Source organism: Hordeum vulgare, chromosome 5H (assembly GCF_904849725.1).
Source record: "Hordeum vulgare subsp. vulgare chromosome 5H, MorexV3_pseudomolecules_assembly, whole genome shotgun sequence".
Classification (NCBI taxonomy): domain Eukaryota; kingdom Viridiplantae; phylum Streptophyta; class Magnoliopsida; order Poales; family Poaceae; genus Hordeum; species Hordeum vulgare.
In genome coordinates, this window is record NC_058522.1 from 308,404,029 (window position 1) to 308,476,117 (window position 72,089).

The window sequence follows — 72,089 nt, forward strand, 5'->3', positions numbered from 1 at the left end:
GTGTTATAGAACGAGTAAAGAGACTTGCCGGTAATGATATTGAACAAGGTATAGGGATACCGACGATCGAAACTCTGGCAAGTATCATACTCGTAGACAAAGGGAATTGCATACGGGATTGATTGAATCCCCGACATTGTGGTGCATCCGATGATATCATCATGGAACTTGTGGGAGCCAACATGGATATCCAGACCCCGCTGTTGGTTATTGACCAGAGAGGTGTCTCGGTCATGTCTGCATGGTTCCCGAACCTGCAGGGTCTACACACTTAAGGTCCGATGATGCTAGAGTTGTTATGGGAATAGTATACGTGGTTACCAAAGGTTGTTCGGAGTCCCCTATGAGATCTCGGACATCACGAGGAGTTCCGGAATGGTCCGGAGATAAAGATTTATATATGGGAAGTCCTATTTTGGCCACCGGAAAATGTTATGGGTTTTTCGGTATTGTACCGAGAAGGTTCTAGAAGGTTCCAGAGTGGGCCCCACCTGCATGGTGGACCAACATGAACGTGGGTAGTGGGGGCAAGGCCCCACACCCTTGGTCAAGGCGCACCAAGATCCCCCCTTAGAAGGAATAAGATCATACCCCGAAGGGATAAGATCAAGATCCCTAAAAAGGGGGGATAACAATTGGTGGGGAAGGGAAATGATGAGATTTCTTTCCTCCCACCTTTGCCAACGCCCCCATGGACTTGAAGGGCAAGAAACCAGCCCCCTCCACCCCTATATATAGTGGGGAGGCGCATGGGAGCTGAACCCTAGCCCCTGACGCAGCCCTCCCCCTCCTACACCTCCTCCTCCCCCGTAGTGCTTTGCGAAGCCCTGTCGGAGTACCACGCAGCTCCGTCGTCACCATGCCGTCATGCTGCCGGAGCTCTCCCTCAACCACTCCTCTCTCCTTGCTGGATCAAGGCGCAGGACACGTCACCGGGCTGCACATGTGTTGAACGCGGAGGTGCAGTTGTTCGATGCTTATATCAGACTCTTCCGCGAGCTGAATCGCTGCGAGTACGACTCCATCAACCACGTTCTAGTAACGCTTCCACTTAGCGATCTTCAAAGGTATGAAGATGCTCTAACCCTTTGCTCGTTGCTGGTTTGTCCTAGATAGATCCTTGTGAAGCGTAGGACTTTTTTGAAATTACTACGTTCCCCAACAGTGGTATCAGAGCCAGATTCTATGCATAGATTCTATGCACGGGTAGAACACAAAAGTTGCGGGCGATGATTTTGTCAATTGCTTGTCGTTACTAGTCTTATCTTGATTCAGCGGCATCGTGGGATGAAGCGGCCCAGACCGACTTTACGCGTACTCTTACGTGAGACTGATTCCACGACACGACATGCACTTGTTGCATAAGGTGGGTAGCGGGTGCCTATCTCTGCCACTTTAGTCGGATCAGATTTGATGAAGAGGGTCCTTATAAAGTGTAAATAGCATTGGCATATCAACGTTGTGGCATCACGTAGATAAGAAGCGTTCTTGGTAGAAACCCAAATCAGCCACGTAAAACTTGCAACAACAATTAGAGGACATCTAACTTGTTTTTGCAGGATATGCTATGTGATTTGATATGGCCAAAAGGATGTGATGTTATATATGTGATGTATGAGATTGATCATGTTCTTGTAATAGGATTCACGACTTGCATGTTGATGAGTATGACAACCGGCAGGAGCCATAGGAGTTGTCTTAATTTATTGTATGAGATGCAACGCCATGTGATTACTTTACTTTATTGCTAACCGTTAGCCATAGTAGTATAAGTAATAGTTGGCAACATGACTTCATGGAGATACAATGATGGAGATCTTAGTGTCATGCCGGTGACAATGATGATCATGTAGTGCCCTGAAGATGGAGATCAACGGAGCAAGATGATATTGGGCATATCATGTCACTATATGATTTGCATGTGATGTTTATCATGTTTTCATATCTTATTTGCTTAGAACGACGGTAGTAAATAACATGATCCCTCACTAAATAACAAGTAAGTGTGCACCATTGTGAAGGATCATTGTTTAGAAGCACCACATGATGATCAGGTGTGATAGATTCTAATGTTCGCATACAACGGGTGTAAGCCAAATTTACACATGTGAAACACTTAGGTTGACTTGACGAGCCTAGCATGTACAGACATGGCCTAGGAACACGGGATACCGAAAGGTTGAACATGAGTCGTATGGGGATACGATCGACATGGATATGTTCACCATTGATGATCAGTCCGTCTCACATGATGATCGAACATGGGCTAGTCGACGTGGATCATGTATCACTTGGATGATGAGAGGGATGTCCATCTAAGTGGGAGTTCATTAAATAATTTGATTAGATGAACTTAATTATCATGAACATAGTCAAAAAGGTCTTTGCAAATTATGTTATAACTCGCGCTGTAGCTCTACTCTTTTAGATATGTTCCTAGAGGAAATTTAGTTGAAAGTTGACAGTAGCAATTATGCGGTCTGGGTCCGTTAACTGAGTGTCCTCATTGCTGCGTAGAAGGCTTGTGTCCTTAATGCACCGCTCGGTGTGTTGAACCCCAAGGGTCTTCTGTGGATGTTGTGAACATCTGACATACACGTTTTTGATAACTACATGATAGTTAAGTGCATAATTCTTAGAACGGCTTAGAATTGAGGCGCTAAAGACGTTCCGAATGTCACGGGACATATGAGATATTCCAAGAGATGAAATTGGGATTTCATGCTCGTGCCCTTGTTGAGAGGTTTGAGACCTCCGACAAGATTCTTTGCCTACAAAGTAAGGGAGAAAAGCTCAATCGTTGATCATGTGCTCAGATTGTCTGAGTGCTACAATCACTTGAATCGAGTGGGAGTTAATCTTCTAGATGAGATAGTGATGGTTCTCCAAAGTCACTGCCACCAAGCCACTAGAGCTTCGTCATGAACTATAACATATCAGGGATGGATATGATGATCCTTGAGCTATTCGCAATGTTTGACACCACGAAAGTAGAAATCGAAAAGGAGCATCAATTGTTGATGTTTAGTAAAACCACTAGTTTCAAGAAGGGCAAGGGAAAGAAGGAGTACTTCATGAAACGGCAAACCAGTTGCTTCTCTAGTGAGGATACCCAAGGTTGAACCCAAACCCGACACTGAGTGCTTCTGTAATAAGGGGAACATACACTGAAGTGGAACTACCCTAGATACTTGGTAGATGAAGAAGGCTGGCAAAGTCAACAAAAGTATATTGGATAAATGATATTGATGTGTACTTTACTAGTACTCCAAGTAGCACCAGGGTATTAGATACCGGTTCAGTTGCGGAAGTGTTAGTAACTTGAAAGAAAAGCTACGGAATAAACGGAGACTAGCTAAAGGCGTGGTGGCAATAAGTGTTGGAAGAGTTTCCAAAGTTGATATGATCAAACATCGCACGCTCCCTCTACCATCGGGATTAGTGTTAAACCTAAATAATTGTTATTTGGTGTTTACGTTGAGCATGAACTTTATTGGATTATGTTTATTGTAATGCGGTTATTCATTCAAAGAGAATAATGGTTATTCTGGTTATTTTAATAATACCTTCGGTGGTCTTGCACCTAAAATGATGGTTTATTGAATCTCGATCATAGTGATACACATGTTCATTATATTGTTGCCAAAAGATGCAAAGTAGTAATGATAGTACTACTTACTTGTGGCACTGCCACTTGAGTTATATTTGTGCAAAACACATGAAGAAGCTCCATACAGATGGATCTTTAGGCTCACTCGTTTTTGAATCGTTTGAGACATGCGGACCATGCCTATTGGTGTAAACGCATGAAGAACTCCATGCTGATGGATCTTTGGACTCACTCGTTTTTGAAAAGTTTGAGACATGCGAACCATGTCTATTGGTATAAGCGCATGAAGAAACTCCATGTAGATGGATCGTTTGGACTCACTTGATTTTAAATCACTTGAGACATGCAAATCATACCACATGGGCAAGATGACTGTAGACCTCGTTTTCCAGTGAGATGGAACAAGAAGGTAACTTGTTGGAAGTAATATATTTTGATGTGTGCAGTCCAATGAGTACTGAGGCACGCAGTGGATATCATTATGTTCTTACTTCACAGATTATTTATGTAGATACTAGTATATTTACTTGATGAAACACAAGTCTAGATTATTGAAAGGTTCAAGTAATTTCAGAGTGAAGTTGAAGATCATCGTGACAAGAGGATAATATGTCTATGATGTGATCGTGGAGGTGAACATATATATCTGAGTTGCGAGTTTGCTAAACATTTAATACAATGTGAAAATTGTTTCACGTGAAAATTGGTTCATAACTCATGCCACCTAGAACACCATAGTCTGATGGTGTGTCCGTATGTATATCCGTGCCCTATTAGATATGGTGCATACTATGATATCTTTTATCAAATTACCACTATCATCTATGGGTTAGGAATTAGAGACAACCACATTCATTGTAATTAGGGAACCACGAAATTCTGTTGATATGACAACGTATGAACTATGGTTTGGAGAAACCTAAGCCGTCGTTTCTTAAAAGTTTGGGGTTGTGATGCTTATGTGAAAGAGTTTTAGCGTGATAAGCTCGAACCCAAAGCGGATAAATGTGTCTTCATAGGACACTCAAAACAGTTGGGTATCCCTCCTATCTAAGATCCGGATGCAAAGTGTTTGTTTCTTGAAACGGGTCCTTTCTCGAGGAAAAGTTTCTCTCGAAACAATTGAGTGGGAGGATGGTGGAAACTTGATGAGGTTATTGAACCATCACTTCAACCAATGAGTGTAGCAGGGCGCAGTACATTGTTCCTGTGGCGCCTACACCAATTGAAGTGGAAGCTGATGACAGTGGTCATGAAGCTTCAGATCAAGACACTACCAAACCTCGTAGGTCGACAAGGACACGTACTACTCCAGAGTGGTACGATAGTCCTGTTTTGAAGGTCATGTTGTTGGACAACAATGAACCTACGAGCTATGGACAAGCGATGGTGGGCCCGGATTCTGACAAATGGCTCGAGGCCGTGAACTCCGAGAAAGGATCTTTCGGCATTCTGGGAACTGGGGTACCCAGACCTGCCTGCCTGCGGCCCAGGGATGGCCCAATTCAACAGTGCAAGATCAACAAGAAGCAGCACCACCCTGAACAAGGCGCTCGTGAGGGGCCAAGCCTCATGAGGAGGAGCAGCATCAAGACCCATCGGGGGGCCTCCTCAGGACCCCTCTAGAGTGGAGGATATTCCGAGGCAAGGCCGGGCCTCAGGAGTCAAGGGTGATGCCTGTTGGGGAACGTCGCATGGGAAACAAAATATTTCCTACGCACACGCAATACCTATTCATGGTGATGATCATCTACGAGAAGGGAGAGTGCATCTACATACCCTTGTAGATCGCTAAGCCGAAGCATATATAACGCGGTTGATGTAGTGGAACATCTTCGCTATCCAAATCGCAGCCCATCCCACGATCTCATCACGATCCATCCCGCGATCCCATCTCGATCTAGTGCCGAACGGACGACACCTCTACGTTCAGCACACGTACAACTCGATGACGATCTCCACCTTCTTGATATAGCAAGAGGGGCAGAGAGGTAGATGAGTTCTCCAGCACGGTGGCGTGGTGGTGGTGGTGAACTAATCCAGCAGGGCTTCACCGAACTAGACTAAAGGAGAAACATATCTAGAGAGAGGGCAGCACATGGCTGTTTTTTTGTGTCTCAAAAACCCTCAATACCTATAGTATATATAGGAGGGAGGGAGGGGAGGAGGCAGCCTCAAAACCTCAAGGTTTGGCCGATGGAGGTGGAGGAATCCTACTCCAATCCTAGTAGGAGTAGGATTACTCCTTTCCAATTGGAAACCCTTTCCACCTTTTCCACCTTTGGGTTTTCTTGCCTGTCAAACCTCATGGGCCTTAGTGGGAGCTTATGTCAGCCTACTAGGGGATGGTTTGTATCCTCCCACAGCCCATAAGGACCCTCGGGGCGTGACACCCCTCCGGATGGGCCCCGGTACCCTCCCGGCACTCCCGGTATAGTACCGATGAGCCCGAAACTTTTCCGGTGACCAAAACAGGACTTCCTATATATCAATCTTTACCTCCAGACCATTCCGGAGCTCCTCGTGACACGTGGGATCTCATCCGGGACTCTGAACAACTTCTAATTACCAACACCTATAACTAAACTATACCGAAATGACACCGAACCTTAAGTGTGCAGACCACGTGGTTTCGAGAACTATGCAAACATGACCTGAGATAGTCCCCGGTAAATAACAAATAGAGGGACCTGGATGTCCTTATTGGCTCCTACATATTCTACGAAGGTCTCTATCTGTTGAACCTCTATGTCAAGGATTCATTTAATCCCGTATGTTGTTCCTTTTGTCCTTCGGTATGTTACTTGCCCGAGATTCGATCATTGGTATTTCCATACCTAGTTCAATCTTGTTACGGGCAAGTCTGTTTACTCGTTCCATAATACAAGATCCCATAACTAACTACTTATTCACATTGCTTGCAAGGCTTGTTGTGATGTTGTATTACCGAGTGGGCCCCAAGATACCTCTCCGTCACACGGAGTGACAAATCCCAGTCTTGATCCATGCCAACCCAACATACATCTTTGGAGATACCTGTAGAGCACCTTTATAGTCACCCAGTAACATTGAGACGTTTGATAAACATAAGGTATTCCTCCGGTGTCAGGGAGTTGCATGATCTCATGGTCATAGGAACAAATACATTGTCATGCAGAAAACAGTAACAATAAACTGACACGATCATATGCTACGTTTATAGTTTGGCTCTTGTCCATGACATCATTCTCCCAATGATGTGATCCCGTTATCAAGTGACAACATTTGTCTATGGGTAGGAAACCTTGACCATCTTTGATCAACGAGCTAGTCAACTAGAGGCTCACTAGGGACAGTGTGTTGTCTATGTATCCACACATGTATTTGAGTTTCCAATCAATACAATTCTAGCATGGATAATTAACGATTATCATGAACAAGGAAATATAATAATAACCAATTTATAAATGCCTCTAGGGCATATTTCCAACAGTCTCCCACTTGCACTAGAGTCAATAATCTAGTTCACATCACTATGTGATTGCAATGAATCTAACACCCATCCAGTTTTCGGGTTCGATCATGACTTGCTTATTAGAGAGGTTTTTAGTCAACAAGTATGAACCTTTCTGATCCATGTGTGCTTTACAAATCTCTGTGTCATCCCATAGATGTTGCTATCACATGCCATTTGGAACTATTCCAAATGACTGCTCCACTATACAAATCCTTTTTACTACTCATAGTTATTCAGATTAGTGTCAAAGCTTACATCAACGTAACTCTTTACGATGAACTCTTTAATCACCTCCATAACCGAGAAAAATTCCTTAGTCCACTAGTTACTAAGGATAACTTTTGACCGTTGTACAGTAATCCATTTCTGGATCACTTCTGTACCCCTTGACAGATTCATGTCAAGGCACACATCAGGTGCGGTACACAACATCGCATACTATAGAGCCTACGGCTAATGCATAGGGAACGACCTTTGTCCTTTATCTTTCTTCTGCCATGGTCGAGCTTTGAGTCTTACTCAAATTCACACCTTACAACACAACCAATAACTCCTTCTTTGCCGATCTATTTTGAACTCCTTCAAAAACTTGTCAAGGCATGCATTTCATTGAAAGTTCTATTAAGTGTTTTGATCTATCTGCATAGATCTCGATGCTCAATGTTCAAGTAGCTTAATCCAGGTTTTCCTTTGAAAAACTCCTTTCAAACAACCCTTTATGCTTTCCGGAAATTCAACATTATTCCCAATCAACAATATGTCAACCACATATATTCATCAAAAATTCTATAGTGCTCCCACTCACTTTCTTCGAAATACAAGTTTCTCATAAACTTTGTATAAAACAAAAAGGTTTGATCACTCATCAAAGTACTTTATCCAACTCCGAGATGCTTGCTCTAGTCCATAGAAGGATCGTTGGATCTTGCAGACTTGTTAGCATCCTTAGGCTCGACACAACCTTCTGGTTGTATCACATACAGCCTTTCCTCAAGGAAATCGTCGAGGAAACAATGTTTTGACATTCTATTGCAATATTTCATAAATAATGCAGCAACTGCTAACATAATTCCAATAGACTTTTAGCATCGCTACGAGTGAGAAAGTCTCATCATAGTCAACTCTTTGAACTTGTTGGAAACATCTTTGAGACAAGTCAAGCTTTCTTAATGGTGACTTTTCACCATCATCGTCTGTCTTCCTTTTAAAGATCCATCTTTACTTAATAGTTTTACGACCTTCAAGTAGTTCTTCCAAAGTCTACACTTTGTTTTCATACATGGATCCTCTGTAGGATTTCATGGCCTCTAGCCATTTGCTGGAATCTGGGCCCACCATCGCTTCTCCATAGCTCGTAGGTTCATTGTTGTCCAACAACATGACCTCCAAGACAGGGTTACCTTACACTCTGTAGCAGTACGTGACCTTGTCGACCTACGAGGTTTGTAGTAACTTGATTCGAAGCTTCATGATCACTATCATCAGCTTCGACTTCAATTGGTGTAGGCGCTACAGGAACAACTTCCCGCGCCCTGCTAAATACTGGTTGAAGTGATGGTTTAATAACCTCATCAAGTTTCCACCATCCTCCCACTAAATTCTTTGAAGAGAAAATTTTCCTCTAGAAAGGACCCGTTTCTAGAAACAAACACTTTGCTTCCGGATCTGAGATAGGAGATATACCCAACTGTTTTGGGTGTCCTATGAAGATGCATTTATCCGCTTTGGGTTCGAGCTTATCGCACTGAAACTTTTTCATATAAGCGTCGCAGCCCCAAACTTTTAAGAAACGATATCTCAAGTTTCTCCAAACCATAGTTCATACGGTGTCATCTCAATGGAATTACGTGGTGTCCTATTTAAAGTGAATGCGGTTGTCTCTACTGCATAACCCATAAACGATAGTGATAATTCGATAAGAGACATCATAGTATGCACCATATCAAATAGGGCGCGACTATGATGTTCGGACACACCATCACACTATGGTGTTCTAGGTGGCATGAGATGTGAAACAATTTTCACATTGTCTTAATTGTGTACGAAACTCGCAACTCAGTTATTCATCTCTATGATCATACTGTAGACATTTTATCCTCTTGTCACAACGATCTTCACTCTCAAATAGCTTGAACTTTTCAATATTTCAGACTTGTGATTCATCACGCAAATACTCCTGTATCTACTCAAATCATCAGTGAAATAAGAACATAATGATATCCACTGCGTGCCTCAGCACTCATTGGACTGCACACATCAAAATGTATTACTTCCAACAAGTTACTTTCTTGTTCCATCTCACTGGAAAAACGAGGTTGTCAGTCATCTTGCCCATGTGGTATGATTGGCATGCCTCAAGTGATTCAAAATCAAGTGACTCCAAACAATCCATCTGCATGTTGTTTCTTCATGCGTTTATACCAATAGGCATGGATTGCATGTCTCAAAAGTTTCAAAAATGATTGAGTACAAAGATCCATCAACATGGAGCTCCTTCATGCATTTTATACCAATATAACTCAAGTGGCAGTGCCACAAGTAAGTGGTACTATCATTACTACTTTGTATCTTTTGGCATCAATATTATGAACATGTGTATCACTACGATCGAGATTCAATAAACCATTGAAGGTATTTATTCAAGCAAATAGAATAACCATTATTCTCTTTAAATGAATAATCGTATTGCAATAAACACGATCTAATCATGTTAATGCTCAACGCAAACTCCAAATAAAAATTATTTAGGTTTAACACTAATCCCGATGGTAGAGGGAGCGTGTGATGTTTGATCACATCAACCTTGGAAACACTTCCACACATATCGTCCCCTCACCTTTAGCTAGTCTCCGTTTATTCCGTAGCTTTTATTTTGAGTTACTAACACTTAGCAACCGAACCAGTATCTAGTACCCTCGTGCTACTAGGAGTACTAATAAAGTACACATCAATATCACGTATATCCAATATACTTCCGTCGACTTTGCCAACCTTCTCATCTACCAAGTATCTAGGGTAGTTCCTCTTCAGTGACTATTACCCTCATTACAGAAGCACTTAGTTTTGGGTTTGGGTTCAACCTTGGGTCTCTTCACTAGAGCAGCAACTGGTTTGTTGTTTCAAGAAGTATCCCTTGTTGCCTTTGCCCTTCTTGAAACTAGTGGTTATACTAACCATCAACAATTGATGCTCCTTTTTGATTTCTACTTTTGCGGTGTCAAACATCGGGAATAGCTCAAGGATCATCATATCTATCCCTGATATGTTATAGTTAATCACGAGGCTCTAGTAGCTTGGTGGCATTGACTTTGGAGAACCATCACTATATCATCTGGAAGATTAACTCCCACTCGATACAAGCGATTGTAGCACTCTGACAATCTGAGCACATGCTCAATGATTGAGCTTTTCTCCTTTACTTTGTAGACAAAGAATCTTGTTGGAGGTCTCATACTTCTCAACAAGGGCATGATCATTAAATCCTAATTTCATCTCTTGGAACATCACATATGTTCCGTGACGTTCGAATTGTCTTCGGCGCCTTAATTCTAAGCCGTTAAGCATTACACACTGAACTATCACGTAGTCATCAAAAACGTGTATGTCAGATGTTCGCAACATCAACAGACGACGCTCGAGGTTTAGCACACCGAGCGGTGCACTAAGGACATAAGCCTTCTGTGCAGCAATGAGGACAATCCTCAATTTACAGACCTAATACGCATAATTGCTACTATCAACTTTCAACTAAATTTTCTCTAGAAACATATCTAAAACAGTAGAGCTCCAACGCAAGCTACAACATAATTGCAAAGACCTTTTGACTATGTTCATGATAATGAGTTCAATTAATCCTATTACTTAAGAACTCCCACTCAAATAGACCTCCATCTGGTCATTCGATTGTCGCATGATCCAAATTCACTAACTCAAGTCCGATCATCACGTGAGTTGAGTATAATTTCAGTGGTGAACATCTCCATGTTGATCATATCTACTATACGATTCATGCTCGACCTTTCGGTCTCTTGTGTTCCGAGGCCATGTCTGTACATGCTTGGCTTGTCAAGTTTAACCCGAGTGTTCCACGTGCGCAACTGTTTTGCACCCGTTGTATGTGAACGCTGAGTCTATCACACCCGATCATCATGTGGTGTCTCGAAACGACCAACTGTCGTGACGGTGCATAGTCGGGGAGAACACAATTTTATCTTGAAATTTTAGTGAGGGATCACCTTATAATGCTAGTGTCGTCGTAAGCAAAATAAGGTGCATAAAAGGATTAACATCACATGCAAATCATAAGTGACATGATATGGCCATGAACTTGTGCTTCTTGATCTCCATCACCAAAGCACCGGCATGATCTCCATTGTCATCGGCGCCGCACCATGATCTCCATAATCATGCCTCCATCGAGGTTGTCACGCTATCTATGCTATTACTACTAATGCTACCACCTAGGGATATAGTAAAAGCATCTGCAAGCACAAACGTTAGTTTAAAGACAACCCTATGGCTCCTGCCGGTTGTCGTAGCATCGACGTGCAAGTCGATATTTAACTATTACAACATGATCGTCTCATACATCCAATATATCATATCATGTCTTTGGCCATATCATATCACATGCATACCCTGCAAAAACAAGTTAGACGTCCTCTAATTTGTTGTTGCATGTTTTACGTGGCTGCTATGGATATCTACTGTGATCGCATCTTACTTACGCAAAGCCACAACGATAATATGCAAATTGATATTTAATCTTCTCCAAGGACCGCCTTGGTCAAATATGATTCAACTAAAGTTGAAGAAACAGACACCCGCCGGTCATCTTTATGCAACAAGTTGCATGTCAGTCGATGAAACCGGTCTCTTGTAAGCGTACGAGTAACGTTGGCCCGGGCCGCTTCAATCCAACAATACCGCCGAATCAAGAAAAGACTAAGGAGGGAAGCAAATTGAACATCAACGCCCACAAAATATTTTCTGTTCTAGTCGAGATATCATCTACGCATGAACCTAGCTCATGATGCCATAGTTGGGAACGTCGCATGGGAAACAAAATTTTTCCTACGCACACGCAATACCTATGCATGGTGCTGATCATCTATGAGACGGGAGAGTGCATCTACATACCCTTATAGATCGCTAAGAAGAAGCGTATATAACGCGGTTTATGTAGTGGAACATCTTGGCGATCCAAATCCAGCCCGTCCCGCGATCTCATCACGATCCATCCCGCGATCCCATCACGATCCATCCCGATCTAGTGCCGAACGGACGGCACCTCCGTGTTCAGCACACGTACAGCTCGATGTGGATCTCCGCCTTTTTGATCCAGCAAAAGGGGCAGAGAGGTAGATGAGTTCTCCAGCACGGCGGCATGGTGGTGGTGGTGGTCAACTAAACCATTAGGGCTTCGCCTAAGCACCGCCGAACTAGACTAGAGGAGAAATAGATCTAGAGAGAGGGCAGCACGTGGTTGTTTTTGTGTGTCTCAAAAACCCTCAATACCTCTAGTATATATAGGAGGGGGGGAGGGGAGAAGGAAGCCTCAACCCTCAAGGTTTGGCTGAAAATGGAGGTGGAGGAGTCCTACTCCAGTCCTACTAGGAGTAGGATTCCTCCTTTCCACTTGGAAACCCTTTCCACCTTTGGGATTTTTGCCTCTCAAACATCATGGGCCTTAGTGGGATCTTATGTCATCCCACTAGGGGCTGGTTTGTATCCTCCCACGGACCATAAGGACCCTTGGGGTGTGACACCCCTCCCGATGGTCCCCGGTACCCTCCCGGCATTCCCGGTACACTACCGATGAGCCCGAAACTTTTTGGGTGACCAAAACAGGACTTCCTATATATCAATCTTCAACTCCGGACCATTCTAGAGCTCCTCGTGACATCCGGGATCTCATCCCGGACTCCGAAGAACTTCCGGTTACCAACACCTATAACTCAACTATACCGAAACGTCGTCGAACCTTAAGTGTGCAGACCCTGCGGGTTCGAGAACTATGTAGACATGACCTAAGAAACTCCTCGGTCAATAACCAATAGCGGGACCTGGATGTCCATATTGGCTCCTACATACTCTATGAAGATCTCTATCGGTTGAACCTCTATGTCAAGGATTCATTTAATCCCGTATGATGTTCCCTTTGTCCTTCGGTATGTTACTTGCCTGAGAAACGGTCGTCTGTATCTCCATACCTAGTTCAATCTTGTTACCGACAAGTTTATTTACTCGTTGCGTAATACAAGATCCTGTAACTAACACCTTAGTCACATTGCTTGCAAGGCTTGTTGTGATGTTGTATTACCGAGTTGGTCCCGAGATACCTCTCTGTCACACGGAGTGACAAATCCTAGTCTTGATCCATGCCAACCCAACAGACACCTTTGGAGATATCTGTAGAGCACCTTTATAGTCACCTAGTAATGTTGCGACATTTGATACACATAAGATATTTCTCTGGTGTCCGGGAGTTGCGTGATCTCATGGTCATAGGAACAGATACATTGACATGCAGAAAACAGTAGCAATAAACTGACACGATCATATGCTATGTTTATAGTTTGGGTCTTGTCCATCACATCATTCTCCCAATGATGTGATCCGTTATCAAGTGACAACACTTGTCTATGGCCAGGAAACCTTGACCTTCTTTGATCAACGAGCTAGTCAACTAGAGGCTCACTAGGGATAGTGTGTTGTCTATGTATCCACACATGTATTTGAGTTTCCAATCAATACAATTCTAGCATGGATAATAAACAATTATCATAAACAAGGAAATACAATAATAACCAATTTATTATTGCCTCATGAGTCAAGGTTGACGCCAGGAAAGGACAGACGAGCAACAGATGGCAGGGCGGGACAGTTCCCCCTTTGGTGCAAAGGAGGGGGAGCGTATAGGTTTTCCAAAGGCATCTTCCAAAGGTTTCCCTGCTGGTGCAACAAAGCTGTAGCCTCTCACCAGTAGGGAAAACGTCATCCACGGGCCTGTCTCTGCGAGGCAGACAGTTACTTTGCTGGCGTACACCACCTTTGGGCAAGGGAGCATGTTCCCCTGTTCCCCTTCAAAATTGGCCACTGTTGGATCCCTTCCCGTCGAAGCTGCGAGGGAAGACGACCCGGGCCTCCGCTATAAATAGAGAGGTTAGGATACTTGAGCAAGGGTTGGTTCGGACGGTAGAACAACATACCTAGTCGCTCAGCCTCCGCAGGCCCAAGAGCACTGTACTAATTCATCCACCACCTCCGTGAGAGGCAATCCACCAAAAGTTGGAGTAGGGTTTTACACTTCGCGGCGGCCCGAACCTGGGTAAACTGTTGTGTTCTATGTTCCCCTTGCCATCGAGTGAGTCCTTCATCATTTCCGTCGCATAGTGGGTTAGGCGAGGCGAAGCAGGGAGAGACCTTCGTACATGCCCAAGTGTTCGAATCCTTAGGGTTTTGCGGAGCCTGAAATCGGACAAGATCCCTGTATGAAAACAAAGTGTAGACTTTGGAAGAACCGTTTGATGGTCGTAAGGCTGTTAACTATAGATGTATCTTTAAAAGGGAAGACAGACGATGATGGTGAAAAGTCACCATTAAGAAAGCTCGACTTTGTCGCAAAGATGTTTTCGACAAGTTCAAAGAGTTGACTATGATGAGACTTTCTCAATCGTAGAGATGCTGAAAAGTCTGTTGGAGTTATGTTAGTAGTTACTGCATCATTAATGAAATATTACAGATAGGATGTAAAATATTCTTTCCTTGACGGTTTCATTGAGGAAAAGTTGTATGTGATACAACCAGAAGATTTTATCAATCCTAAAGGATGCTAACAAGTATGCAAAGCTCCAACGATCCTTCTAAGGACTCGAGTAAGCATCTCAGAGTTGGAATATACGCTTTGATGAGATGATCAATATTTTTTTTGGGATTTATACAAGGTTTATGAGAAACTTGTATTTCTAAAGAAGTGAGTGGGAGCACTATAGAATTTCTGATGAATATATGTGGTTGACATATTGTTGATCGGAAATGATGTAGAACTTCTGAAAAGCATATAGGGTTGTTTGAAAAGTGTTTTTCAAAGGAGAACCTGGATTAAGCTACTTGAACATTGAGCATCAAGATCTATGGAGATAGATCAAAGTGCTTAATAGAACTTTCAACGAAATGCATGCCTTGACAAGTTTTTGAAGGAGTTCAAAATAGATCGACAAAGAAGGGGTTCTTGGCTATGTTGTAAGGTGTGAATATTGAGTAAGACTCAATACCCGACCATGGTACAAAAAAGAGAAAGGAGGAAGGTCGTCCCCTATGCCTTAGCCGTAGGCTCTAAAGTATGCCATACTGTGTACCGCACCTGAAGTGTGCCTTGCCATGAGTCAGTCAAGGGGAACAAGTGTGATCCAGGAATGGATCACCTGACAGCGGTCAAAGTTATCCTTAGTAAATAGTGGAATGAGGAATTTTTCTCGATTATGGAGGTGGTAAAAAGAGTTCATCGTAAAGGATTACGACGATGCAAGCTTTGTCACTAATCTGGATGACTCTAAGTAGTAAACCAGATTCATATAGTGGAGCAGTCATTTGGAATGGTTCCAAATGGCGCGTAGTAGCAGCAGCATCTATATGATGATATAGAAATTTGTAAAGCACACACGGATCTGAAAGGCTCAAACCCATTGACTAAGACCTCTCTCACAAGCAAGTCATGATCGAACCCCAAAACTGTATGGGTGTTGGATTCATTGCAAGCACATAGTGATGTGAACTAGATTATTGACTCTAGTGCAAGTGGGAAACTATTGGAAATATACCCTAGAGGCAATAATAAATTGGTTATTATTATATTTCCTAGTTCATGATAATTTTCTATTATTCATGCTATAATTGTATTAACCGGAAACCGTAATACATGTGTGAATATATAGATCACAATGTGTCCCTAGTGAGCCTCTAGTTGGCTGGCTCATTGATCAATGGATGATCATGGTTTCCTGATCATGGACATTGGATGTCATTGATAATGGGATCACATCATTGGGGAATGATGTGATGGACAAGACCCAATCCTAAGCATAGAACTAGATCGTATTGTTAGTCTGATAAAGTTTTTCAAATGTCAAGTATCATTTATTTAGACCATGAGATTGTGCAACTCCTGGATACCGTAGGAGTGCTTTGGGTGTATCAAATGTCACGACGTAACTGGGTGGTTATAAAGGTACACTACATGTATCTCCAAAAGTGTGTGTTGGGTTGGTACGAATCGAGACTGGGATTTTTCACTCCGTGTGACGGAGAGCTATCTTTGGGTCCACTCGGTAATGCATCATCATACTGAGCTTAATGTGACTAAGGAGTTAGCCACGGGATGATGTTTTATGGAACGAGTAAAGAGACTTACCAGTAACGAGATTTAACAAGGTATAGGGATACCAACGATCGAATCTCGGGAAGTATCATACCTGTAGACAAAGGGAATTGCATACAGAATTGATTAAATCCCCGACATCTTAGTTCATCCGATGAGATCATTGTGGAACATGTGGAAGCCAACATGGATATCCACACCCCGTTGTTGGTTATTGACCGGAGAGGTGTCTCGGTCATGTCTGCATGGTTCCCGAACCCGTAGGGTCTACACACTTTAGGTTCGATGACTGTCGGTGTTTACTCACAACATAAGCCATGGGTAGGCTAAAGATGGCGGGAACCGAAGTGGCACCGGAGGACGCTGGGAACGAGGTTGGTACAAGAATGTAACACACGATGTACCCAGGTTCAGGGCTCTCCATAGAGATAACACCCCTAATCTTGCCTGAGTGTATAATGTATTAATGAGAATACAATGTGCTCCTGGAGCTGTTCTGTGAAGGAGGAAGAAGGAGCATCCGGCTCGCGTCTACCTCTCCTGTATGGTGTGAGTGTGTGTGGAGTTGATCGACCCTCTGCGTGGAGGGGGCCGGGGGGTTTTATAGATGAACCCACCGACCTACAATAAGGATAAAAGTACATGAGTGGGACACAGCTGGCAGCCTCGTCGGCTGGCCAGGGGGCCCACGGGGGTCTTGTCTTGTCGCTGGAGGGGCCCGCCGGCTGCAAGGCCCCGTCTGGCTATGGGACCCGCTGGCTAGCCAATGAGGCTCTCGCGTATGGTTGACAGAGGACACGGGTAGTACGTCTGGTGTCGTCTTGAGAGATTCGTCATGGGCCGCCAGTACGATCGTCTCCAATGTTCCCACACAGAGTGCAGTAATGGAGTGGGAGTTTGACGGGCCGACACTGTGCAGGATGATGAATCGGAGCTGGAGTAGGTCAGAGGCATGGCCGCCGACATTGTACCTGCCGTGCACCCCAATCCAGTACCTTGGCTGACACATAGCCTCCTTTAACCGCAGGGTCTCGTCATGACCTACGTCTGATGTGAGTTGAGATCCCTAGCCGGCTAGTCTAGTCGCTTAACTAGCCAACCTGGGCACAACCGCCTCGCATCTATCCGGCCGGCTTGTCCTAGACGGTCAGAGGGAGGTAGCCATCTCGCCTCTAGCCAGCAGGAGATTCCTAGCTGGCCAGAGAGAGTTGGCCGCTTCGCCCCCAGCCCGCAGGTGCTTCCTAGCCAGCCAGGGGGACTTGGGCTTTGTAGAATGATTCATCTTGTTCCTTCATGGTAGAAGGCAAAGGAGTAGGCTAGATGAACCTACCCCAGGGTTATCCCCCCGATAGTAGTCCTTGAAGCAAGGGAGGTCCGCCGCCTTGGAGCGAGTGGCCTCGCCGTCTTGAGTTGTTTGTTGTTGAACTCCTGCCACTGCCTGAGGCAGGAGACGCCGGCTGGCTTCCAAGAGACGCCTCAGCTTCATCGTAAGTTGTGCAGATTGCGCCACGTGCCAGGCCCTGGCCTGACATGATGATGTTTTTCTCAGATGACGGGACTGGGCCTGAGCCCTGGGTCCCGCCATGATGCCTCTTCAGCCCCTGCGTGGAGGATCCTCTGCGGATTTACTCCACGACGGTTGGGTTTGGGGAGTCATAATGTCCCCGCAATAATCGGTAAAGGTGGGCCCTGTGCTCACCGGATCCCCTCCCCACGATCCATCGTGGGGGTTTAAATGGGGTGCGGGGGTACCGAGGTGGCAATTCGCCCCCTTCTCGCCCCGCACTTGCACCCCCTCCTTCCCTTAGCCTAGAGAAAGAGAGAGACTTGCCTTTGTCTTCATCTTCGCCGTCGCACAGATCATCGCCACCAACCACCTCGAGCTCTTGTCGCCGACCGCCATGTCAAGCGGCGCCTCCAAGAAGAAGGGCCAGCACATCGGTGCTTTCCTCGGCAGCAACATCTACGACAGCCATATTGATGCGCTCCGCCATCGCCGTATGGTGCCTCCGGCATCCCTCGTGGCCTTGTGGATTCTCGGAGCCGAAACCGCCCCGACGCCGAAGGAGGGAGAAGTAGTTGTGTTCGATGAACACTTCTACAGAGGCTTCAGGCTCCCGGCAAGCAACTTCATCGCCAACTTCCTCATTTTCTTCGGCTTGCATCCGCATCATCTGGCGCTGAACGCCATTCTTCAACTCGCCTCCTTCTTCGTCCTATGCGAGGGCTTTCTGGGGATCGAGCCCCGCCTTGACCTCTTGCAAAAACTCTTCTTCTTCAAGCAACAGTCCATAAAAATGGACAAGGCCAAGGCAGAGAAGCTCACGGGCCCTCGCCCGATGACCCCGTGCGGCGCATCACTGGTCCATCATCGGACGACGTGCGGCTTCCCCCAGATGCTGCTCCAGGACTCCATCAAGCAGTGGCAGAGGGGATTCTTCTACGTGAAGAATGCCGACCCCTCCCACGACGCCATCAACATGCCCTCCTTCGCCATCGCTCCTCCAACGGCGAAGAAGAACTGGCAGGCTAAATATCCTAAGCCGATAGATGAGGTAGCACAGATATGCGCCTACCTCGAAAGCATGAAGGCTCACGGCCTCCTTGGCCACGACTTGCTCACCACCATGATGACCTGCCGGATCCTGCCTCTGTAGAGGCGGCCTCATCTGATTTGTCAGATGAGCGGCTGGCGTGTCCTCTGCCGGCTCTCCACCAAAAACTTCCATGCCGGCGCGGTGGCTTACAACGTGAACCAGATCTCCTCCGCCAACATGGATGAAGGTGGAGGTTGGGAATGGGGGCTAGTACCTTACGACAGAGCCCATCCGCCCCCAGTGGTAAGCATTTTCATGGATCTTGTTTTTCTTTTCTTTGAAATTGTTGTTTTCTCTATTGAGCCAGCTGGCCACTCTATTGCTTAGCTGTTTGAGAGCCTGCAAGCGCTCAACCCGCCAGGCGCCGGCGCGGAGACGTCAGACCCCTCGGAGATTGAGGACGAGGAGATGATTGAGCCGCGGGCCGCCGTCTCCGAAGGTTCGGAGGAAGCGTTGGAGTCGGACGGATCCGAGCCGCGTGGTGAGCACCTAAAGCCTCCCCTTGTTGACTGGACGGATGATGATGAGACGCCGCCTTCTTCATATGATGCAGCCTTCGGGGAGGTTTCAAAGGAGGTGGAGGAAGTCACCAGCCCTCCCTTGACACGAGGCCACTGCAACGCTGGCGAGACGGCCGTGCTTGGCAAGGCGGCTAGGAACAAGGGCAAGGGAGCCGCCACCTCCAAGCCGGCCCCCAAACACGTCGCGACAGGACCTCCAACCGAAGGGCGAGCAGTCGGCGCCAAGAAGCGTCGTGCCGGCGCTAGGTGGAAGCAAGTGCCCGTCATGGCGGGGTAAGAGTCCTTTGTTATCTCTTTTTGTTTTGTCCTGCGAGGATAGGTTCCTCAAATAGTATTTGGCAGGGATGCAGAAGACGTGGAGGAAGAAACCGCCTCCGCTGCCGAGCGAGCCGGCTCGTCAGGTGCTGACGCCGCCATGAAGACGCTGGAGGATGAATCTACCCTTCGCTAGGAAGCGTCAGCGAACAAGACGACCGCGGGCCAACCCAAACCCAGCCGGGCTGAGAAGCCCAAGGAGAAGCGTTCGAACGCCAAGCCTGACCCCTCCAAGCGGACGCACATGGAGGAGCCAGCTAGCGAGGCAGCTCCGAGGCGCGCCCAGGGAGCCGAGGCGGTCAAGTCTCCAGAGCCGGCCGCCTCCACACCTGCAGACCTCGAGGTGATCCCCGACACGCCGGAAGCTGACGTAGACGGTGTTCCAGAGATGACCATGGAGGCGCCGGAGGTGACCATGGATGCGCCGGAGACGGCCGAGCCACCCCTAGCCGCAGAGATGTCATCGGCCGGCACGTCCATGGATCCGGCCACCAACCAACCACCTGGAGATGGCACCATCGTCGTGGCCAACCGCGGCTCAGCTGCTCCAGGAGCCGGCTCCATCGTCAGGAGTCAGCCCATGAAGACTTGGCGCATGGCCAATGCTGAGCACATAATGCTGCCCCCGGCACCGAGCTTAGCGGTGTCCCGGAACTGGTGGCGCTGTTCACTAGTACCCGGGACAAGGTGAAGCAGGCGGCCCGGGTGGCCACCAGCGATCTGGAGCGTCTGGAAGAACGCGCCAGGGTGAGTCCTTCATCTTTTGTGTCCTCATTGCCTTGGTTTTGTCTTTTTCTTTTTCTGCTCTTGAATTAGTGGGGGCGCACCAGCGCACCCACTAGGTGTAGCCTTCGAGAATCGGTCCGGCCAAGCATTGGCCGGGCCGAATCTCCTTCTGCTATGCTTTGCCATTGCATATTTAGTGGGGGCGCGCCTGGGTGTAGCCCCCGAGAATCATGCCGGCTAAGAATTAGCCAGGCCGAATCTTACTTCTTGCTTTCTTTTCTTTGCTTGTAGAAGCTTCATGATGCCCAAGTGCAGGCATACAACACGTTGCGGGCCCAGACCCAGGCGGCTGATGGCCAAGTTGCTGATCTTCGGGGCCGGCTGGGCGCTGCTGTCTCGGAGCGAGACGCCTTGTGCAAGGCGGACCAGCATCTCCAGCAGCACCTGAGTCTTCTCCAGATGGAGAAGAAAGATCGTGAGGCGGCCCTTCATGCCAAAGTGGGGCAGCTGCGTGCCACCCTTCAGGAGGACACCTCCCATGCTGCTGACACGCAGCATCTCAAGACATCTCATTCGAGGAGATGAAGCTCAAGGACGCTGCCCTGAAGGAGAAGGAGGAGGCCCTGATCCAGAAGCAGGCGCAACTGGCCAAGGCGATGGAGGCGGCATCGACCCTCCAAGAAGATCTCTCCCGCGCAACTCAAGCGAGCACGATGTTGGAGCGCGAGGCCGTGGAGGAGGCCCGCGAGACCGACATCCATTTCAACCGTAAGCCTTTCTTTTATTTTGTCTTGATCTTTTCTTATTTGTTGATCTCCCCTCTTATTCTTCTTCGCACCCCTTCCCATACCCTAGGAATTTTCCCTGGGACACGGGAAGCGGCTGAAACGGCTGTGGAGACCAGCCGTGAGGAGCGTCGCGCTGCTGGTGAGGAGGTGGATGCCGACGCTGGCTGAACTGTGGAGGAGATTGCCGTGGGCATCAGAGCCCTCCTGCTTGTCCTGGCCAACTCCCTAGAGCAGCTCCAGAGTGTCGGTGCGTCGATGATAAGGGCTCTATGGCCTGAGGCCATGGAGCCGGCGTCAATGAGCCAGATGTCCCGCTGGCTTGCAGCCGGAGGCGATCGCGTCGACGCCTAGCGCGCCTCAGCCGCGCGTGCTGGTGCCTACATGGCACTGCACTTGGCCAAGTCCTTGTATCGGAACATAGACTTGGGCAAGCTCGTCGCACAGCACGACGGCTCGGAGGGGGGCTGCAGGCCGTGGAGGACCAGCTGCAGAAGAGGGCCAACGACATCGCCTCTTATGCCGCCTGGGATGAGCTCAACTTGGAGCGTGATGAAGATGGAAACGTGATCCCTGAGGATTTGTTCCATCTTCAGCCGTATGACACCGATGGCATCTCATATGAGGTGACCCTTGAGGAGGAGGCTGCCGACTGAAGCAGCGAGGCCTATGCGGACTCGGCCGCAAGGGACGAAGCCGGAAGCTCTCGTGGTGGAGACGGCGTATCCGCCTCGGGAGTAGACGGCGATGGTGAAGCCACCACTTCTGGAGCTGTAGCCGGGGCAACAAATGGAGCCGCCGCCCCTTAGCTGGTCCTTTTGTTTTTTCATTGTCTCTGCAATGTATCGTCAGTCCAATAGTTCCACCCACTGGGGTGTTTATTGTAATGAACTTCGGCCGTGGGCCTTTTGAATGCATTCGAATGTAATATATTCTGCATTGAATTCGCAAACACCATGCTTGCTGCCTTGTATGTTCATCATTTGATTCTTGTTTGACTCCTTTTTCTCCAACTCCTTTATTCCCTCTAACATCCACCTCGCGAGCCCGACAACCGGGAGCCGGTCTATGACTGGGACGAGGCTTCTGCCTTTGAGAATATTGGACTTAGATTTTTTGAATCCATCATGACTTATATATTCAAACACAAGCCAGCAGAGGCCGGCTAGAATAATAAGATCGAAAGATGATCAAAGCAACCCGAGCCGGCAACCCCTTTTGTAGTTGAACTTTTCATGCAACCAGCCTTCCCTGCCACCGCCTTGTTAGCTGGACAGACGGGAGCCGGTCTGTAGGTGTTACGAGACGGTAAGGGTTCGACCCAGCGTACAATATATGCCCATCTATAACTAAGGAAATCGTTCGGGCTGGCTAGCGAGCCCCTGAGCCCGTGGAGCCGGACCAAGGGACTCACAAAATGAGTGAAAACTCTTGTCATGAATCCAAAAGAAGCGTGTCCCAAGCATCGGCTTGAAACACCCATTGCATTCATTGAAAATCCCGAAGAGGGAGGAAGATACGTACATACATACATGCTCTCTTCTTTTTCTTACTTATATTCTAGCAATAGAACGGGCGAAGCAACGCCGTGTTCCATGGACGCTCCGTCTCCTGGCCGGAGTCGTCTCTCTTGCGCTTCCTTGCCTTCTCGGCATCGATCAGGTAGTATGCATTGTTATGCAATGCCCGACTGATGATGAAAGGCCCCTCCCATGCTGACGAGAGCTTGTGCTGGCCCGCTGTTTGCTCGATTCTTCTGAGCACCAAGTCCCCCTCTCTGAAGGAGAGAGGCCTGATTTTCTTGATGTGGTAGTACCTCAGCTTCTGTTGGTAAATGACCGTCCGGCTCAAGGTTAGATCCCGTGCCTCCTCGAGCAGATCGACGCCGTCCTCTCTTGTTTCCTTTGCTTCTGTCTCTGTGTATAAGGTGACCCGAGGCGAGTCGAGCTCGACATCCGTGGGGATGATTGCCTCGGACCCGTATACCAGAAAGAATGGGGTGAAGCCGGTTGACCGGTTTGGCTTGGTGCGGAGGCTCCACAACACAGCCGGCAACTCTTCAATCCAGCAGCCGGCTGACCTGACAAGTGGCGCCACCAACCATGGCTTGATGCCGGCCAGCATCAGGCCGTTAGCCCTCTCCACCTGGGCGTTGGATTGCGGGTGCGCCACCGATGCCAAGTCAAGCCGGATGCCTTCCTTGGAGAACTAGAGTGCCAAAGCACCCTTGGCGAAGTTGGTGCCATTGTCGGTGATGATGTTGTGGGGGATACCGTAGCGGATAGGAATGTCCTTGATGAACGTGACGGTCGTGGGGCCATCAGGCTTCTTGATAGGCCTAGCCTCAATCCACTTGGTAAACTTGTCGACGACTATCAAGAGATGCATCATGCCGCCTGGAGCGGTCTTGAATGGCCCCACCATATCCAACCCGCAGACGACAAACGGCCATGACAGGGGGATGGTTTTGAGGGCTGAAATTGGCATGTGGCTCTGCGCGCCAAAGCGTTGGCAGCCTTCGCATTTGTTGACCATGTCCATAGCCTCCTCGAGGGACGTGGGCCAGTAGAATCCGTGGTGGAACGCCTTGGCCACCAGGGTTCTAGAGGCGGCATGATTCCCACACTCAACCTAGTGTATGTTTCTGAGGATCTCCTGCCCCTTTTCTGATTCGACGCAGCGCTGGAACACGCCAGTCACGCTATGCCGAACCAGCTCGCGATTGATGATGGTGTAGGCTGCTGATCCGCGCTGAATCTGCCTTGCCTCCACCTCTTCTTGAGGATGCTCGCCGCGAAGAAGGAAGTCCAAGATGGGTTGAGCCCATGATTGAGCCGACACAAGGGCTGGCTCCGTCTCGACGTGAGTAACAGGGGCTTGTGCAGCCCCCGCGCTTGATGAAGCAGTCGCAGGCTCCAGACTTTATGTCTCTGATGTCGTCGTGGAAGCCGGCTAGCCATCTACCTCCATGACGTCCACCCACTTGGTGTCGAGATGACATGATTCGAGGCTTGGCGTAGCAGGATTTGTTGTTGTAGCCGGCGAAGCAGTTGTAGTCGACGAAGTAGTTGTAGCCGGCACATCAATTGGAGTCAGCATAGATAGTGTAGCCGACACAACCGGCGTAGCCGATGGCGCTGGTACTGAGGGATGTGCCGGCACAAAAATTGACGCCGACTCCGGAGATGTCTTGATGGATGGCTTGTGCAGTTGTTCGAGGGAGACGCCAGCTGGAATTGCTTGCCTTGTAGAGCCGATCTTGGCCAATGTATCAGCCGCCTCGTTGTCCGCCCTAGGAACGTGATGAAACTCACAACCCTCGAAAGGGCCGCTGAGCTGCTGGATGAGGAAGCGATAGCTCGCCATGTTGTCGTCCCTGGCGTCCCATTCACCAGAGACTTGCTGCAGCACGAGATCGGAGTCGCCGAAGCAAAGGAGCCACCGGATGCCAATCTCCTTGGAAAGTCAGAGGCCATGAGCGAGCTCTTCGTATTCGGCGATGTTGTTGGAGGCGGCGAAGTGTATCTGGAGAGCATACATGAGTTGGTCCCCTTTCGGAGATGTCAAGATAATGCTGGCTCCCAGATCAGTTCGCATCTTTGAGCCATCGAAGTGCATCCGCCAATGAGTGGAGTCTGGAGGCGGCGGGTCGAATTGGGTTTCGGCCCAATGAACAAGGAAGTTGGCAACCAACTGAGACTTGATGGGAGTGCGCGGCTTGTAGCGGATGTTGTGGTCGGCCATGGAGATGGACCACTTGGCAATCCGGCTAGTTGCATCACCGTTGCCCATGATTTCTGAAAGTGCAGCAGTGCTCACACAGTGATGGCATGCTCTTGGAAGTATTGCTTCAACTTCTTTGCGGCAAGGTAAACACCATAACACATTTTTTGGTAGTGGGGGTAGTTTTTCTTGGAGGCGGACAAGACCTCGCTGAGGTAATAGATAGGGCGTTGCACTAACGGTACCTTGCCCTCATCCTTGCGCTCTACTACCAACACTACACTGACCACGCGAGTGGTCGCTGCAATGTATATGAGAATGGGTTCCCTTTCAGCCAGCGCTGCCAAGATTGGCAGGCTTGAGAAAACGCGCTTGAGGTCGTGGAAGGCTTCATCCGCCTGGTCACTCCACTCAAACTTGGTTGTTTTCTTCATCAGCTGGTAGAGTGGAAGCGCCTTCTTGCTGAGCCGGTTCACGAACCGGCTAAGGGACACCAGGCAGCCGGCGAACTTCTGTACGTCAAAGATTCGAGCCGGCTTCACCATCCACTCGATGGTGCCGACCTTCTCAGGGTTCACTTCGATGCCACGAGCGGACACGAAGAACCTTAAGAGCTTGCCGCCTAGAACCCCTTAGACGCATTTCTCCGGGTTGAGCCGGATCTTGTACACGTGCAGGTTGGCGAACGTCTCCCGTGGGTCGTCAAGGAGACTGAAGTGATGCTTGATCTTGACGACGATGTCATCCACATAGACGTGGATGTTTCTGCCAATTTGTGGCGGGAGGCACTTCTGCATGCAGCGTTGGAATGTCGCACCAGCGTTCTTCAGGCCGAACGTCATGGTGGTGTAGTAGTAGGTCCCGAAGGGCATGATGAAGGAGGTCTTCAGGCGATCAACTGGATCCAGCTTGATTTGATGGTAGCCTGAACAAGCGTCTAGAAACGACAGTAGTCCGCAGCCGGCTGTGGAGTCGATCACTTGATCAATCCTAGGCAAGGAGAAAGGGTCTTTCAGGCACGCCTTATTCAGGCTCTTGTAGTCGATACACATTCGCCATGTATTGTTCTTCTTCAGCACCAGGACTGGATTAGCTAACCAGTCCTGGTGAAAAACCTCCATGATGAAGCCGGCTGCAAGCACCCGGGCAATCTCTTCTCCAATTGTGCGCCTCTTACCCACGGCAAAGCGACGCAAAGGTTGTTTCACCGGCTTTGCATCCGGCCACACGTGAAGTTTGTCCTCGGCATACTTCCTCGGAACCCCCGACATGTCTTTTGGAGACCATGCAAAGATATCCCGATTCTCATAGAGGAAGTCGACAAGCTCGTCTTCCTATTTGGGGCTGAGGTTAGCACTGATGGTGACGCACTGCTTGGGGTTCGCAGGGTCGAGTGGGACCTGCTTGGTTTCTTTGGCCGGCTTGAATGAGCCCTCGCCGGTCGATTGGGATGGTGGAGTAGGGATCTCCGGCTGCTCGGTATCCTGAGCCACGAGCCGGCCGATCTGCCTTTTCTCCTCAGCAATCATGAGGGCGTCGGCGAGACGGCTGCTGTCCAGTGTGCACTCGAGCGACTTCTTGTAGTCGCCAGCAATGGTGATGATGCCCTTTGGACCCGACATCTTCATTTTGAGGTAGGCATAGTGGCGAATGGCCATGAATTTAGCCAGAGCCGGCCTACCCAACAGCGCGTGATACGGGCTGTGGAGATCCACCAACTCGAACCATATGGACTCTCGGTGGAAGTGCACCTTGTCACGAAAAGGATATCTAGCTGGATTTTGCCGATCGGCGAGCAAGACTGTCCCGGCACAATGCCGTGGAAGACAGTGCTGGTCGGTAGAGGATGTTGATGCTGCTGCCGCCATTCACCAACACCCGGGAGAACCGGCAGGTGAGCCTCTGGGAGGCGAAAGTGGGGTCGAGGACGAGCGCGTATGAGCCAGGATTTCGCATCACCATAGGATGGTCAACCCGTCTCCATGTAATTGGATTTTCATGCACGTATTGGGGAACCGGGGGGGCCGTGGCGTTCACCTCACGTCGGCGTTGTCGCTGGCTGTGCTTGTCATCACCCTCGTTGTTGAAGACAACATATGCTCCGTCTTGATGAGGGTAGTCGTCGTGGAGACGGCCGTCGTTGTGAGGCGGTAGTGGCGGAGCCGGAGCCGGCCCAGGAGCCACAGCATGAGGCACCGTAGTTGCACCTGGGGGAGCCGGCATGCCCTCTCCTTACGACAGTCGCCGTGCAAAGATGCACTATCGAAGGGTATGGGTAGCGGGCTTTGCCCTAGTGTGCATCTTCTAGGGCGTGTCGAGCATTTTCTCGAAGCTGAGCTTGGGCTGCCAGTCGTTCTAGCCGGTCCGCCTCCGTTGAGAGCCGGCTTGAGTAGCCGGCACATCTCCCTCCATGTTGGCCACCAGCTTGTTGTTGGAGTGCGAATCAAGTTGATCCGCCTTGCGGAGTCGACCGCAGCGTATTTGTCTGCCTTGGCCATGAGCACCGCCAGAGAGGTGGGCTCGGAGCAATGAGCTTGTGCTTGAGGATAGTGCCGTCTCGGCAGCCGTCAATGAAGTACTGGATGGCCTGTACCTCATGCACTCCTTCGCAGGAGTTGCATAGTGTTGGATATGCCCTAGAGGCAATGATAAATAGTTATTATTATATTTCCTATTTAAAGATAATCGTTTATTATCCATGCTATAATTGTATTGAATGAAAACATAGATACATGTGTTGATACATAGACACAACAATGTCCCTAGAAAGCCTCTAGTTGGCTAGCTAGTTGATCAATGATAGTCAAGGTTTTCTGACTATGTACAAGTGTTGTCACTTGATAACTAGATCACATCATTAGGAGAATCATGTGATGGACTAGACCCAAACTATGAACGTAGCATATTGATCGCGTCGTTTTATTGCTATTATTTTCTGCATGTCAAGTATTTATTCCTATGACCACGAGATCATATAATTCACTGGCACCGGAGGAATACCTTGTGTGCATCAAATGTCAGAACGTAACTGGGTGACTATAAAGGTGCTCTACAGGTATCTCCGAAGGTGTCCGTTGAGTTAGTATGGATCAAGACTTGGATTTGTCACTCCGTGTTACAAAGAGGTATCTCGGGGCCCACTCGGTAATACAACATCACACACGAGCCTTGCAAGCAATGTGACTAAGTGTAAAGTCACGGGATCTTGTATTACGGAACGAGTAAAGAGACTTGCTGGTAACGAGATTGAAATAGGTATGCGGATACCGACGATCAAATCTCGGGCAAGTAACATACCGAAGGACAAAGGGAATGACATACAGGATTATATGAATCCTTGACACAGAGGTTCAACCGATAAGATCTTCAGAGAATATGTAGGATCCAATATGGGAATCCAGGTCCCGCTATTGGATATTGACCGAGGAGTGCCTTGGGGCATGTCTACATAGTTCTCGAACCCGCTGGGTCTGCACACTTAAGGTTCGATGATGTTTTAGTATAGTTGAGTTATATGTGTGGTTACCGAATGTTGTTCGGAGTCCCGGATGAGATCACAGATGTCACGAGGGTTTCCGGAATGGTCGGGAAACGAAGATTGATATATAGGATGATTTAATTTGGTTACCGGAAGGTTTCCGGGCATTACCGGGAATGTACCGGGAGTGACGAATGGGTTCCGAAAGTTCACCGGGAGGGGGGCAACCCACCCGGGGGAAGCCCAATGTACATAGGGCTTGCGCACCGGCCCTTAGTGGGCTGGTGGGACAGCCCAAGAGGGCCTATGCGCCAAGGAAAGAAAACCAAAGAAAAAAAGGGGAGGTGGGAAGCAAGAGAAGGACTCCACTTTCCAATCCTTGTTGGAGTAGGATTGGAGTAGGACTCCTTCTCTCCTTTGGCCGGTGCACCCTGGAGGGCTTGGCCCTCAATGAAAGCCTCCTCACCCTCCCTCCTATATATAGTAGTGACTTAGGGCTGATTTGAGACAACTTTTGCCACGTGCAACTCACATTTAGACACCATAGTTTTACCTCAAGATCATATTTCTGCGGAGCTCGGGCGGAGCCCTGCAGGAGTAGATCCTCACCACCACCGGAGTGCCATCACGCTGCCGGAGAACTCATCTACTTCTCCGTCTTGCTTGCTGGATCAAGAAGGCCGAGATCATCGTCGAGCTGTACGTGTACTGAACGCGGAGGTGCCGTCCGTTCGGCACAAGATCGGAACGGATCGTGGGACGGATCGCGGGACGGTTTGTGGGATGGTTTGTGGGGCTGATCGAGGTACGTGAAGATGTTCCACTACATCAACCGCATTTCTTAATGCTTCCTACTGTGCGATCTACAAGGGTACATAGATCCAAATCTCCTCTCGTAGATGGACGTCACCATGATAGGTCTTTGTGTGCGTACGATTTTTTTTGTTTCCCATGCAACATAACCAACAATGGAATCATGAGCCAGGTTCATGCGTAGATGTTATCTCGAGTAGAACACAAATGGTTTTGTGGACGGTGATGTTCGATTTGCTGCCCTCCTTAGTCTTTTCTCGATTCGGCGGTATTGTTGGATTGAAGCGGCCCGGGCCGACATTATTCATACGCTTACGAAGGACTGGTTTCATCGATTGACATGCAACCTCGTTGCATAAAGATAACTGGTTTTGACCGAGGCGGTCCTTGGAGAGGTTAAATAGCAATTTGCACATGTCCGTTGTGGTTTTTGTGTAAGTAAGATGCGATCTACTAGATACCCATAATAGCCACGTAAAACAAGCAATAACAAATTAGAGGACGTCTAACTTGTTTTTGCAGGGTATGCTTGTGATATGATATGGCCAATGACATGATGTGATATATTGGATGTATGAGATGATCATGTTGTAATAGCTAATATCGACTTGCACGTCGATGGTACGGCAACCGGCAGGAGCCATATGGTTGTCTTTAAACTAACATTTGTGTTTGCAGATGTGTTAACTATATTGCTAGGACAGAGCATTTATTAGTAATAGCATAAGTAGCACGACAATCCTGATGGCGACACGTTGATGGAGATCATGATGATGGAGACCATGGTGTGGCGCCGGGGACAAGAAGATCGTGCCGATGCTTTGGTGATGGAGATCAAGAAGCACATGATGATGGCCATATCTTGTCACTTATGAATTGCATGTGATGTTAATACTTTTATGCACCTTATTTTGGTTAGAACGAGGTAGCATTATAAGGTGATCTCTCACTAAAATTTCAAGATGAAATTGTGTTCTCCCCGACTGTACACTATTGCTACAGTTCGTCGTTTCGAGATACCACGTGATGATCGGGTGTGATAGACTCAATGTTCACATACAACGGGTGCAAAACGGTTGCACACGCGAAGCACTCGGGTTAAGCTTGACGAGCCTAGCATGTACAGACATGGCCTAGGAACACATGAGTCCAAAAGGTCGAGCATGAATCGTATAGTTGATATGATTGGCATAGAGATGCTTACCACTAAAACTATCCTCAACTCACGTGATGATCGGACTTGAGTTAGTGAATTTCGATCATGTACCACTCAAATGACTAGAGAGATGTACTTTTTGAGTGGGAGTTTAGCAAGTAATTTGATTAGTTAAACTCTAATTATCTTGAACATAGTCTAATACCACTTTGAAAATATTTGTGTTGTAGATCAATGGCTCACACGAGAGTCACCCTGAATTTTAATACGTTCCTAGAGAAAGCTAAGTTGAAAGATGATGGAAGCAACTTTGTAGACTGGGCTCGTAATCTTAAGTTGCTCCTACAAGCTGGGAAGAAGGATTATGTCCTTAATGCTACGCTAGGAGATGAACCACCCACCGCGGCTGACCAATATGTTAAAAATGCTTGATTATCACGCAAGGAGAACTACTCAGTAGTTCAATGTGCAGTCTTGTATGGGTTAGAGCCGGGACTTCAACGTCGCTTTGAGCGTCATGGAGCATTTGAGATGTTCCAGGAGTTGAAGATTATCTTTCAGAAGAACGCTCGGATCGAGAGGTATGAGACCTCCGTTAAATTCTATGCTTGCAATATGGAGGAGAATTCGTCTGTCACTGAACATGTGCTCAGAATGTCTGGGCAATCAAACCGCCTAGATGAGCTAGGGATTGAACTCCCGCAAGAGGCTATTACTCACAGAATTCTTCAATCACTGCCACCAAGCTACAAGAGCTTTGTGTTGAACTATAACATGCAACTAATGAACAAGTCACCCGGCGAGTTATTCGTGATGCTGAAAGTCGTAGAGTCAGAACTCCGTAAAGAGCATCAAGTGTTGATGGTGAATAAGACCACTAGTTTCAAGAGAAACGACAAAGGAAGGAAGGGTAATTCAAATAAGAGGAGCAAGCCTGTTGCCAATCCGACGAAGAAACCCAAAGCTGGACCTAAGCCTGAAATGGAGTGTTATTATTGCAAGGGTCTGGGTCACTCGAAGGGCAACTGCCCCAAGTATCTGGCTGATAAGAAGGCGGCCAAGGAAAAATCAGGTATATTCGATATACATGTTATTGATGTGTACTTAACCAGCTCTCGTAGTAGTGCCTGGGTATTCGATACCGGTTCTGTTGCTCATATTTGCAACTCGAAACAGGAACTGCGGAATAAGCGAAGGCTCGCGAAGGATGAAGTGACGATGCGGGTGGGAAATGGTTCCAAGGTTGATGCAATCACCGTCGGGACAGTTTCACTTCAGTTACCATCAGGATTAGTTATGAACTTAAATAATTGTTATTTAGTGCCTGCGTTAAGCATGAACATTATATCTGGATCTTGTTTCTTGCGAGACGATTACTCGTTTAAGTCAGAGAATAATGGTTGTTCTATTTCTAGGAGTAATATCTTTTATGGTCAGGCACCCAATATGAAGGGATTGTTCATATTGAATCTTGATAGCGATGATACACATATACATAACATTGAGACCAAAAGAGTTAGAGTTAACAATGATAGCACCATGTTTTTATGGCACTGCCGCTTAGGTCATATTGGTGTAAAGCGCATGAAGAAACTCCATTCCGATGGACTTTTGGAGAAACTTGACTTTGATTCACTTGACACATGCGAACCATGCCTCATGGGCAAGATGGCTAAGACTCCGTTCTCCGGAACAATGGAGCATGCAAGTGACTTGTTGGAAATCATACATATCGATGTGTGCGGTTCGATGAGTGTTGAGGTGCGTGGCGGATATCGTTATTTTCTCACCTTCACTGATGATTTGAGTAGATATGGTTATGTCTACTTGATGAAGCACAAGTCTGAAACGTTTGAGAATTCAAGCAATTTCAGAGTGAAGTTGAAAATCATCGTAACAAGAAGATCAAGTTCCTACGGTCTGATCGTGGTGGTGAATATCTGAGTTTCGAGTTTGGTGCTCACTTAAGACAATGTGAATTGTTTCATAGTTGACACCACGTGGAACACCATAGCGTAATGGTGTTTGAACGTCGTAATCGTACTTTATTAGAGATGGTGCGATCTATGTTGTCTCTTACCGATTTTCCGTTATCGTTTTGGGGTTATGCATTAGAGACAGCTGCATTCACTTTAAACATGGCACAATCAAAATCTGTTGAGACGACACCATGCGAACTGTGGTATGGCAAAAGACCAAAGTTGTCGTTTCTTAAAGTTGGGGATGTGATGCTTATGTCAAAAAGATTCAGCCTGAAAAGCTGGAACCTAAAGTGAAAAAGTGTGTCCTCATAGGTTACCCAAAAGAGACAGTTGGGTATACCTTCTATCTCAAATCCGAGGATGAAGTGTTTGTGGCTAAAAACGGAGCTTTTCTTGAGAAGGAGTTTCTCTCGAAAGAATTGAGTGGGAGGAAGATAGAACTTGATGAGGTTGTCGAACCTCTAATCCCTCTAGGTGGTGGCGCAGGGCAAGGGGAAACCCCTGTTGCTGCGGCGCCGGTTGAGGAGCAAGTTAATGATCATGATCATGAAACTTCGGATCAAGTTGCTATCGTACCTCGCATGTCGACAAGATCACGTACTACTCCTGAGTGGTATGGTAATCCTGTCTTAACAATTATGTTGTTAGACAACAATGAACCTACAAATTATGAAGAAGCAATGGTGGTCCCGGATTCCAACAAATGGCTGGAGGCCATGAAGTCCGGGATAGGATCCATGTACGAGAACAAAGTGTTGACTTTGGAAGTACTACCTGAAGGCCGCAAGGCTATTCAGAACAAATGGATCTATAAGAAGAAGACGGACGCAGACGCTAATGTGACCATTTATAAAGCTCGACTTGTGGCAAAGGGTTTTTTCACAAGTTCAAGGAGTTGACTACGATGATACTTTCTCACCGGTAGCGATATTTAAGTCCGTCCGAATCAAGTTAGCAATAGCTGCCTTTTACGATTATGAAATCCGGCAGATGGATGTCAAAACGGCGTTCCTTAACGGTTTTCTTAAGGAAGAGTTGTATATGATGCAACCCGAAGGTTTTATCGATCCAAAGAATGCCAACAAAATATGCAAGCTCAAGCGATCCATTTATGGACTGGTGCAAGCATCTCGGAGTTGGAATAAGTGCTTTGATGAGGTGATCAAAGCATTTGGGTTTATACAAGTGGTCGGAGAATCTTGGATTTACAAGAAAGTGAGTGGGAGCTGTGTGGCGTTTCTAATATTATATGTGGACGAAATATTGCTGATTGGAAACAACGTGGAGCTTTTGGAGAGCATAAAGGTTTACTTGAATAAAAGTTTCTCTATGAAGGATGATGTCAACTTTTCTTCCCCTTTGCAACGGCACCAGAAGAATGATGCTAGCACTCTTTGGCAATCGAAACTAGAAGAATGTTGTTGACGGCCCACCAGCGCGTAGGATCGTAGCAGTTTTCGAGGGTAGAGTATTCGACCCAAATTTTTTGGTTAGCCAGGCAGGAGGTGAGAGGATACTCTCAAGTATTAGCAGCTGAATGCGTCAGATTCAATCACACCTGAAAGATTAGTATCTGCAAGCAAAGTAGTAACAGCAAAGTAGTAGGACAAACTCGTAAGCAATGGGTCGGTGATTTGTTTGGATGATATTCATCATGCAACAGTTATAACACGGAGAGATAAGTGGCTAGCTCCCGTTCGTCAATGTGATGTAGGCATGCATTCCGTGTGTCGTCATACATGCTTAGGGAAAGGAACTTGCATGACATCTATTGTGCATCCCTCCCGTGGTAGCGGGGTCCAAAAGGAAACTACGGGATATTAAGGTTCTCCTTTTGATAAAGAACCGGACCAACGCATTAGCACTTGGTGAACAAATGAACTCCTCAAACTATGGTTGATGGGGTCATAGTCCTAGGGTAGGGTCATAGGCCTGTCCTACAGGTCCTACCCAAGGACTACCCCACACAAGGGATAGGACCTTAAGTATGCCCGACTGAATTAAGGTGCCCCCATCATCCAGTCGGTAACAGGCCCAAAATCATGCAGTCGGAGACTAACATTCGGAGGACACCGGGCCTACCGACTGGATACACTCGGTGCGCCGTAACCTCTCTGGAGGGAAACTGTTGTACGTTTCCGGGTGCATTTACTAGCATTTAGAGCAGACGTTACCTGTAACGTACGCATTCAATCGCCACTAGTCCACCCTTGAATCAGAACCGTTGTAGAGGGCAGCGCACTCTATATAGGCCGCCCTCCCCCACTGGTAAAAGGGTTAGAAAAACATTGTACTCCATATTACACTCGGTAACAAGCTCCGAGAGCACTGAGACGTAGGGCTATTACCTCCACCGTAGAGGGGCCTGAACTCATACAACCTCACCATAGCTAGGACTCTGCCCATCTCATTCGTACCCTACACATCTACTGTCAGGCTTATACCCACGACAGTTGGCGCCCACCATGGGGCAGGCGTCTAAGCGACTTCCGGCGAGTTTGCGACTACTTCCTTTCGTCATGTCGTCCGGTGGAGATTCGAACATGGGTCACCAGATCCTCTTCGGTGCTCTCTCCTTCGTCGTCGATGATTAGGCGTGGCTTCAGGAGGCACCTCTCGACGTCGAGGCGCTTCCCAGTCGCGGGGCCACGCACTTCCGTGTCGGCGCTTGCGGCGTTCTTCTTCTTCAACAATCGGCTCCATTGCCGGCTTGCACCTTCTTCACTCGCCGCAGTAAGCGGTCCCGCAGTCCACGTCTCCAACGTTGGGTGCAGCATGCCCGAGCACGCTAGATCGCGTCCTCTCAGGTGGCAATTCTGGAGTCTGTTGTGGTCGCCCCACGCTCCCAATGCTCGGGCTCGGTTCCGACTGAGATTCCTTCCGAGTACGCGGGTCGTGGGCCTGCAGCAGAAGTACACATGGCCAACTCCCACGAAGATCCTCGTCAAGCCGACCGAGGTGAAATCGGCGAAGCATCCGGTGCGCGCCGTCCGCCTCGTCGTTCTGCCAGTCGACACACTCGGCGGAGCAACGTGGAGTTGTTCCGCACACCTCTCCTCAACTTGGCCGCGGCTGCTCAAATTGCCGATTCCCTCCAGCCGACTGATTCAGAGGCAGGAAGGGGAATCGAGCAAATCCGAGCTCTGTTGCGCACGTCGCAGCAGCAGAATTCGGCAGTCTCCCAGTCACACAATGAGATCCACAATAGTTCCGTCCATGCAAACACGCATCGATCGGTTCACAGCCCTGGTTCTCATCAGTATCGCCGCCACTCACGCACCCCTCTGCGGGGTGGGCCCTATGGGTCTCGACATCATGATGATCGGAATTCGGTTGGCGACACTTACGACCCAAGACACGACGCAAGGAGGCGAATCGCCCAACGAGGAGTCGACAGGGGTCGAGCCCACCGCTATGGTCGCGATATGGACCGTCCGAGTGGAAGCAGGACCATCGTGTCCGGCCCCGAGTGTTTTAGTCGAGCCATCCGCTCGGCTGATATCCCACCCAACTTCTGATTGGCAGCGGGAATCGGTAAATTCTCAGGAGAGTCCAAGCCCGAAACATGGCTAGACGATTACCGAGTGGCAGTCCAGATCGGAGGAGGAGACGACCATGCCGCTATGAAGCACCTCCCTCTGATGCTCGACGGCTCGGCCCGAGCTTGGCTGAACCAGTTGGCCCCCTCAAGCATTTACAGTTGGGAAGATCTAGCCCGAGTGTTCATCAGAACCTTCGAAGGGATGTGCAAGCGCACTGCAGGTCTTGTGGAGCTTCAACACTGTGTCCACAAGCCGAATGAGCCCTTGCGCGACTTCATCCAGCGATGGACGACTCTTTACCACACGGTGGAGAACGTCACCGAGCATCAAACAGTCTGCGCCTTCAAGGTAGGCGTGCGGTACAGAGAACTGTACTTGAAGTTCGGTCGAACGGGCGACATCTCCATGAGCAAGATGATGGAGATAGCAACTCGCTACGCAAATGGCGAAGAAGAGGACCGCATCCGGAGCGGCAAACACAAGACAGTCGGCGATGCCGACGGAGGTAACACTCGGAAGCAGAAACAAAAGGTTCCGCCCACACCACAAGCAGAAGCTGCAGCTGTAACCAGCGCCAAGTTCAAGGGCAAAGGGAAAGCGCAGTTCACCCCCAAGAAGAAGCCTCTCAACAATCCCATCCTGGACCTGCCTTGTCCGATTCACACGAAGATGGACGAGGAAGGCAACCCCATATACGCGAAGCACACCACTCGGCAGTGCCGTCTCCTGATCCAGGGGTTCAGCGAAGGGCAGCCGAGTGAGAAGAATCCCAAACAAGATGAGGAGGACAAGGAGGATCCGTTCCCCCAAGTCAATGCAACCCTCATGATTTTTGCTGACGTCGAAAGGAAGAGTCGACTGAAGTTGGTGAACAGAGAAGTCAACATGGCCGTTCCGACTGCCCCCAAGTTTCTCAAATGGTCTCAGACTGCGATCACCTTCGACCAGTCGGATCATCCAACACATGTCCCCACCCCAGGAAGGTAGGCTCTGGTCGTCGACCCGGTGGTGGAAGGAGTCCGACTGCGCAAAGTCCTCATGGACGGCGGCAGCGGACTGAATATTATGTACGCCGACACTCTCAAGGGGATGGGTATTGCGATGTTCAGACTCAGCGAGAGCAATATGCAGTTCCACGGAGTCGTCCCAGGACGGAAGGCCAAATCACTCGGCCAGATCGCATTGGAAGTCATCTTCGGCTCTAACAAGAACTTTCGCAAGGAGAAGCTCACGTTTGAGGTGGTGATTTCCAGAGCGCTTACCATGCAATTCTGGGCCGCTCGACATACGTGAGTTTCATGGCACGCCCGTGCTATGTGTACTTGAAGTTGAAAATGCCCGGTCCAAAAGGCGTTATCACCATCACCGGCAACCGCCAGCGAGCCTAGGAGTGTCTGCAAGAGGGATCAAGGATCGCCGACCAGCAGATGGTTGTACTCGAGCTCGAAGAGTACAGGAAGACAGTCGACCCTGCCGACTTAATGCGCTCAAAGAAGCCAGCTTCTGAGTCCGCCTTCCAGTCGGCGGGAGAGACCAAGAAGGTCAGCATCCACCCGACGGACGAGTATGCCGCCCCGACGAACATCTCCACCACCCTAGATCCTAAATAGGAAGCCGAGCTCACCCAATTCCTTCGTGAGAACTGGGACATCTTTGCATGGAAGCCATTTGACATGCCGGGTGTACCTAGGGAGTTGGCTGAGCACCGACTGCATGTGGATCCCGCTGCTCGGCCCGTCCGAGAGCGCCTGCGCCGGTCCGCCGCGAACAAGAGGAAGGCAATCAGAGAAGAGGTGGCTAAGCTGCTAGCTGCCAAATTCATTCGCGAGGTTCACCACTCCGAGTGGCTCGGCAATGTAGTCATGGTGCCCAAGAAGGAAAAGTCACTCCGAATGTGCATTGACTTCAAGCACCTCAATAAGGTCTGCCCTAAACACCATTTTCCGCTCCCCCGCATAGATCAAATTGTCGATTCGACTACGGGGTGCGAGCGTTTGTCATTTCTTGATGCCTACTCGGGTTATCATCAGATCCGTCTGTATGGTCCCGATGAGTTGAAAACAGCTTTCATCACCCCGTTTGGGTGCTTCTGCTACATCACTATGCCTTTCGGTCTGAAGAATGCAGGAGCTACCTTTATGCGCATGATCCAAAAATGTCTCCTCGACCAGATCGTTCGCAATGTGGAGGCATACATGGATGATATCGTAGTCAAGTCACGCAAAGGTTCGGACCTGCTGACTGACTTGGCAGAAACATTTGCCAACCTTCGTAGGTACGATATCAAGGTAAACCCAGCCAAATGTTCATTCGGTGTTCCCAGTGGAAAGTTACTCGGTTTCTTCATTTCCGAACTAGGGATCGATGTTAACCCCAAAAAGATCGGGACCATCGTCCGAATGGAGAGGCCGGTCAGAATACACGATGTTCAACGACTCATAGGTTGCCTAGCAGCTTTGAGCAGGTTCATTCGTCGACTCGGCGAAAAAACACTTCCTCTGTACCGACTCATGAAGAAATCAGATACCTTCGAGTGGACAGACGAAGCCCAAGTCGCATTTGACGACCTCAAAGTCCTACTTTCCACCCAGCCGGTTCTTACTGCTCCGCTCAGTAAAGAGCCCCTTCTTCTATGTATCGCGGCTACAAATCAAGTCGTCAGTACTGTTCTTAAAGTCGAGCGAGAAGAAGAAGGCAAAGCATACAAAGTTCAGCGGCCAGTGTACTACGTCTCCGAAGTCCTGACACCTTCCAAGCAGAGGTATCCCCATTATCAAAAGCTTATCTATGGGAACTATATGACTGCAAAGAAGGTGGCTCATTATTTCCAAGACCACTCGGTATCTGTCATTTCTGATGCTCCGTTGTCGGAAATTCTCCACAATCGGGACGCATCAGGCCGAGTGGCGAAGTGGGCGATGGAGATGCTGTACTGCGACATCAAGTTCGAGGCCAAGAAAGCTATTAAGTCTCAAGCCCTGGCTGACTTTATAGCAGAATGGGTAGAACAACAACAACCGACTCACATCTACTCGGCTCATTGGACAATGTTCTTCGATGGGTCTAAGATGTTGAATGGATCCGGCGCTGGTGTTGTGATCATATCGCCAAAGGGTGACAAGCTCAAGTATGTGCTTCAGATACACTTTGATTCCTCTAAATATGAGGCAGAGTACGAAGCTCTTCTCTACGGATTGCGCATGGCCATCTCACTCGGCGTCCGTCGCCTGATGGTCTACGGCGATTCAGACTTGGTGGTCAACCAAGTGATGAAAGAGTGGGACGTAAGGAACCCCACTATGACCCCGCTGGAGAAGAAGTTTGAAGGTCTAGAACTTCATCATGTTCCAAGACTGAAGAACCAAGCAGCGGACGAGTTGGCGAAACTCGGATCCACTCGGAGACCCGTCCCGAGTGATGTCTGCCTCGAGCACCTCCATCTTCTTTCAGTCAAAGAAGATCCCTTCATGGAAGAACCAGTACAACCCAAGAGCACAACAGATCCGACTGAAGTCGATGTGCCTGCTGTGGTTGATCTGGTCATAGTGATTCTGGTAATCATTCCCGATTGGACTGTGCCGATTATGGCATATATCCTGAGACAAGAACTTCCAGAAGATGAAGTCCAAGCCCGGCAAATAGTTCGCAGGTCGAAGGCATTCACTGTCATTGACGGTCAATTGTACAAGGAGAGTGTTTCAGGCGTCCTCCAACGTTGCATTTCCCAAGAGGACGGATAGTTGATCCTAGAGGATATCCACTCAGGAACCTGTGGCCATCACGCTTCTTCGAGAGCAATCGTCGCCAAGGCGTTCAGAGCTGGATTCTTCTGGTTGCAGGCTAACGAGATGGCCAAAGCTATGGTCGATCGATGCGAAGGCTGTCAGTTCTACTCCAACAAGTCCCACAAGCCAACATCTGCACTAAAGACAATCCCACTTGTGTGGCCATTTGCAGTTTGGGGATTAGACACAGTCGGACCATTCAAGACAGGCCAAGGAGGCTACACACATCTGTTGGTGGCAGTCGACATGTTTACAAAATGGATAGAAGCCAAGCCCATCAAGAAACTCGACCCCTCCACAGCCGTGAAGTTTGTCAGAGACATCATCTCCAGATTCGGAGTGCCTCACAGCATAATCACGGACTATGGGACAAACTTCGATTCGGACAGATTCAAAGGTTTCTGTGCGAGTCAAGGTATCCGAGTGGATTTTGCTTCCGTAGCACATCCGCAATCCAATGGACAAGCTGAGCGTGCGAATGGACTTATCCTTCAAGGTTTGAAGCCTCGACTCTTGCGAGAGGTAGGACATGCTGCTGGTGCATGGGTAACCGAGTTACCTACAGTACTTTAGGGTCTCCGCACCACTCCGAACAGATCAACAGGGCGATCACCGTTCTTCCTCGTCTATGGAGCAGAAGCGGTCCTTTCGAGTGACTTGCTTCATAATGCCCCGCGAGTCGAACTCTTCTCCGAAGCCGAAGCAGATCAAGCAAGGCAAGATGGAGTCGATCTTCTAGAGGAGGAGCGCGAGATGGCACTTACTCGCTCAACAATTTACCAGCAAGATCTGCGACGTTTTCATGCACGACATGTCAGGAGCCGCACGTTCCAAGCTGGCGATTTGGTGCTCCGAGTGGATCAGCAAAGACCACACAAGTTGGCTCCGGCCTGGGAAGGGCCTTTCATCATTTCCAAGGTGCTGAACAACGGGGCATACAGACTCTACAACATTCAGAAGGAGACCGACGATCCACGCGCGTGGAACAGAGACCTCCTCAAGCGTTTTTATACGTGATCGCCGACTGAAGCAGTGTAACGAACAAGTTTTGACGAAATAATATACAGCAGATTCAGTTTCTTTTGCAGATTCAGAGTTCTTCCACGGCTGCAGACTACGATCACACACAAAAAAAAACTTAGCTGTGATCAAGAATCACCTAAGTAATGCCTTCCTCCGAGTGTGCACTTCACGTCGCACTCGGGGACTTAGCTGCGATCCTGCATTGCCTAAGTACTAATCTCTCCTTCGAGTGTACACTATACGTCGCACTCGGGGACTTAGCTGCGATCCTGCATCTCCTAAGTATTAATCTCCTTCGAGTGTGCACTATACGTTGCACTCGGGGACTTAGCTGCGATCCTGCATCGCCTAAGTACTAATCTCCTTCGAGTATGCACTATACGTTGCACTCGGGGACTTAGCTGTGATCAAGAATCACCTAAGTACTAACTTCCTCTGAGTGTGCACTATACGTCGCACTCGGGGACTTAGTTGTGATCAAGAATCCCCTAAGTACTAACCTCCTCCGAGTGTGTACTATACGTCGCACTCGGGGACTTAGCTGCGATCCTGAATCGCCTAAGTAATAACTTCCTCCGAGTGTGCACTATACGTCGCACTCGGGGACTTAGTTGTGATCAAGAATCACCTAAGTACTAACCTCCTCCGAGTGTGTACTATACGTCGCACTCGGGGACTTAGCTGCGATCCTGAATCGCCTAAGTAATAACTTCCTCTAAGTGTGCACTATACGTCGCACTCGAGGACTTAGTTGTGATCAAGAATCACCTAAGTACTAACCTCCTCCGAGTGTGTACTATACGTCGGACTTAGCTGCGATCCTGAATCGCCTAAGTAATAACTTCCTCCGAGTGTGCACTATACATCGCACTCGGGGACTTAGTTGTGATCACGAATCACCTAAGTACTACCCTCCTCCAAGTGTGTACTATACGTCGCACTCGGAGACTTAGCTGCGATCCCGAATCGCCTAAGTAATTACTTCCTCCGAGTGTGCACTATACGTCGCACTCGGAGACTTATTTGTTATCAAGAATCATCTAAGTACTAACCTCCTCCGAGTGTGCACTATACGTCACACTCGGGAACTTAGCTGTGATCACGAATCACCTAAGTCTTAATATTCTCCGAGTACACACTAAGTGTTGAACTCGAAACAGCATTCAAGTAAAAGACTAAATGTTTTCATTGCGACTCCAACAGTCTAGAAACAATAATTGACTCGGTGCGGATCAAGCTTACCCGCACCGATTTAAAAAGTATGATGGCCAACACAAGTGGCCAGAGTATCTTACAGGCAAACACGCGGCATTCCGAGGATAAAGTTTGATCATGCGTCAGCTAGGCCCGCGTCAGGACTGGAGGGCTCCACAAAAGTATCCAGGTCGATTCCATCAGCAATGCGGGTAGCAGTCTCCAGGAACGTCTCCATGAAGTCTTAGAATTGAAGCTTCTTCGTGTTGGCGACCTTCAATGCTTTCAGCTTCTCTTCCCGCACCTCCTTGCAATGGACTCGGACCAAGGACAGCGCAACTTCAGCACCGCAACGCGCTGCCGATTTCTTCCACGATTGCACTCGGGCCAGAATCTCCCCCAGTCGCCCCAATAGAGTCTCCATCTTCTGCCGCGACTCGTCTTCCAGCCAAAGCTCCTTCTCAATACGGCCGAAGACTTCTCTCAGTCGGCTCATGAAAGGACCCACTTTGCCTACACGGATATGAGCCCGGAGTAGATTCCGGTTGGCGTCCTCGCTGAGTGGCACATTGACCTTCATGGACCGCTCCACAGCCGCCGCTTCAGCTTCGGCGTCACCACAAAAATCTACAACAAACGAGCAAATAGACAGTAAAAACCGAGTGTTCGTCACACGATACAACCACTCGACAAATCATCAGACTTACCAGCCAGACGAGTCACCATCTGGACAGCCCAGTCGTTCACATACTTCTCCTAAGGTGTCCATCGTTTGTTCCGAACAGCCATTTGATTGTTTAGTTCGGTCCTCTGTTTCTTCAGCCTCTCCACCTCCGCCACCAACACCCTGTTTGCCTCCAGCGCCTCCTCCAAGGACTTCTCTCGAACTTCCAGCGCGTCCTTCATGCCAGCCATGGCGAGCGTTGCAGCTTCTAGTTCACCAGAATACTGGTTCCTCTCCGCCCTCAAGGCTTCATAAGCGGTTCCCATTTCACAAGTTTTCTACACCACGAAACAAAGGGTAATCAGCAAGTTTCTCAATACAGAGTATAAGGTCTTCAGACCCCTGCCGACGCAAGCAGTCGACAGCAGTCTCGGGGACTACACCCAGTGGGTTCACTAAGAGTGACCCCACTGGCATTCTCCTCAAGGAGGCCCGCCCTATTGAGATGCACATTTTCACCTACGCCTCCGAGGCCAATACTACTCGACCTGCGTGCAGTTTACTCTTGGAGACTCTTACCGCAAGAGTGCTCCGACTGCAGTAGGTACTCGCACTCGGAAATCTTGTCTACGGACACAACCAAACTAAATACCAAATGTATAAAGACAACTGTCGGTGCAAGCACTCGACAGAAGTCTCGGGGACTACACCCACCGGGTTCACTCGGAGTGAACCCATTGCAAACAACAGACAACGACAATGCCTAGTGGGTTACAGAAGAAAAGTAAGTACTTACTAGACTACTTACTCGGATGTCATCGCGCAGCTCCAAGCTCCGCTGGTACAAAGCCGCAACAGAGTCATAAGCCCTCTTGGCCTCTCCGGCCATCAGCTCCACTTGGAGCATGGCCCCCTTGGCCGCTCCCACCTGCTCCTCTGGGACACACCGAATGCTGAATTCAACATTCAACGAACCGGGAATCGGGGGAAGATCTTGGGGCATTCCAAGATTCGCCCCAGTCGGTTCCTCACCCACCAGCACCGGTTCAATCGATGGAGGCACTTCGGTCGGTGGAGCGTCGGCGGCAGGGGCGGCACCGGGAGGAGCAGCCTCAAGGACAGGCTCCAGGACAGGCTCCACGGCCGGGTCGGCTCTCCCTTGCCCGTCCTCGTCCAGGTGAATCGCCCCTAACAAGCCGAATGGCATGACGATGCAGAAAAAGAAAAGGATGGTACAGTCTACAGGAATAAAATACCCGATTCTCCTGCAACATACCTGGCTGGGACGAGACGACGTTGTCCGTGTCCATGGGGTCATCCCCTTGGCGGGCCGGAGAGGTTGCAGAAGTGGCGACCCTGTCGAGTGAAGCCCATTCGACTTGTAAAGCAGGAGTTCACTCGAATAATATAAAAAGCCGAAAGTTAGATTCACTTACGTGGATGTGATGGGGATGGCAACCCTCATGCGCGGCAGAGCCTTCCGAGGTTTGGGCCCACTCGGTTTTGGCGCCCTGGAAGACTGGCCTGCGGGCTCAGCGGGGGCGTCCCTGGACCTCTTCGTGCCTCGAGCACTCGGGGCCACCGGAGCGGCAGGTGGAGCACTTGACGACGCAGGAGGAGCTGAAGGGACGACAGGTTCGTGTCGACGCTTACTCCGATGCTCTGGCTGTGGAGGCAGCGAGTCGTGCTCTTCGTCTTCTTCCTCCTCCTCGCTGTTTTCCTCCTCCGACTCCCCGCTGTCGGAGACATATTCGGCGCTCTCCACGCTCCCCTCGTGGCTGCTTTCTTCTTCCTCCTCCTCCGGATCCCCGTTCGAGATGGGGAAGGACCAGTTGGTTCACTCCTGCATTAGATTCAGTCGGATACATTAAGCATCACACGAGGATATAAATGAACGACTGAAATCAAGACAGTTCAATGCACTCGGCTAAAGCTATTCACCTGATTTGGTGGCGGGTTGTCCGCGCTGTAAGGCGCCACTCGACGAGCTCCCTTAGGGTTCTCACAAGGTCCCGTGATTTGGAGCACTATCGAGGTCACCTTCTCCTCAAGTATGCCCACCGCGATGGCCCGAGTGGAATCCTCGGGCCCTGTGTAGTGCCACATAGCGTGGTGGCGGGCTTGCAGAGGCTGGATCCGCCGACCGATGAAGACTTCCAGCAAGTCAATACCAGTGACCCCCCTCCTGACAACATCCACGAGTGCCTCGACCAAAGGCTAGATGTCGTTCTTCTCAGCTTTCGAGAGGGCGAGTTGCTTGGGCGGAGCAGCATGGTCTAGACTAAACGGAGGCAGCCCAGTCGACGCGTTCGGACAGGCTATATCCTGGCAGTAGAACCACGTCGACTGCCAGTTCCTAACCGACTCACTCAACTACAGAGCAGGGTAGCTGCTCCGACTCTTCTTTTGGAACCCTAAACCCCCGCAGAGCTGGAGGAGATGCGTCTTGTCATCCGACTGACTAAGATGTTTTATGGTTTGGGAGCGGGCGAAGAAGATGTGTTTGAATAAACCCCAATGGGGAGGGCAACCAATAAAGCACTCGCACAAAACAATGAAGGCAGAAAGGTGGACGATGGCGTTCGGAGGGAAGTGATGGAGTTGAGAACCAAAATGATTCATGATACCTTTGAAGAAAGGATGCGGGGGCAAAGAGAAACCTCGGTGAACATGGCTGAGGAGCAAGACGCGCTCCCCCTCCTGTGGCGCCGGCTCGACCTCGTCGTCCGCCGGCAGCCTCCAGGACTTATGCACGAGCTGGCCGTGCTCTACCAGCTCCAGCAGGTCCACCTCCGTCACTGTGGAGGGGAGAAACTCTCCCTGGATCCATCCAGCCGGCAATGGCCGCTGCCGCCGCTGAGCAGCCGCCGCCTTGTTCTTCTTCTTCCTTGCCTCCATTTTGCTGGTCTGACCTTTGGTCATGGCGGCGAGGGCGAGCTCTCGAGAAGGAGGGGAAGAGAAGGGTGTATGAGCGTAGGAGGTGGCGAGGAAGACGGAGCAAGCAAGAGCAGAGGATTCGGCGAGCGTAACCGAAGGGTCTCATCGACCAGAGTTAAATAGAGCACTGACTCGGTCGCTGGCGAGCGGGCCCGAAATCTTATCTGCCCAACCAGCCGCAGCGATATCGGTGGAGGAGTTGAAGGCGCGAGGATCGAGGAGTCAGGCGCTACTCGAGCGCGCTGACGTCGCCCCCGCTAAGCGCGCGGAACCCGAAATTGGGCTTCCCCCGAAAAATCCGCCGCTGTCAGTTGACCGGTCGCGTCAAAAGATGTCGCGAAAGCACTCGGTTGCCGACAGTCTGTTTCGCAAAGCACATCCACTCGGATCATTGGTCAGGAGAGATAAAATGGATAGAGGCAAGCAACGCCCAAGACGAACCTAGTCCAGTCGGATCTGAACCTCGAGCACTGCTTTGACGTTTCAACCCCAATCCATTCGGGGACTAATGATGGGGTCATAGTCCTAGGGAAGGGTCATAGGCCTGTCCTACAGGTCCTACCCAAGGACTACCCCACACAAGGGACAGGACCTTAAGTATGCCCGACTGAATTAAGGTGCCCCCATCATCCAGTCGGTAACAGGCCCAAAATCATCCAGTCGGAGACTAACATTCGGAGGACACCAGGCCTACCGACTGGATACACTCGGTGCGCCGTAACCTCTCTGGAGGGAAACTGCTGTACGTTTCCGGGTGCATTTACTAGCATTTAGAGCAGACATTACCTGTAACGTATGCATTCAATCGCCACTACTCCACCCTTGAATCAGAACCGTTGTAGAGGGCAGCGCACTCTATATAAGCCGCCTCCCCCACTGGTAAAAGGGTTAGAAAAACATTGTACTCCATATTACACTCGGTAACAAGCTCCGAGATCACTGAGACGTATGGCTATTACCTCCACCGTAGAGGGGCCTGAACTCATGCAACCTTGCCGTAGCTAGGACTCTGCCCATCTCATTCGTACCCTACACATCTACTGTCAGGCTTATACCCACGACAATGGTCATCACCGGGAGTGGTTCCGGTTATTGTCACTCTGGGGTTGCCGGATCATAAAAAATAGTAGGTAACTACAACTTGCAAGATCGGATCTAAAACACACATATATTGGTGAGAACATAATAATTTCAGATCTGAAATCATGGCACTCGGGCCCTAGTGACAAGCATTAAGCATGGCAAAGTAGTAGCAACATCAATCTCAGAACATAGTGGATACTAGGGATCAATCCCCATCAAAACTAACTCGATTACATGATAGATCTCAGCCTACTCATCACCGCCCAACAAGCCTACGAATAGATTACTCACGAACAACGAAGAGCTTCATGGAATTGGAGAGGGAAGAAGGTTGATGATGACGATGGCAATGATTTCCCCTCTCCGGAGCCCAAGACGGACTCCAGATTTCCCCTCCAGATGAAGAACAGGTGGTGGCGGCGCCTCCGTATCGCAAACGCGACGAAAACTTCTCTTTTTATTTTTTCTGGGATGAAAGGGAACTTATAGACCTGAGGTTGGGGGCAGCAGAGCTGTGTGGGCACCACAAGCCTGCCCATTGCCACCAGGGGGTGGTAGCGGGGCCAAGGCTTGTGGCCCTCTGGCCCACCCCCTTAGGTGAAACTTGGCGCAGATATTTTTTATATTTTCCAAAAATGCTCCCTGTAAATTTTCAGGACGTTTGGAGAACTTTGATTTCTGCAAAAAAATAACACCAAGGCAATTCTGTTGAAAACATCATCAGTCCAGGTTAGTTCCATTCAAATCATGCAAATTAGAGTCCAAAACAAGGGCAAAAGAGTTTGGAAAAGTAGATACGATGGAGACGTATCAAAGGACCTAGGAGAAGTTGCTTACATTCTAGGATTAAGATCTATAGGGATAGATCAAGACGCCTGATAGGACTTTCACAAATCACATACCTTGATAAAGTTTTGAAGAAGTTCAAAATGGATCAGTCCAAGAAAAGGTTCTTGCCAGTATTACAAGGTATAAAATTGAGTAAGACTCAGTGTCCAGCAACTGCGGAAGATAGAAAACAAATGAATTTCGTCCCCTACGCTTCAGCCGTAGGTTCTATCATGTATGCAATGCTATGCACTAAACCAGACGTTAGCTTGGACATAAGTATGGCAGGCAGGTTTCAGAGTAATCCAGGAGTGGATCACTGGATGACGGTCAAGAATATTCTGAAGTACCTCAAAAGGACTAAGGAAATGTTTCTCGTTTATGGAGGTGACAAAGAGCTCGTCATAAAAGGTTACGTCAACGAAGTTTTGACACCGATCCGAATGACTCTAAGTCACAAACCGGATACATATTTATTCTTAATGTGGGTGTAGTAAGCTGGTGCGGTTCCAAGCAGAGCGTCGTAGTAGATTCTACATGTGAAGCGGAGTACATGGCTGTCTTGGAGGCAGCAAAGGAGGGTGTCTGGATGAAGCAGTTCATGACAGATCTTGGAGTTGTTCCAAGCGCACTAGATCCATTAACTATGTTATGTGACAACACTGGTTCCATTGCCTTAGCAAAGGAACCAATGTTTCACAAAAAGACCAGACACATCAAATGACGATTCAACCTCATCCGCGACTATGTTGAACGAGAGGACGTGAATATTTGCAAAGCGCACACGGATTTGAATGTAGCAGACACGCTGACTAAACCTCTTCCGTGGGCAATACATGATCAACACCAGAACTGTATGGGTGTTCGATTTATTACAATGTAAATCGCATGGCGATGTAAGGACTAGATTATTGACTCTAGTGCAAGTGGGAGACTATTGGAAATATGCCCTAGAGGCAATGATAAATAGTTATTATTATATTTCCTGTTTAAAGATAATCATTTATTATCCATGCTATAATTGTATTGAATGAAAACATAGATACATGTGTGGATACAGAGACACAACAATGTCCCTAGCAAGCCTCTAGTTGGCTAGCCAGTTGATCCATGATAGTCAAGGTTTTCTGACTATGTACAAGTGTTGTCACTTGATAACTTGATCACATCATTAGGAGAATCATGTGATGGACTAGACCCAAACTATGAACATAGCATATTGATCGTGTTGTTTCATTGCTATTGTTTTCTGCGTGTCAAGTATTTATTCCTATGACCATGAGATCATCTAACTCACTGGCACCGGAGGAATACCTTGTGTGCATCAAACGTCACAATGTAACTGGGTGACTATAAAGGTGCTCTACACGTATCTCCGAAGGTGTCCGTTGAGTTAGTATGGATCAAGACTGGGATTTGTCACTCCGTGTGACGGAGAGGTATCTCGGGGCCCACTCGGTAATACAACATCACACCACAAGCCTTGCAAGCAATGTGACTAAGTGTAAAGTCACGGGATCTTGTATTACGGAACAAGTAAAGAGACTTCCGGTAACGATATTGAAATAGGTATGCGGATACCGATGATCAAATTTCGGGCAAGTAACATACCGAAGGACAAAGGGAATGACATACGTGATTATATGAATTCTTGACACTGAGGTTCAACCGATAAGATCTTCGGAGAATATGTAGGATCCAATATGGGCATCCAAGTCCCGCTATTGGATATAGAACAAGGAGTGCCTCGGGGCATGTCTACATAGTTCTCGAACCCGGAGGGTGTGCACACTTAAGGTTCGATGACGTTTTAGTATAGTTGAGTTATATTTGTGGTTACCGAATGTCGTTCGGAGTCCCGGATGAGATGACAGACGTCACGAGAGTTTTCAGAATGATTGGGAAATGAAGATTGATATATAGGATGACTTCATTTGGTTACCGGAAGGTTTTCGGGCATTACGGGAATGTACTGGGAGTGACGAATGGGTTCCAGAAGTTTACTGGGAGGGGGGCAACCAACCCGGGGGAAGCCCAATGGACCTAGGGGTGGTGCACCTTCCCTTAGTGGGCTGGTGGGACATCCCATGAGGGCCTATGCACCAAGGAAAGAAAACCAAAGGAAAAAATGGGAGGTGGGAAGGAAGAGAAGGACTCCACTTTCCAGTCCTAGTTGGAGTAGGATTGGAGTAGGACTCCTCCTCTCCCTTGGCCGGCGCACCCTTGAGGGCTTGGCCATCAAGGAAAGCCTCCTCCACCTCACTCCTATATATAGTGGTGATTTAGGGCAGATTTGAGACAACTTTTGCCACGTGCATGTCAGATCTAGACACCATAGTTTTACCTCTAGTTCCTATTTCTGCGGAGCTCGGGCGAAGCCCTACAGGAGTAGATCTTCACCACCACCGGAGCGGCATCACGCTGCCGGAGAACTCATCTACTTCTCCGTCTTTCTTGCTAGATCAAGAAGGTTGATATCCTCGTCGAGTTGTACGTGTGCTGAACGCGGAGGTGCCGTCCGTTCGGCACTAGATCGGAACTGATCGTGGGACGGATCGAGGGACGGTTCGTGGGACTGTTCGTGGGGCTGATCGAGGGACTGAAGACATTCCACTACATCAACCGCGTTTCTTAATGCTTCCTACTATGCGATCTACAAGGGTACGTAGATCCAAATCTCCTCTCGTAGATGGACATCAACATGATAGGTCTTCGTGTGCGTTGGAATTTTTTTGTTTCCCATGCAACATAACCAATAGTGGCATCATGAGCTAGGTTCATGCGTAGCTGTTATCTCAAGTAGAATACAAAGGGTTTTGTGGACGGTGATATTCAATTTGCTGCCCTCCTTAGTCTTTTCTCGATTCGGCGGTACTGTTGGATTGAAGCGGCCCGGACCGACATTATTCGTATGCTTATGAAACACTAGTTTCATAGATTGACATGCAACCTCGTTGCATAAAGATGACTGGCGGGTGTCGGTTTCTTCAACTTTAGTTGAATTGGTTTTGACCGAGGCGGTCCTTGGAGAGGTTAAATAGCAATTTGCCCATCTCCGTTGTGGTTTTTGTGTAAGTAAGATGCGGTCTACTAGATACCCATAGCAGCCACGTAAAACATGCAACAACAAATTAGAGGACGTCTAACTTGTTTTTGCAGGGTATGCTTGTGATATGATATGGCCAATGACGTGATGTGATATATTGGATGTATGAGATGATCATGTTGTAATAGTTAATATCGACTTGCACGTCGATGGTACGGCAACCGGCAAGAGTCATATGGTTGTCTTTAAACTAACGTTTGTGTTTGCAGATGCGTTTACTATATTGCTAGGACATAGCTTTAGTAGTAATAGCATAAGAAGCACGACAACCCCGATGGCGACACGTTGATGGAGATCATGGTGTGGCGCTGGTGACAAGAAGATCATGTCGGTGCTTTGGTGATGGAGATCAAGAAGCACATGATGATGGCCATATCTTGTCACTTATGAATTGCATGTGATGTTAATCTGTTTATGCACCTTATTTTGCTTAGAACGACGATAGCATTATGAGGTGATATCTGATACGTCTCAAACGTATCTATAATTTTTTATGGTTTCATGTTGTTATCTTGTCAACTTTGGATGTTTTATGTACCTTTTATATCTTTTTTGGGAGTAACTTATTAATTCAGTGCCAAGTGGCAGTTCCTGTTTTTTCTCTGTTTTCGACTCTTTTCAGATCTCATTTTGGAACGGAGTCCAAATGTAATAAAATCCCCAAAATATTTTTTTCTAGAACAGAAGAAGATCGCGGGACTTGAGGGCCAAGGCAGGAGAGCCAAGGGGGCCCACAAGCCCTGTAGCCGAAACCAGGGGGGCCGGCACCTACCAAGCTTGTGGCCCCCCTGGAGCTCCCCTGCCCTAGCTCTTTCGCCTATATATTCCCTAAAATCCCAGAAAAAATCAGGACATCCATGAAAACACTTTTCCGCCGCCGCAAGCTTCCGTTTCCACAAGATCTCATCTGGAGACCCTTCCCGGTGCCCTGCCGGAGGGGACTTTGGAGTTGGAGGGCTTCTACATCAACATCATCGCCTCTCCAATGACTCTTGAGTAGTCCACTTCAGACCTACGGGTCCGGAGTTAGTAGCTAGATGGCTTCTTCTCTCTCTTGGATCTTCAATACAAAGTTCTCCATGATCTTCATGGAGATCTATCCGATGTAATCCTCTTTGGCAGTGTGTTTGTCGAGATTCGATGAATTGTGGATTTGTGATCCGATTATCTATGAATTATATTTGAGTCTTTGCTGATTTCTTATATGCATGATTTGATATCCTTGTAAGTCTCTCCGAATCTTGGGTTTTGTTTGGCCAACTAGATCTATGATTCTTGCAATGGGAGAAGTGCTTGGTTTTGGGTTCATACCATGCGGTGACCTTTCCCACTGACATAAGCGGCAGAAAGGCACGCATCATGTTGTTGCCATCAAGGGAAACAAGATGGGCTTTTATCATAGATATGAGATTGTCCATCTACATCATGTCATCTTGCTTAAGGCGTTACTCTGTTCTTATGAACTTAATACACTAGATGCCTGCTGGATAGCGGTCGACGTGTAGAGTAATAGTAGTAGATGCAGAAAGTATCGGTCTACTTGTTTTGGATGTGATGCCTATAGATATAATCATTGCCATAGATAACGTCACGACTTTGCGCGATTCTATCAATTGCTCGACAGTAATTCGTTCACCCACTGTCTACTTGCATTCATGAGAGAAGCCACTAGTGAACACTACGGCCCCGGGTCTATTCACAACTATCATCTCCACTTTCACTTTTACCTTGCTTCGTTTACTTTTTGCTCTCAGTTCTCACTTTGCAAACAATCTATAAGGGATTGACAACCCCTTCATAGCGTTGGGTGCAAGCTCTTTGTGTTTGTGCAGGTACTTGTGACTCGATGCGAACCTCCCACTGGATCGATACCTTGGTTCTCAAACTAAGGGAAATACTTACCGCCGTTGTGCTACATCACCCTTTCCTCTTCAAGGGAACACCAATGCAAGGCTCCAAGGCCGCGGGGAAATCCTTTGCATATTTGCCAAGGAAGTCCCTATAGGCGTAGCCCGTAGCAGCAGGATTCCTGACGCCGTTGTCAGGGAAGGTCTGTTGTCGCACTAGCAATATCTCACTAAAATTTCAAGACGAAATTGTGTTCACCCCGACTGTGCTCTGTAGCTACAGTTCGTCGTTTGAAGACACCACGTGATGATCGGGTGTGATAGACTCAACGTTCACATACAACAGGTGCAAAACAGTTGCACACGCGGAGCACTCAGGTTAAGCTTGACGAGCCTAGCATGTACAGACATGGCCTTGGAACACATGAGACCGAAAGATCGAGCATGAATCGTATAGTTGATATGATTGGCATAGAGATGCTTACCACTGAAATTATCCTCAACTCACGTGATGATCGGACTTGAGTTAGTGAATTTGGATCATGTACGACTCAAATGACTAGAGAGATGTAGTTTTTGAGAGGGAGTTTAGCAAGTAATTTGATTATTTAAACTCTAATTATCTTGAACATAGTCTAAGTCCACTTTGAAAATATTTGTGTTGTAGATCAATGAATCATGCGAGAGTCACCCTGAATTTTAATACGTTCCTCGAGAAAGCTAAGTTGAAAGATGATGGAAGCAACTTTGTAGACTGGGCTCGTAATCTTAAGTTGCTCCTGCAAGCTGGGAAGAAGGATTATGTCTTTAATGCTGCGCTAGGAGATGAACCACCCGCCGCGGCTGACCAAGATGTTAAGAACGCTTGGTTAGCAGGCAAGGAGGACCACTCAGTAGTTCAATGTGTAGTCTTGTATGTCTTAGAGCCGGGACTTCAATGTTGCTTTGAGCATCATGGAGCATTTGAGATGTTCCAGGAGTTGAAGTTTATCTTTCAGAAGAACGTCCAGATCGAGAGGTATGAGACCTCCGATAAATTCTATGCTTGCAAGATGGAGGAGAATTCGTCTGTCAGTGAACAAGTGCTCAAAATGTCTGGGTACTCAAACTGTCTAGCTGAGCTGGGGATTGAACTCCCGCAAGAGGCTATCACTGACAAAATTCTTCAATCACTACCACCAAGCTACAAGAGCTTTGTGTTGAACTATAACATGCAAGCTGGGGATTGAATACCTTGTGTGCATCAAGTGTCAGAACGTAACTGGGTGACTATAAAGGTGCTCTACAGGTATCTCCGAAGGTGTCCGTTGAGTTAGTATGGATCAAGACTTGGATTTGTCACTCCGTGTTACAAAGAGGTATCTCGGGGCCCACTCGGTAATACAACATCACACACGAGCCTTGCAAGCAATGTGACTAAGTGTAAAGTCACGGGATCTTGTATTACGGAACGAGTAAAGAGACTTGCTGGTAACGAGATTGAAATAGGTATGCGGATACCGACGATCAAATCTCGGGCAAGTAACATACCGAAGGACAAAGGGAATGACATACAGGATTATATGAATCCTTGACACAGAGGTTCAACCGATAAGATCTTCAGAGAATATGTAGGATCCAATATGGGAATCCAGGTCCCGCTATTGGATATTGACCGAGGAGTGCCTTGGGGCATGTCTACATAGTTCTCGAACCCGCTGGGTCTGCACACTTAAGGTTCGATGATGTTTTAGTATAGTTGAGTTATATGTGTGGTTACTGAATGTTGTTCGGAGTCCCGGATGAGATCTCGGACGTCATGAGGCTTTCCGGAATGGTCGGGAAACGAAGATTGATGTTTAGGATGACTTCATTTGGTTAAGGAAGGTTTTCGGGCATTACCGGGAATGTACCGGGAGTGACGAATGGGTTCCGGAAGTTCAGCGAGAGGGGGGCAACCCACTCGGGGGAAGCCCAATGGCCCTAGGGGTGGTGCACCAGCCCTTAGTGGGTTGGTGGGATAGCCCAAGAGGGCCTATGCGGCAAGGAATGAAAACCAAATAAAAAAGGGGAGGTGGGAAGGAAGAGAACGACTCCACTTTCCAATCCTAGCTGGAGTAGGATATGAGTAGGACTCCTCCTCTCCCTTGGCCGGCGCACCCTTGAGGGCTTGGCCCTCAAGGCAAGCCTCCTCCCCCTCCCTCCTATATATAGTGGTGATTTAGGGCTGATTTGAGACAACTTTTGCCACGTGCAAGTCAGATGTACACACCATAGTTTTACCTCTAGATCGTATTTCTACGAACCTCGGGTGGAGCCCTACAGGAGTAGATCCTCACCACCACTGGAGTGCCGTCACGCTGCCGGAGAACTCATCTACTTCTCCATCTTGCTTGCTGGATCAAGAAGGCCGAGATCATCATCGAGTTGTACATGTGTTGAACGCGGAGGTGCCGTCCGTCCGGCACTAGATCAGAACGGATCATGGGACCGATCGCGGGACGGTTCGTGGGACGGTTCATGGGGCTGATCGAGGGACGTGTAGACGTTCCACTAAGTCAACCACGTTTCTTAACGCTTCCTGCTGTGCGATCTACAAGGGTACGTAGATCCAAATCTCCTCTCGTAGATGGACATCACCATGATAGGTCTTCGTGTGCGTAGGATTTTTTTGTTTCCCATGCAACGTAACCAACATGTAGCTCAGTCCAACGCGTGACGTAGTCGCGAAGGGGTTCGTCGGGCCTCTGGACGCACATGGCCAGCTCGCGAAGCCGGCCAGGGCGCTTGTAGGTGTGAGTGAAGTTGCGGACGAACGCCTCCTCGAAGTCAACCCAGGAGTTGACGCTGCCAGCTGGAAGGCTGTTAAGCCATGTTCTAGCCGAGCCAGCCAGCATGAGTGGCACGTAGCGGATGGCTATGCTCTAGTTTCCCAGGGCGATGCCGACTGCAGTGGTGTAGTCGATCAGCCAGTCTTCTGGCTTGGCTGTGCCGTTGTACTTGGAGGTGTCCCGAGGGAGAGTGAAGGCTTGGGGAAATGGCTCCCCTCGGATCCGGGGGCCGAAGCACGCCGGACTGATGGGACCATCCTCTTCCAGGAGAGCCGACTACGCTAGGGCATCGAGGAGCTTGCGAGCATCGTTGTCGCTGTGTGGGACGCGAGGGCCGATCCGAGCCGTGATAGGAAGGGTGTCTTGTGAGCTGGTAGAATGGGCCCTCCCCGGACGAGGAACCTCATACACCAAATCACTCTCATCATTTAACGCCCAAGATGCGATCCTATCCTTATTTTGGCACGAAGGCCTCGACAGGGATAGAAGCGCATCTCGTTGTTTCGCAAGAATGGATATCGTTACAAGTACATGTAGTGAAGAGAAGAGTATATGGAATTGGCTTACACTCGCCACAAGCTACATCAGATTCACATCAGTACAATACATAAATATCACGAAGAAGATAAGGGTCCGTCTACGAACGAAAACAAATGAGAAAATACGACGGCCATCCTTGCTATCACAGGTTGCTGGCCTGGAACCTATCCAAGATCGATGAAGAAGAAGAATAAACTCCAAATAAACAATCAACGCGCTCGTGTCAAGTAATCTTTACATGTACCTGCAACTGGTGTTGTAGTAATCTGTGAGCCACATGGGACTCAGCAATCTCATTTCCAAAGGTATCAAGACTAACAAAGCTTAATAGGTGTGGTATGGATAAGTAGTGAGGCTGCAACAAGCGACTAAGCAATATATGAGGTGGCTAACTTACTAGTACAAGAATAAAGAGGGGGATGATCTACGCATAGCGGACGTGAACTACTGATAATCAAATGAATGATCATGAACACCTACTTACGCCAAACATAACCCCACCGTGTCCTCGATCGGAGAAGGAACTCGCGAAAGAGACAGTCATGGTTAGGCTCACAGTTGGCATGTTTTTTAATTAAGTTAACTTCAAGTTATCTAGAACCAGTGTTAAACAAAGTTTCCACGTTGCCACATAACCACGGGCACGACTTTCCGAAAGATTTAACCCTGCAGGGGTGCTCCAACTAGTCCATCACAAATTACCACAAACCGCATAGAAATCCTTGATCACGAAGCCTGTGATCTCGTCGGACTCCTTAGTGGAAAACCTCAACTCTGAGATTTACCCAAAGTTTCACCGGAATCCCGATGCACACGATATTTCGTCAAAGGGAAAACTAATCCAGCAAGGCCGCCCGACGTGTCAACGATCCCGATAGGAGCTGCGTATCTCGTTCTCAGGACACGACGAATAAGCTACGCGTATACTGGCCTGATAGAAATCACCCAAGTTGCCCTCGGTTGGCCCCGCACAGTGCTCTATTTTTGACCAGCACCATCAGCATTGGCCCTCCCTGTATTATGTTGAATTACTCCTCGGGTAGTGCTAACTCCCTATGCTTTTCAATATTAACATAATTATTATGCTGGGAAAATATAGTACCAATGTTGGGCCTTGCCAGACCATTTTTAATCTAAGACGAATTATCAAGGGGGTCGCCATAACAACCCCGATCGTGTTAGGAGCGCTCAATTATGGAACATAACACCAGGCTAGAAAGGCCGAGCCTTCCACCTTTTACCAAGTATATAGGTCCATTAAATTAAATAGCAATTAATATGGTGATATAACAAGGAACCCATGTTATCACATGGAAGCCATTGCACCTGCAACTAGCAACGCTAACACATGGTTAAGCAAGCGGTAACATAGCCAATCAGTGGTTTGCTAGGTTGTGAACTGGTTGAAGGTTTTCATGGCAATGTTGAGAGGCTGTTATTTAACAGGTGGTAGGCGGTGAGACATAATGATAGAAACGGTAAAACTAGCATGGCAATGATAGTGATGGTATCCGGGGAAATGGTCATCTTGCCTGAGATCCCGCTTGGAAGAAGAATGACTCCATGAAGTAGACGAACTGAAGTAGTCGAACCGGTCCTCACTTTTCGACACGCTTGAGGAACTCTATCGAGACAAAGTAAAACGGAAACAAGAATCAACACACAATATTCACCACGACACATGCACGACAAGATGCAATCCACATATGATGCATGATCAGTTGAATATATGCAAGACATGGCATGGCAATTCACAACAATCGAACACTACACATTAAGTGAAGTTCAATATGCAACGAGTTGCATATTGATGAAACTCCACATAGGAATTATTTAATTCCATCCCGATTAGGTACACAACAATATAAATTGTGGATAAACATGGCAAGAGGTGAAGCGTAATTAAGCTAACTATCTAGGCATTTTAAATGAGGTCGGTAACGACATATAGCATCTCCGAGATGACCTCATACGTCAATTTATAATTCTGTCCAGATCTGAATTAACACGTTTAAATGTTTGTTAAGCAGCAAAATAAATAGGTTCACGTGATTCTACGCGTCTTTCCGATCAATTTACACATAGGGAACATCTCCAAAAAAGCTACGGTTCAAAAGTTATGATCATCGCAAGATATGATGCCATGTACGTAATATGTATGCAAATGGCGTCCACAACATACCAAACCAAGAAGTCAGCAACATAATATGAAACAACATGAGATTCTAAGAAAGTTTCATGTAGGACACGATCAAACAGAGCAACGGTTCAACAACTACGAGCTAAACAAGAAATCACTACAATCTACCCAAAACAGCAACATGACATTTTCTACACCCCAAGACAACAAGCTACATAAAGCTAAAATCCTCAAACAAGACATGATACAGTAGTGGTCAAGATGCACTTCAACACCGTACTAATAACATCTAGTATGGAAGCATGGATCACTAGGAAAAGAAGTCACATAATGGCATCTCACACACAGTTTCAGACTTATTGAAAATATCAGTTTTTGGCAGCGCAGTTTTTGATCTGAAGGCATATTGACAACAATAAAACGATATGCTAAAGGGCACGAAATGGCATGAAAATTCACAAGATGCTAGAGAATCTTAAGGACTACAACTAACTCCATTGCACCAACCTCGAAAGAGCTACAGATCACCAGATAAACTCATGGCAAGACAACAACAAAATATAACAGATTTCAGACTTAGAAATATTTCAGTATCTACAAATCAGCACTATTTTCTAGCATGTTGAGAACAAGAAAACAACACCTAAACATCGATTTCTATTGCAACCAAAATTATCAGGGGCTAGTATACAGATCCAAGGGCATATCTCTAGTTGACAACTCATTGATATCATGCACGAAATAAATCACACAAAATAAACAAAAGGGCGGCAAAATATCACGTGCACTAACTTGCTCAAAAGCTAAAACTAAATGCACAGTTAAATTCTATGGATTTTTCTACCCCAAAAACATGTATAACATGTGGGGTTGCAAAATAAAATATCGCCACACGTATATGGGAGAATATGTCCTAAACATGACATAGCGAACGAGCGACAGAACATACATGTAAGAATACAACAACTACTCTAAAATACATGGCAAATGGGCACAAACATCATGAACATTTAAACTATGAGATTTGAATAATCCGGACACACACAAAAATAAATATGGGATATCTAACATAATGGACTACAAGCAAATCTAGGCATACGGTGGGTCAAACCACTTCAAACATGCATGCAAGTTGTAAAATCATAATCTACGCGAAAAACTACATGAGGTACATATATAATACGTCGCGATCCGATGCACGGTTAAAAAGTTACGGATGTTTTAATATCTAGCATTTTTCCGAAAATAATAATCCGCAGAAAATCCTAAATACTAAACGAGCCTGATCTAATAGCACAAAAATAAGTAATTGACGCCCGTGCGCGTGGGATAGGGCATTAGGGAGCTCACCTCGGCCACTTGGGCCGGATCTGGCCGGCTCGGTGTAGTGGCTCGAGATGGTTTGGCTTGCGGAGGCGAGGAGGCGGCCGGTTGGGCCGAAGCGGAGCGGGGCTGGCGCGGCCCACCGAAGGGTCAACGCACCAGCGAGCGAGCGAGGAGGCGGCCGCGATCAGGATCCTTGCTCGATCCAGATCCAGCAACGGGATGCGCAGCGGCCGGCGGCTGCTGGCACGAGGCGGCGGCAAGGGGATCCGGCGCTTGGCTCCGGTGCCGGCAGGAGGCGGTCCTGGGGTGGCCCACAAGATGGATCCGGCGACACTACGGCGCTCGGCGAAGGGGAGCTGCGGGAGGTGCTCGGGGAGGGGAGGAGAGCTGTGATACACGGCGGCGCCAGATGGGCTCGCCCGGGCCCGATCTGGGCTCGACGGGCCTGGCGCGCTGAGGAGGAGAGAGAGGGCTATGGCGGCTAGGGTCTGGAGGTGGCGCGGAAAATGAGGCAGGGCTAGGAGAAGGCCATTTATGGACATGGGGTGTCCATTTATAGGCAAATGGGGCTAGGGTTTGCCAAATGGGGCGTTTTTGGACCCTCCGATCTCGATCGGACGCTCCGGAAATGCCTTAAGATTATGTTAGGCCGTGTAGAGTGACTAGGCGGAGGTGAGAGGGAAAACGGCGACCCGTGACACGCGTTTTAAAACACCGAAACACGTTCGACGAATAACCGAAGACGGTGCCGCTACGGTCGACCGTTTGGGTACCAGACGGACTCCGATTGCGTCGAAAATTGGCACGCGGCCTACCTACGTCTAAATAAGACCGCACGCCAACTTTTAACCCAATCAGAGAATATTTCATATGCACTTTTCAAAACAAGGTTTTGACGATGCCGTGGGCGCGTGCGAGTGTGGTCGGGCTCAACATGGGCAACGACGAACAGGGAGAGAACCGACAACTAAAAACAGATGCAAGTTTTGAAAACTGGCAACAACGGGATGCCAATGCAATGCAGATGATGCACATGATGCGATGATGATGCGACAAAAAATAAAAACATGCCAACAATGGAAAAGAGGGGAATCTTCTGGAGCATCGGTCTCGGGCTGTCACACATCACCACCATCTCTGTGATGCTGGCTCGAAGTTGGCTCGCTCTGTTGCTGAGAACGCCTGTCATGGGTGCCATTGCCCTTCCGGCTGGAAGTATGATGCGAGGAAGATCCCTCGGCTTGATGACGACCGCTAGGGTTACAGCGCGCTCCGGGATTGGGTCCCGGAGACTCTGACTGTGCGTGACCAGGGTCAAGCTGTGCGTGCTGCTCATTGGCGGCGTCAAGGAGATCCTTGACCCGCTTCTCCTGAAGGTCGCGCTACTCGCCCTCCAAGTTTGGCATTTCTGCCATGGCCGCCTGAGCAGCCCGCAAGTTGGCCGTAGGGGTCTCGTAGATGGGATGCTTGCCACCTAGGATTTCGGCAATGACCCGGCCGCGGCCGCGGAGCGCACCAAACTGGCTAGGACCCTCAGAAACCGGAGTGAGGCTGTAAGCGGTGTTATACTCACGCTACGCGTCCTCCATCTGGCATTTAGCCGTGACGATGGCAATGCCCTCCTCCAAGATCTGCCTGCGAGCCTCCTCCAGCGAGGCCCGCGCGTCGATGTGTGCTACTTCTCAAACAACAGCGCCAGAAATTGACACGTTGACGGAGACTTGCTTGCGTTGGTTTTTCCCTTGAAGAGGAAAGGGTGATGCAACACAGGAGCAGTAAGTATTTCCCTTAGTTTGAGAACCAAGGTATCAATCCAGTAGGAGAATATCGTCAAGTGCACAGTACCTGCGCAAACACAAACGAGCTTGCACCCAACGCTATAAAGGGGTTGTCAATCCCTTCAAGATTGATTGTAAAGTGAGATCTGAAGGCGGAAAGTGCAACGAAAAAGAGTAAGGCTGAAAATATGGTGTGAAGTAGACCCGGGGGCCATAGTGTTCACTAGAGGCTTCTCTCAAAATAGCAAATATTACGGTGGGTGAACAAATTACTGTCGAGAAATTGATAGAAGCGCGCAAAGTCATGACGATATATAAGGCAATGATCATACATATAGGCATCACGTCCAAGACAAGTAGACCGATACTTTCTGCATCTACTACTATTACTCCACACCTCGACCGCTATCTGGCATGCATCTAGTGTATTGAGTTCATGACGAACTGAGTAAGGCTTTAAGCAAGATGACATGATGTAGAGGGATAAACTCAAACCAATGATGAAAACCCCATCTTTTTACCCTTTATGGAAACAACACGATGCGTGCCTCGCTACCCCTTCGGTCACTGGGTGAGGTCGCCGCACGGTATGAACCCAAAACCAAGCACTTCTCCCATTGCAAGAATCATTAATCAAGGTGGCCAAACAAAACCCACAACTCGAAGAGAATTACAAAGATATGAAATCATGCATATAAGAGATCAGAAGAAACTCAACTAAGATTCATAGATAATCTGATCATAAATCTACAATTCATTGGATCTCGACAAACACACCGCAAAATAAGATTACATCGGATATATCTCCATGAAGATCATGGAGAACTTTGTATTGTAGATCCAAGAGAGAGAATAAGCCATCTAGCTACTAGCTATGGACCCGTAGGTCTATGGTGAACTACTAACGCATCATCGGAGAGGTCATGGTGTTGATGAAGAAGCCCTCCGTATCCAAATCCCCCCTCCAGCAGGGCACCAGAATGTGCACCAGATGGGATCTTGCGGAGACATACGCTTGCGGCGGCGAAAAAGTACTTTCGATGATCTTTTAATTTTTTCTGGGATTTTAGGGAATATATAGGCGAAAGACCTAGGGAAGAGGAGGCCAAGGGAGCCCACAAGCCTGGGAGGCGCGGGCCGCCCTGGCCGCGGCTAGGTGGCTTGTGGGGTCCCTGGTGACACTCTACCTTGGTTCTCAAGTCTCCCGATCGTCTTCTGTTTCGGAAAAAATCTTTTTGGAAGTTTCGTTCCGTTTGAACTCCGTTCAAAATCCTCCTCTAAAAAGGGTCAAAAACACGGAAAAAACTGGAACTGGCACTTGGCACTGAGTTAATAAGTTACTCCCAAAAAAGATATAAAAGGCATACAAAACATCCAAAGTTTGACAAGATAATAGCATGAAACCATAAAAAATTATAGATACGTTGGAGACGTATCAGTGAGGTTTGTGGAGGTGGCTATGGGCGTCTTCAAGCCGGCAAGTGCGGCATGAAGCTGATACCGCAGGAGAATCACCAGCGCCGGCTGACGCCTTGCCGTGAGCTATGCTGGTGCCGGCACCAATGACCGTCACCTCGACGACGTTGGAGATGAAGGTGACGTGATACGGGGCAAGGCACCCCGCCGATGACGGTGGACCGTCGAAGACGAGCACGTTGCTAGGGTACACGTCAAATGCAGGCGTCTCCACAAGGGAGAGCCTACTGAAGCTGGCGCACAACGCGTCGACGTCGATGTCCTCGCCAGGGTAGCGAGGGCCATCGTCGAGGCGCAAGTCGCTGAAGAGAACGCTGAGGTTCGCAACAGTAGCGATGACGATGCTCGGGAGTGACTCGTCGTCAGACTCCCCATCGAAATCCGCATGAAGGACTGGGACGTCGATTAACGTCGGAGAAGCCTCCTCAAGAGCAGGCTCCACGGGCATGTTGATTGGTCCGGACACAATGCTTCCTGCGGTGTAAGCGCTGGGCCCTACCCATCACGTAAATCCGGCCGATGCCGCGGACAGCCCCATGGTGGGCGCCAAATGTCGGTGTTTACTCACAACATAAGCCATAGGTAGGCTAAAGATGGTGGGAACCTAAGTGGCACCGGAGGACGTTGGGGACGAGGTTGGTACAAGCATGGAACACACGATGTACCCAGGTTCAAGGCTCTCCGTAGAGGTAACACCCCTAATCCTGCCGGAGTGTATAATGTATCAATGAGACTACAATGTGCTCCTGGAGGTGTTCTTCGAAGGAGGAAGAAGGAGAAGTCGGCTCGCGTCTACCTCTCCTATATGGTGTGAGTGTGTGTGGAGTTGACCGACCCTCTGCATGGAGGGGGCCGGGGGGTTTTATATACGAACCCACCGACCTACAATAAGGATAGAAGTACATGAGTGGGACCTGGCTGGCAGCCTCGTCGGCTAGCCAGGGGGCCCACGGCGGTCTTGTCTTGTCGCTGGAGGGGCCCGCCGGCTGCAAGATCCCGTCTGGCTGTGGGACCCGCCGGCTAGCCAGTGAGGCACTCGCGTAAGGTTGACGAAGGACAAGTGTAGTACGTTTGGTGTTGTCTAGAGAGATTCATCATGGGTCGCCAGTACGACCGTCTCCACTATTCCCATGCCGAGGGCAGTAATGGAGTGGGAGTTTGACAGGCCGACACTGTGCAGGATGATGGATAGGAGCTGGAGTAGGTCAGCGGCATGGTCGCCGACGCTGTGCCTGCCGTGCACCCCAATCCAGTACCTTGGCTGACGCGTAGCCACCTTTAACCATATGGTCTCGTCATGACCTACGGTCTGATGCGACTTGAGCTCCCTAGCCGGCTGGTCGCTTAACTAGCCGGCCTGGGCATAGCCGCCTCGCCTCTAGCCGGCCGGCTTGGCCTAGACGGCCAGAGGGAGGTAGTCATCTCGCCTCTAGCCGGCAGGAGATTCCTGGCCGGCCAGAGAGAGTTGGATGCTTCGCCCCCAGCCGTCAGGTGCTTCCTAGCCGGCCAGGGGGACTTGGGCTTTGTAGAATGATTCATGTTGTTCCTTCATGGTAGAGGGCAAAGGAGTAGGCTAGATGAGCCTACCTCGGGGTTATCCCCCCGACAATGATGCTAGAGTTGTTATGGGAATATCATACATGGTTACCGAAGGTTGTTCGAAGTCTCGGATAAGATCCCGGATGTCACGAGGAGTTCCGGAATTGTCCGGAGGTAAAGATTTATATATGGAAGTCCTATTTTGGCCACCAAAAAATGTTCGGGATTTTTCGGTATTGTACCGGGAAGGTTCTAGAAGGTTTCGGAGTGGGGCCCACCTGCATGGGGGGACCCACATGAACGTGGGTAGTGGGGGCAAGGCCCCACACCCCTGGTCAAGGCGCACCAAGATCCCCCCTTACAAGGAATAAGATCATATCCCGAAGGGATAAGATCAAGATCCCTAAAAAGGGGTGATAACAATCGGTGGGGAAGGGAAAGGATGGGATTTCTTTCCTCCCACCTTTGCCAACGACCCAAGGGACTTGGAGGGCAAGAAAGCAGCCCCTCCACCCCTACAATAGTGGGGAGGCGCATGGGAGTTGAACCCTAGCCCCTGGCGCAGCCCTCCCCTCCTACACCTCCTCCTCCCCCGTAGTGCTCCGCGAAGCCCTACCGGAGTACCATGCAGCTCCACCATCACCACACCGTCGTGCTGTCGGAGCTCTCCCTCAACCTCTCCTCTCTCCTTGCTGGATGAAGGCGTAGGAGACGTCGTCGGGCTGCACGTGTGTTGAACACGGAGGTGTCGTTTTTCGATGCTTAGATCGGAATCTTCCACAATCTGAATCGTCGCGAGTACGACTCCATCAACCGCGTTCTAGTAATGCTTCCGCTTAGCGATCTTCAAAGGTATGAAGATGCTCTACCCCTTTGCTCGTTGTTGGTTTCTCCTAGATAGATCCTTGTGAAGTGTAGATTTTCTAGTTGAAATTACTAGGTTCCCCATCAGTAGACCCAGTCTGGTGCCCCATACGTCATGACAATCGCGGAGCAGTGACCGACATTGCGCCAGTTGTACCTCGCGTGCTGTCATGCCGCATGCTCAGCCTCGAACACCACGACCCGAGAGCCGGAGGCACCACCGAAGCCTCCGACTGTCGCATAGTGGATGATGCGCAAACGCCTTAGCGATCACGGACGGTAGCTCGTGGGGGCGGTAGTGTCGAGGTGGCGATGATAGCCCATTGATCCGGCTTTGCGATGGTCACGGTAGCTCAAGGTTCACACAATGGAGGTGCTAGGGGGACGCTGGCTCCTACTTCACGCGACCGCCAATGTGGAGGCTGCGGTTGCGCCGCGGGGACGTGGGCTCGTCCTTGACCTGCTAGAGCGGGATGATGGCTCGTTCTTGGCATGGACCCGTAGCGGGGATGTCATCTCTGCCTTTATGCGCATCGGCGATGGTGGCAGTGCTCCCAAATGAGGGAGCAAATGATCCGTCATTATTTGCATCTGACAGTAGAAATATTCTTCTACCATAGCCGCCTTCGGCAGTAAACGTGGCCATTGCTGCGGCAACTCCTCATTGTTGGTGGATGAGATGACTATCTCCTTCCACTACAACAAGAACCCCCATATAGCAATGCATAGTTTGCAATGCTTTGAGAATGCGCTGCAATATATCATCGTTCCAACGCATATATACATTGGCAAGGACATTTGTTGTCGCTGTATGGACAACAACGAATGCCATATGTTGTAGTTTTGTGTTGCTATGTGTTAATGGACGGGAAGAACAAATCTCCTCTCATCTAGAATTCTGACTCGTGGGCCCTTTAAATAATAATAACTTTTTCCCCATATTTATTGGTTATATTGTTTTCTTTTCCAATAAATCGTATAATAATGTAAGGATCAAATACCTGGAATTACATGAATCTAAATCTCGCTGCCGAGGAATCCCGCCGTGACCTCTGAGGACACGCCGCCGCCGAGGAATCCCACCTCCCACCGTCGCCCCCGATTTATACCTGAGCCCTAAGGACGCCGAACTCCCCTTCACCTCCACCCTCCCAGGCCGCCTCTCCTTGCTGCGCTGCCACCGAGCCATGTCACTTCCGTCGCCGGCCCCAAGCCCCCTCCCCATACTGCACGCAGGACCGTCCAAAGCCCCTCCCACGCCGCCATCCCTTGCTACCCATGCCGCCAACACCGTGCTGACACTACTCTCCCTGGATCCCTGCACCTAGCAGTGCCGTGAGCCAGTCGTATGCCAATCGCCGCCTCACCTGACGTTGTGCGAGCGAAGCGCCCCTGCATAGGTGACCTTCCCTCACCCTCTTCATCTCCTGTCTGAAACAAACATTTATTCTGCTGGTTATAAGAACTGAATGACCTGCGATTCATCTCTTTGTCTGAAAGTGTGAAGATAAATACAGATTTATTCTTGTACCCGATAAAAAGCTGACACCTAAACTGAACTTGATGCAGGTGAAGTCAATTAAGTATATCTATCTAGCATAATCATCTGCATATGCTATTCAAGAAGTCATATTAACAAACTAAATTCGTAGATGCATCTATATAAGTCAATTCAGTCAAAGTTCGATCATGAGGTCCTCCCAATTTCGTGTAATAGGCTATGCATCGATTAGTAGAAAACCTGCACCAAACTGTAGCATGCATGTTGGGTTTCATTAGCTTGTAGTTTTGAAAAAGATTATTGTGGTTTAGTGTTGTTGATCATGTAGTCCTATTACTATAAAATGTATTCTTCTATTGACAAACTGGTCATGCCCATTGGGAAATATATGGATTATATACATGTCCTTGTTGGTTGAGAGAAAATTTGATTGTTAGGGTAGTACGATCATGCTGTAAAACGACTGTAAAGAAACATGAGCTATTTTGTTTTCTCTTTCAGAATTTTTGTCACATCTGTACCATCGACTAGCAGTCTGAAAATTGCTGCCTACACCAACACCAAAGACACGACCCATCATAGGTAAAGCTTCTCGCCCTTTTCATCTCTTGTATGATCTTATCTAAGTTTGATATTTTTATGGTCTGCTTATGGTTGTTAGACATAACTTGTCTTGATCGGTAAGTGGAAAATCAGATTAAGTAGAATTCAACCTTACAATGACAATTAAACCCTGTATTGCAGAGTGGCTATGGATGTACAAATCAGCAAGGTACTTTTGCGTTATCCTAGAGGAAGTAGCCGGTACTTGGCTGGCGTAGATGGTTTTTTGGAATTTGCATATAAATATAAGACAGAAGATACCATGATCCTTTGTCCATGTGAAGAATGCGTGCACAGTTCTTTGCTGTCAAAGGACGATGTCCGTGATCATTTGATCTATAATGGAATTCTTCAGAGTTATGAAAAATGGGTTTTTCATGGCGAATCTTTAGATGAGAACAATGATGATCATCAACCACAACCTCACAATGAAGAAATCCTTGCTAACATGCATGGGTTGATCAATGATGCTTTTAGGAATATTTATGATGATGTGCCAATGAGTGAGAGTCCATATCCACTGAATCAACAAGGACCAAATTTAGAAGCTGAGGAATTTTACAGATTGATCGATGATTCGAAGAAGCCTTTATGGTCGGGATGTGGATTATCACAACTATCATTACTTGTCATTTTGTTTAATATAAAATCCAAGAACAAACGGTCTGACAAGTCATTTGGAGATCTACTTGATACTCTATGCATGGCCATTCCAAACGGAAATGAGCTGCCCCAGAATTTCTATGAGGCTAAGAAGACTGTTTCAAAATTTGGCCTAGATTATAAAAAAATTCATGCTTGCCCAAATAATTGCCAGCTTTTCTGGAAAGACACGGAAAATGATGAGTTTTGCTCAATCTGCAAGGCCTCAAGGTGCAAAGATAAAGCACCAGAAACAAAGTTAACAAAGAGGGAAAGAAAAAAAGCAACACCATGCAAAGTTTTACGTTACTTTCAATCAAGGATAGGTTGAAAAGATTGTTCATGTGCAAAGAGACAACACCTCTTTTGTGATGGCATGATGAAGAGCGCATTAAGGATGGTGCACTACGACATCCGGCCGATTCCCCAGCATGTAAGGCTTTAGATGAAAGGTACTCAAATCTTGCATCTGTTTGTCGTAATATACGGTTTGGCTTGAGCACTGATGGATTTAATCCCTATGGGATGCCGAGTTCTAGTTATAGTTGTTGGCCAGTTGTTTTGGTAATATATAATCTGCCGCCATGGTTGTGTATGAAAGAATCTTATCTTTTGCTATCTTTGATAATTCCTGGGTCCAAAAGTCGAGGCGATAATATTCATGTCTTCCTCCAGCCACTTTTGGATGACTTGAAAGACTTATTTATGAATGGAATTCAGGCATATGATGTATCTAAAAATTAAACATTTACTTTGCGAGCAGTCATGTTATGGACTATAAATGATTTTCCAGCTTTAGGAATGGTTTCTTCACATAAGGTGCATGGAGAATTTGCATGTCCACCATGCGGTGCAAATGCATGGTCCAAACGATTGAAATATGGAAAGAAATCATGCTTTATGGGTCACCGCCGATTTCTGCCACCTGGTCATAAGTTTCGTTTTGATGAAAAGTCTTTTGATGGAACAACAGAGCATAGAGCAGAGCCTCGAACATACTATGGACGTCAGGTTGAAGAAGAAATAAAGGCTCTTGGTGATTTTAAGCAGTCAAAAACTTATAAGGGATTAAGTAGTCTATTTACATTACCCTATTGGGACTATAATCTCGTTCGTCATAATCTTGACGTGATGCACATAGAGAAGAACGTGTGTGATAATGTTTTGGGCACACTTTAAGTTTAGAAGGGAAGTCAAAAGATAATCTTTCTGCTCGTCTAGATCTTAAATAAATGAATATTAGAGAGGACCTGCATCGAGAGAAACAACCTTAAGGCAAATTTTATTTACCACCGGCATTATTTACCATGTCCAGAAGTGAGATAAAATTGTTCCTTGAAGTTCTTGAGTCTATAATGGTTCCTGATGGCTATTGTGGAAATATATCTAAATGTGTGAAGTCTGCTGAATGAAAAATTTCTGGGCTAAAAACACATGACTGCCATGTCCTACTGCAACAATTCATGCCTATCGCTTTGACGGGTATTCTTCCAGACCATGTCACAACAGTACTATTTGAATTATCTGCTTACTTCCGAGGAATATGTTCAAAAGTTCTCCATGTAAATGGGCTTGATCGTTTGGAAGAATCAATTAGAATCACACTTTGTAAAAGGGAGATGATATTCCCTCCTGGTTTTTTCACAGTCATGGTTCATTTAGTTGTCCATTTAGCAACTGAATGTAAACTTCCTGGACCAGTTTGCTACCGTTGGATGTACTTTATTGAAGGTAAAATTGTGGTGCTAAGAAAAGTGCAATATTGGCACAAGTGATGTCATATGAGACCTACTAATTTTTTTTTATAGGTGTGCAGGTACCTTAGTAAATTGAAGTCATATGTTCGCAACAAAGCTCGCCCTGAGGGTTCAATTGCAGAATCATATTTGGCGGATGAGTGTATGGCCTTTTGTTCAAGATACTTAGAGGGTTTCTCTACTAAGCACAACCAACCATCAAGGAATCATGACAAACCAAATGAGAATGAATCTGCCATGTATGCAAATGAATCCACATTATGTCCTCAAGTAGGGAATCCATTGGGAAAACCACACACCTACACTTTGAATGATATGGAGTCCGTACAAGCACATAGATTTGTGTTGTACAACTGTGATGCTGTCACTCCATATCTCATGTAAATGTCTTACCTTAACTTGTTAGCATGTTGACTATTTTTTTGATCTAAAATTGTGTTTATATGTGTTGTAGAGCTCATGGTGCTGAACTAAAAAGGAAAAACCGCAACAAGCGCCTAGCACTAAAAACCATTGAGCGCATGCAGCATGCAAACTTCCCTGAATGGTTTAGAGATCATGTAAGTTCCCTGTTATTTGTTTTCTGATTTTGAGTTTATGTTATCTAAGTTCCGTTGTTGGTGTAGGTAATGCAGCTGGAGCAGCAAAGGGGTACTGACAGCATCGATGATGACATTACATGGTTGGCTCGTGGTCCAATTGAGGTTGCACGAAGATACATAGGATTCTGTACCCATGGATATAGATTTAGACCCAGGCGTTATGACAAGAAGACTCAAAACAGTGGGGTTGTTTTGACCGCAAGAACATCAAGTTATGCTTCTGCAGGTGATAGTAACCCTATACTTGGAGATGTCATCTACTATGGAAAGATAGTGGACATAATTGAGTTGGATTATTATATAAAATATTCGGTGGTCCTATTCAAATGTGAATGGGTTAATAGTACTAAAGAAAAAGAAGGAAAAAAGGATAGGTTTGGTCGTACTCTTGTGAATAGTGGTGAGAAGATAGAGGATGAGCCTTTTGTATTTGCCAATCAAGTTGACCATGTTTTCTATACGAAAGACCGTACAAATCTTGGATGGTCATTTGTGACGAAGGTGACTCCTCGAGACAATTTTGACATGGGTGAAGAATGGAATGATATAGAAAGTGAACCTTATCATGTGAGTAATCTGGGTGACCTTTTTGACACTGCACATGGGAATGAAATGTGGACTAGAAGAGATATAGAAGGAACAACTGTAGATCCTATTGCAAGTTCTGATCCTGAAGCATTGAACTAAATCAAAGGTTTGCTTCTAATGTCTTGTTTTGCCCTGCTAGGTTTGAAAATTCTAGCTTATCTTTACAATACTGTGAGATCTACAATTTTCTTAATGAAAGATAATATTTCTGTAGTTGATGCTCGGGGTGAAGTCAATTTCAGAATAATGCTGCCCCACAACCGCAAGAGCCAAACATAGAAGAGATCAATAATAGTGAACCTGCTGAACTGGAGATGTCCAAAGCAATGTTGCTCTTACAGATGAGGCAGTTCATGACGAACATGTAACAGTAGCTGAGAGAACAGTTGATATGCCAAAACTTTATGTTACAATTAGCAATCTCATTGAGGATGTGGAAAACAATGTTGCCCCATGTAAATTTCTCCTTGTTCTAGTTACAATTAAAATCACCATGGTTTATTTTCTCCTTTTGTTTTGTATCTAAAATGGGTGAACAGAACAACAAAATTGAATTTAAATTATATATAAAACTATGTACAAATCATGTACTTTGAGGTACGGTGAGCTGAAAGCCATCAAGCTGGTCTTGACTAAGCTTTCTCCGTTCTTGACCGAGTTACACAAATTTACTATAATTATTTTGTAATTCCATCACAAGTTAACTTAATATTCCAGTCAAGCTTTGAGGAACTTGTACGTATTTGCTCCTCGTACATAAATAATAATAATAAAATAAACTACTCCTCGTTGTCTTCCTCCAACCCGATGGTGTCCTCTCCGCCCTCCTTTTTGCGAAGAATGCGCGCTCGTCGAGGACTTCAAGCGGGGATTGTCGGCGCCACTCCGTCATGGCATGTTCGTGCACGCCGGAATCTACCATGTGTCGGACCGCCGTCTCTCGCGCGCCGGAATGTACCACCATAGACAGATCATTGCTAGGGCGAACAACACACCAAGCCCAAAAAACAAATAAGAAACAAATGTCAACAGCGTTAGCTCGACAAAGAGCGGATGATACGCCACCGCTGCGCCTTCCGGAGACAAACCACCACGGCCCGAGGCTCCGACCCGCCGTGTGCCAAACAACACCTCCAAGAAGGGATGTGACGGTCGACGACGCTGTTGCCCGGACGAGTCCTAGGGTTTCCCCCGGCACGTGGAAGGACGTAGGGGATGGCACCCGCCGGTGTCACCGCATCGGAGCTAGACGAACCAGCAAGAATTTCTTCCGCACTCCACACCCCACCACCCAACCGGAGCCAACCAGCCAAACACCAACATGAAGCCAATG